This window comes from Citrus sinensis, chromosome 7 (assembly GCF_022201045.2).
Source record: "Citrus sinensis cultivar Valencia sweet orange chromosome 7, DVS_A1.0, whole genome shotgun sequence".
Lineage (NCBI taxonomy): Eukaryota > Viridiplantae > Streptophyta > Magnoliopsida > Sapindales > Rutaceae > Citrus > Citrus sinensis.
Window position 1 is genome coordinate 8,774,083 of NC_068562.1, and position 71,086 is coordinate 8,845,168.

General features: G+C 34.7%; 9 protein-coding genes, 1 non-coding gene and 1 pseudogene across 14 annotated transcripts in view; 7 read left to right on the top strand and 4 right to left on the bottom strand.

Moving 5' to 3' along the window:
• The window catches only part of LOC102607770 (casein kinase 1-like protein HD16), a 6,439-nt gene extending 5,382 nt beyond the window's left edge, over positions 1 to 1,057 (bottom strand). Inside the window, exon 1 of the mRNA XM_006465620.4 lies at positions 343 to 1,057. Coding sequence (XP_006465683.2) covers positions 343 to 738 — 396 coding nt within the window. The 5' untranslated portion in view covers positions 739 to 1,057. The remainder of the gene's footprint in view (positions 1 to 342) is intronic.
• Positions 1,058 to 1,467: 410 nt separating this feature from the next.
• On the top strand, positions 1,468 to 1,540 carry TRNAK-CUU (transfer RNA lysine (anticodon CUU)). The gene has a single exon. It is a non-coding gene; the product is annotated as a tRNA-Lys (tRNA).
• An 8,973-nt stretch (positions 1,541 to 10,513) lies between these two features.
• On the bottom strand, positions 10,514 to 11,140 carry LOC102607482 (hypothetical protein). The gene has a single exon (XM_006465619.4). It carries the CDS (start codon positions 11,138 to 11,140, stop codon positions 10,514 to 10,516), a length of 627 nt encoding a protein of 208 aa, XP_006465682.1.
• A 2,553-nt stretch (positions 11,141 to 13,693) lies between these two features.
• Positions 13,694 to 15,049, top strand: LOC102607190 (uncharacterized). The gene has a single exon (XM_006465618.4). The coding sequence runs from the start codon at positions 13,922 to 13,924 to the stop codon at positions 14,519 to 14,521; it is 600 nt and encodes a 199-aa protein (XP_006465681.1). The 5' UTR covers positions 13,694 to 13,921; the 3' UTR covers positions 14,522 to 15,049.
• A 94-nt stretch (positions 15,050 to 15,143) lies between these two features.
• LOC102606682 (homeobox-leucine zipper protein ATHB-15) lies at positions 15,144 to 23,372 on the bottom strand. Of its 4 annotated transcripts, XM_006465617.4 has the most exons (20): positions 23,141 to 23,372; positions 22,520 to 22,937; positions 21,761 to 22,059; positions 21,263 to 21,422; positions 20,908 to 21,008; positions 20,698 to 20,788; positions 20,260 to 20,355; positions 20,066 to 20,179; positions 19,890 to 19,973; positions 19,564 to 19,719; positions 19,379 to 19,453; positions 19,137 to 19,243; positions 18,857 to 19,049; positions 18,061 to 18,246; positions 17,825 to 17,905; positions 17,279 to 17,413; positions 16,858 to 17,183; positions 16,570 to 16,675; positions 15,831 to 15,980; positions 15,144 to 15,483 (listed from the first exon to the last, which is right to left on the bottom strand). In XM_006465617.4, exons 3-20 carry the CDS (start codon positions 21,967 to 21,969, stop codon positions 15,337 to 15,339), a joined length of 2,517 nt encoding a protein of 838 aa, XP_006465680.1. In that variant the 5' UTR covers positions 21,970 to 22,059; positions 22,520 to 22,937; positions 23,141 to 23,372; the 3' UTR covers positions 15,144 to 15,336. The 4 variants fall into 4 exon arrangements, with proteins under 4 accessions (XP_006465680.1, XP_052300369.1, XP_015386901.1 ...); XM_052444409.1 differs by having other exon boundaries at positions 21,761 to 22,900; XM_015531415.3 differs by having other exon boundaries at positions 21,761 to 22,937.
• A 7,585-nt stretch (positions 23,373 to 30,957) lies between these two features.
• On the bottom strand, positions 30,958 to 33,169 carry LOC127903760 (cation/H(+) antiporter 4-like; annotated as a pseudogene).
• Positions 33,170 to 36,570: 3,401 nt separating this feature from the next.
• Positions 36,571 to 38,680, top strand: LOC112498896 (cation/H(+) antiporter 4-like). Its single transcript, XM_052444470.1, has 2 exons — positions 36,571 to 37,464; positions 37,574 to 38,680. The coding sequence occupies exons 1-2, from the start codon at positions 36,571 to 36,573 to the stop codon at positions 38,678 to 38,680; spliced, it is 2,001 nt and encodes a 666-aa protein (XP_052300430.1).
• A 7,416-nt stretch (positions 38,681 to 46,096) lies between these two features.
• LOC112498895 (cation/H(+) antiporter 4-like) lies at positions 46,097 to 48,628 on the top strand. Its single transcript, XM_025100751.2, has 3 exons — positions 46,097 to 46,294; positions 46,430 to 47,413; positions 47,525 to 48,628. Exons 1-3 carry the CDS (start codon positions 46,097 to 46,099, stop codon positions 48,626 to 48,628), a joined length of 2,286 nt encoding a protein of 761 aa, XP_024956519.2.
• Positions 48,629 to 49,050: 422 nt separating this feature from the next.
• LOC102631283 (protein transport protein SEC13 homolog B-like) lies at positions 49,051 to 50,965 on the top strand. The gene is made up of 2 exons (XM_006465615.3): positions 49,051 to 49,210; positions 49,837 to 50,965. Exon 2 carries the CDS (start codon positions 49,864 to 49,866, stop codon positions 50,767 to 50,769), a length of 906 nt encoding a protein of 301 aa, XP_006465678.2. The 5' UTR covers positions 49,051 to 49,210; positions 49,837 to 49,863; the 3' UTR covers positions 50,770 to 50,965.
• A 6,070-nt stretch (positions 50,966 to 57,035) lies between these two features.
• Positions 57,036 to 58,526, top strand: LOC102630982 (GATA transcription factor 12-like). The gene is made up of 2 exons (XM_006465614.4): positions 57,036 to 57,576; positions 57,711 to 58,526. Exons 1-2 carry the CDS (start codon positions 57,241 to 57,243, stop codon positions 58,377 to 58,379), a joined length of 1,005 nt encoding a protein of 334 aa, XP_006465677.2. The 5' UTR covers positions 57,036 to 57,240; the 3' UTR covers positions 58,380 to 58,526.
• Positions 58,527 to 70,485: 11,959 nt separating this feature from the next.
• The window catches only part of LOC102630687 (hypothetical protein), a 1,037-nt gene continuing 436 nt past the window's right edge, over positions 70,486 to 71,086 (top strand). The window contains exons 1-2 of one of the 2 annotated variants that reach the window (XM_015531455.3): positions 70,486 to 70,730; positions 71,018 to 71,083. In XM_015531455.3, the coding sequence (XP_015386941.2) occupies positions 70,653 to 70,730; positions 71,018 to 71,083 (144 nt within the window). In that variant the 5' untranslated portion in view covers positions 70,486 to 70,652. The remainder of the gene's footprint in view (positions 70,731 to 71,017; positions 71,084 to 71,086) is intronic. The other variant, XM_006465613.3, reaches the window with a different exon arrangement.

Consider the following 71,086-nt stretch of genomic DNA (forward strand, 5'->3'; position numbering starts at 1 on the left):
CAGCCAATATATCAGGATAATTAGACAAACCTAGCCCCAGTAAACCATCTTTGGATGGAATAAAACCAAAACTTAAGGATATATTCTTAACTACCATGCTACTGCATGGATTTGAAAGAGTAGCTACCAACTTTTACTAGGCCGCTAAAATATTCAACCACTCACTCACTCATTCATGACCGATACTGATTCCTTCCCACAGCCACAGAGGATCATAAAAGGTCACGGCATGTCAATTCCAAACAACCCCACAAACAAATCCAGTCGCAAACAATTCAAACAATCAAATTAATGTCTGTGCAACACAAATGTGTAAAATTTAGAAGGGGATAAAAATCAAACCTTTTCAGGAAGCGGAGCGGTACTTCCCTCGTCTTCGCCGCCGGCATTAGCCTTATCATTGCTTGGACCGCCGCTACCAAACTCGTCCATATTCTTCTCCCCAACCTCCTCCGCAGCCTTATTCTCCTCCGATTCTTTCGCCTCAACCACTACTCTCTCATCAACTTTCAACTTATTACTATTATTACTATCAGGCACCGGCACCGGCACTGGTGCTGGCACAGCCGCTGCTGCTGCCGCCGCCGCCGCTCGTCTCCGCCTCGTACGTGTCGCAATCGCCCCTCCCGCCGCTTCGTCCGCCGCCGCCGCGACGATCGGAGTAGTCGGATTTTGTTTCTCTTCCGCCTTCGCTGCTGCTGCCCGGCCTCTGCGCACTCCGCTACGCATCACCGGCATCGTTCATCATTCAATGTACATAATCACTATTTGCCGTAAAAAAATTTGCAAAACAAAAACCTTAATTCTCAAGCAATCAATCGGGACTGTAACACACGATAGAAAAAGGTAACAAATTTTTTAAATTTCCAACGACAGATTGAAATCCTTCACACTGCAAAACTCAAAAGGGTATTAATCGTGAATCTTGATTTAGAATTCAAGAATCAGTGATCACAGTCGGAGGAATTAGGGTTAGTGATTTAGGGATCTGTTTAGAAGAGAATCTGGAGAGAGAAACAGAGAGAGACAGGAGTACTTACTTTCCAAAAGAGAAAAGAAGAAACCAAGGAGGTATTGTAATTAATTGCGAATTTTTTATGAATTTAAATTATTGCGTGGAGGGATGTGTGTCGTCGATGTGGAGAAAACGCACGGTGTTGAAATATTTGGTATTTTGTTTAAACTGCATGAAATAGGAAAGTAGTGAAATGACGAAAAGGGGGTTGGAGTTCTTGCTCTGACAAGTCTAGCCACGGATGAGTGTAAAAAGGTGCAAGCGTTGCAATGTAGTGAGTGGTTTCATGGTACATGCGAGTTTGTGCCTTTGCGGTGCGGTTGAGTTTATCTGAACCCTTGGATCGGACTCAGTGGGTTGAGTTTACTTTGACCACTCAATGTAAAAACAATAGAGAAATTTAAAGAAATAATAACTATAAGATATTTCTTAGTGTAGGACTTTCAACTGGTGCCCGTCTAGCTCAGTCGGTAGAGCGCAAGGCTCTTAACCTTGTGGTCGTTTGTTCGAGCCCCACGGTGGGCGGTTTTATATTTTACTTCAGCAGCTTTTTCGTCGTTTTACGTAATGGCCTTTTTGTTTTGGGCCGATTCCTTAATCCACAGAAAAGCTTTAAACACCCTTTTAAAATTCTTATGAAACCCGTTCTTCCTAACTATGCATAGCTCTTTTTTAATGAAAATTACAGAAAATGATAAAAGGTTACAATAGAGTTTAATTAAATATTAAACATAACTTTTTTATAATAAAATTCTTGTCATTGCCTCAAAACTATTTATACCAATTAACGATAGGAGGGTTCATGATTTGAAAGTGTAAGAATATTTTAATTTAGTTAAATTCATAGTTGATCTTTAAGTAATTTATTCTAATAATAGAAATATAATTATAATTTTGGGTTTTATGAGAATTTCAAAGGGGTGTGAAAAGCACTGATCATATCTCTCTGACTCTTATCTGCAGACAAGCATTAGCCTTTAAACCCAAAATTTGTGATCCATTTTGTTTAATGTTTGTTTCCCCAGTTTTTGACTTTCATGAAACCATTTTAATTCTATTTTGGGCCCAATTTGGAAAACAAAGATTAGTAAACCCAGCATATGATCATTCAGTTCTTGTTTACTCCGGAATGTTGAATCAGTTCAATTCTATTCTATGTTCATTGCTGCCAGTTAGCGTTCTATGTTCCTAGTTTAACGTTCATTGTTGCTCTTCACCTTTAGTGGGCTTGGTTTTACTTTTGCCCTTATATTGGTTCTTCATTGAGAGGATTGGTAATGAATGGTTTAGCGGCATATCATCCATAAGCGAATTTTTGTAAAGTTTTTATCCATGACACTTAGAATATTTTCTAAGTAATTGACCTTAGTCCATTCTCATAGGGAATGACCCTAAGGCATTTTCTTAACAAGATTTGTCTAGTGGCATGTTTGTAAAATTTTTCATGTAAGTACTTTCCTTAAAATGTTTGCTCGTAGGCATTTTATGTAATAGTATTTGCCGTTAGACTCATTTTGTAGAAAATATGTTTGTTCGTAAGCTCATTCTATATAATCATTTCATGGAATGTATGTTTGTCCAGTAGTGTATTCATAGAACACATGTTTGCCACTAGGCCCCTTCTGTAAAATGTTTCTTGTCCCATAAGCTTATTCTGTAAAACATATGTTTGCCTATAGGCTCTTTATGTAAAGTATGTTCTATTTACCTAGGTTATTATTGTAGAGAGTATATTTAGATAATCTTATAGCATCAAACACTTAGGTGTTTTGTCAATTCTTACCTTTAGACAATTTACTTAGAATGGTTTATGAGTATTTAGGTCATTCTCGTTGAGATAGACCAAAGCAATTTTTGTGTAGTTATGTCCTTAAGCGTTCGGTTGATTTTTGCCCTTAAACAAATACTTTTTAAGTACCTCGATTATTCTTGTGAAAAATAAACTTACATCATTTCATATAAGAAGCTTTTGTTGGGCCTTTTCTTGTGGGCTTTGGACCTTTTACAATTTGGTAAAACACCCTTAACTAAATTCTTCTAGTCAATTAAAATTGTTAGGATATTAGAACGGTTTAAAACTTCAAGCTTATTAACAACAACCAAGTTTGTTAAAAAAAATCACATTTTATTTATCTATTTATGGGATTTGTTTTAAAATTAATTACTAATCAAGTATACATATAGGATTCATAAGTGTCACCTCTAACACCAGTAGCCTTCTTAGGCGACCATCAGAAAAGGATTCGGCAATGTTAGAGTTGCTCTATGATAGAATACTCTTTTGTAATTACACAATTAAAGTGATAATGTATTTTTTTACTATTTATCACTTCAATTATGTGGTTATGAAGAATTGCTCCACCTTAAATCAACTCTAACATAACATTGCCTTAGAAAAAAAATCATTGAACATACGCAAGCAAAAACATTTAGGAACCCGTCTAATCATATTTAGCTTTTACAGAGCAACCAATAACTTATTCTAAGCGCCTCAAAAAAGCATGAAGCTTTTAAAAGTGCTCTTGACATGAAATTCAAAAACGGGGAAAAAAGGCAAAGCTACTTTTTTTGTTAATCTAAACTTTCTCCCAATAATTTGGCAAAATCACATAAACATTTGTACACTTGACTTCCTTGGCAACCAAGTGAAGCATATCTATCCATAACGTAAAGGCAAAAAATTAATTAATTAATTAATTGTTATTTTTTATTGACCCAATTTAGAATTTTAAAGTACATAAAATTAAAATGTCTTTCTTTTGTAGATTACAATATTCTAATATGGTATGTGTGTATGGAGCCCGGTCGATTTCTTGATGGTACTTGTCTTTGATAAATTCAATATATATTGCATGAAATTCCAAATTTTGAAGCCACATGTCACGAACTCAATGGTGCAAACTATGCATTCTTGTCTGCCATGCATGCAACGATTATCAATAGTTCTATAATAAATTACAAGAGCTAGAATAGGCACAAAATAGTGGCTAGTATGTTCTTGGCTTATTATTATTCTTAGGGCACACAAGTGATGAAGAAATCAATTATGGAACACAAGTGATGAAGAAATCAATTATGGAGCACTAAGCTAAATAAACTAGCTCTTTGTTGTGGCAGACTTTCACCTACTCTTCACTTTGGGGTCGTTTTCAGGAGCTGCTTTATGAAAGATCTACAATCTAACAAAGTTGTTTTTATATTCTACTTCCAACCTAATTGCTAACACAAAAGTGACATAACCCTTATGAATAATCCAATTTGCTTTTGCACAACATGCAATAAAATCCATTCATATGATTACATTCCCAAAATTATATATTAATCAGTTCCAAGTAAGAAGATAAACATGAGAAGAAACCTCTTAATTATTTTTATTTATTATTATTAAGAATTAAATGAAATTTTGTGGCATCTGAACTTGAAAAACTAAAAATAATAAGGCAACATTTTTCAAATAAGCATTGATCTAGAAATTAAAAACAAAAAACAAAATATAAATGCAATAGAAGAAAACAACTCTAGTTCTGATTGTCATGAAACTGATGTTGTTTCTAACATGTCATCTTGATCAAATTATGGTTTATAAATGTAATATCAATCTTTATGTTAAATCCTAATGACAAGCTTCAAATTTTAATTAGCAGCATTATTTTAGGCTTAAATTTCAATTATTGTCATGAAATTAAAATTGCATCAATCGAGTTACTATAAGTCGTTAAACAAGAAGTGATCTTATGTACGTGCATTGGCGCACCAGTTTTAACATACCGAGCTAGCAATATGGGTTAATATGCATGTGGGGTGATTACAAGCAAATTTGCACGTGCAAGACGGCGTGCAATTTGATTTGGAAGCAAGTAAAGAATTGCTTTGCTTTTGAACATTATTATAACTTTAGTTATATGAATTGCTATCACTTTTGTTAGTGGGGAAATTGGAGAAAGCTTTGCATGAAAGAAATTGAACTTTAAGAAATCATGCGTCCTTTTAATTAGCCATCTTTCCCAACTGCTTCTATATATATTGTATTAAATAGCCATTCCTTTTCAAGCTCATAGTTTCCTTGTAATCTAGCTGGTAGTATTTGGCACCTTGTTTTTTCCTCGCTTAAAGTTTTTAATAAGGGTGTATTTGGAAGTGAGGTGTTATACCTTTTAAGCTGCAGTTGCTATAGAGTAAAAGCTATAACAGTAGAGTATAAGCTGGAAAAAAAAAATCTACTAAGCTGTCAAAACGCAGCTACAAGTGTTACCAAACACCTTAGTAGCTGGACTTTGACAGCACAGCTACCTCACCACACTCTCAAACAGACTCTAACTATATAAATTGGCATTACTGTTTCTTTATTTTTTATTTTTTAGTGTCTGTTTTGAGAGAAACTAAAGTAAATTAATGATATGATAGGTAAAACGAAAATATCTAACCAAGTTGTTCATTTATCATACATATTAAATTGTACCATATAAAAATAATTAGGAGATCAGTTGAACAAGGATTTGTTCTCTTGCAGGTTCCATAGTTGAGGTGGTATAACTTACTATATTGAAATAAGAGATATGAGATTTGAACCCAACTCCCATAGGTAGAGAGTAGATTGATTGCCAAATTAAAAAATCCTTTAAAATTTTTAATTGGATTCATACTAGTTGCAAAATAATCATCATCATCATCGCGTAATGTTTTACTTGTCAAAGTCGGGCTCAACTTATCCAAGTTGCATGGAAGGGATTTTATGATCGAGTCATAGCCTAATTTAGTTTTGAAAAAAAAAATTATTATTAATTAAATGATTTTTTTTTCTCGCTTAATTATGTATCTCTACATATGGATTATATATGGAACTGTCTAAAAATTTGAGTGTTTTGAGTACGAGTATTAGATCACAAATACGAAATTTGGTATCCATCACTTTGTACCCACCATATGTGCCAATTTGTTTCCAGAATTTAACTATAAAAAATGGCTTTTATCATGACCAATTCTTTCAAGTATTAATTTTTTTCGGTTCGACTAAGATAATTTTGGGATATTGTATCACACAACAGTCTAGACATAACGATCAGAATGTCAATAAAAATTAATAAAATTTAATCATTTAATGTGTTCAACAGAAGATATGGCATCCCATACATGCTGTAGTCATAGCCTAATTTCATATAGCATTATTGAAGCCAGTCGAGAATAAATAATGAATACTTACGATCAATTTTGCTTTTAAGCTGACATTTCTACATATTTCACGTGATTGGGACATCGTATTGAAATATTACAAAATATATTAATAATAGGTCGGTAACAATTAATTTTAAAACTAATTAGGTCCCCACAAGAAGAAGAAGAAAAAAAACCATGCAAACTTGTTGATCTTCTCACATGTAAATCAAAAACAACAAATCACTGCAAGAGAGACAGCATAAAAAAAACAGCTTACATGCATGGAAATCAACTTTGTGCGAAGAATTTGGCTTCCTTAGAGTTTTTATTTGGGGCGATTTTGACTAGGCATCTACTTCTAAAAAGAAAATGTCAACATAATTCAACCAAAAATTTCAAGCGAAAAAACATGTTTTAAAGTTATCTAAATATAAATCAATGATTGATGAGGTCCAATAATTGAACCATGTAAATAATTTTTATTTTATTTTTTATGATTGTATAAATCTTAGACATGGGTTCTTTGAGATATACAGCTTGTAATTGCGTACACTAAATAAAAATATCAGCATCAAATGAATCTTCTAGAATTCTAAAATCTTGTTTAATTTGTCTCTTTAAACAAATAAAAAAAATTATTACCCCGATATTATGAAATCTTGTAGAAACTGCGGTTTTACAAATTTAATTTGAAATGTTTATTGTTTGGACGGAGTTATTTTCACTCTAAAAATTAGTTTGAATACTCTCTTATTTTGTGCACTCATCATTAAAATTTCAAAAAATGAAATTTACTTTCAGTATCCTTTAAAATATCAAAAAAAAAATCCTCACTTAAATATTTTGAATTAATTATCGTTATTAACACATAAAAATATTCAGCATAACCAAGGACAAGAAATGCTGACCTTTCAAAAATAATGATAAATAACAAAAAAAGTTTGTATATATCCTTTCTTTTTGTTTGGTTGTTTTCTCTATCTCGGTATGAAAATTAAAATCTATGTGGGGGCAGTTGTTATATGCTTATTTCCCCAAAAACGAAAGAGACCTTCTGTAGTGATAACAATACGATGATTTTTCGTTAATAACAGGAAAAAAAAAATCGACCCAATTTTTGTGCTGCACTTGTAAATTAACTTATATATACTCAAGAAAATCCAAGGTTATAACTAAATTGGAATTTCCAAATGTGTAATTTGTTAGAATATATATGCCTTCTATTTTCTAATGTCAAGAATAAAGTATTAGATCGTCTGCGTATATTCAATGGTTATTTTATATGGGTGTTAAGAGAAACTACATTAAGAATATAACTTAATAATATAAAATTTTATAAAAAAAAAAAAGTGCATAAAGTATTTATTAGAGAGGAAATAGCCCCAACCTTGTTATTATTGAAGTATTTACACGTGAAGCATGTTAAAAGGCAAGTTTAAATAGTGACATCTGTGCCGCATAAGCCTCAGTTTTACATACTTCACCTAACACATTACCTAAAGTTTTTGGCTTTACAAAGTGTACAGCCACCTTTAACCATATAATAAGGAAAAACAATAATAATAAAACATAGAGTTAAAATTAAAAGAATATTTTATATCAAAGATCTTGCCCGCAAGAAATAACAATCCAGCTTATTGTAATATTATTACAGAATTATTGTTGTCAAATCTATTTGGGTTGCTTTCAATGTTTCCCGTTTGATTTTTAGCAAAAGATTTTTCAATAATAAGGCCGTAAGGGAAAAAGACATCAAGACCATCAAGATTTGCTCTTATAGACAGCTAGACTTCCAACGTTTTAAAAATGAACTTCTAGATTCTTACTATTCTGAAAATTGACATATTAGCCCCATTTAATTCATTTAATGATTCATGGAAGCATATAAGAGCATTAATGTATCGTGTTGCCCACCCAAAGTATTGTACTGTACATGCCCTTAGTTCTATTAAAATAGACGAAATTGACTTGTAGAAGAGAGTTTGGATTTGGATTTCTCTTTTTAAAAGAGTGAGGTTTAACCTTTGAGATATATGTGATTTTTTTAAATTAAAAAAAAAAGAAGATAAAAAAACATTTCGTAAACGTTTTGTCACACAAGCATCTCAGGGAATGCATTAGAACTATGTTATTTTGCTAGACTTTCTTTTTCGTCTATATTAAAAGTAAACTAAATGAATTGAATGCGTATCATTTTTCATTATTTCATAAGGCTTTCTAAATGTTAAAAACACTTGTAATTTCATAGCGAAAGCAATGGCTTTTGTGAAAAGTGAGACCAATTTGACAAGCTTATATAGCAAATTAAAGCTAAAAGTTATGTAAAACTCATAAAATCTAAAGCAGTAGCCGAGTAGGGAGTAGCTCACCAAAAAAAGTTTATTTTTTTTTGGGGGTTTGGGGGGGGGGGGGGGTTTATTCTACAATTTCCTAAAAAGAAATCGGTCAAAACTCCGCAGCTGCAGCCAATTCTTTTGCAAGCTCGACGATTAATTTGATCTGCCATACCTAATCCATATCAATCAAAGTACTGCGTAATTAGTTTTTAGACAATGGTAAAATGATACAAAGCTTGGAGTTAAAAGAAAAAATAAATAAATAAATGATTGATTTCTGTTCTGTGCTTGTAGCTAGTCTTTCTTTGTTGGAACTTCCGACAATTTAGGAGATTAACAAATTTTGATGGACTAAACATCATTGTCAACTAATTTATTTGTGAAAATCATAATTATCAAGTCTTAATCTCTATTTTAATGAAATGCCCTTCAATATCGACCGATATGAAGGTACGTCGTCACAAGTACGTTGGAAATTCCAATCTCCATCTATATATTTTGACTCTGATAGAGGAAATTATTCAACTATTTTGTAGTCAAGTAATAATAGATTTACGCATGTCAATATCCCACACGAAGTTTAAACTTTAAAGTTACAAATCATGCATGGACGATTGCTTACATAAAAAAGCTAGGCATCAATTATTTGTTCTGATTTGTAAATATATATTATTTGACTACCTAGTATCATATATATAATTTCTTGATACTAACCCACGATTTATGAATATCGATTTACATTCAATGCCGAGTTAAAAGTAATGAAATGATCGACTTTGCCTTGTTATTAATTACGTATGATGGAAAGTTATGAAAAAGGTGAATACAATTTAACTCAACAATTTGATTCAAATTCTATGAATATATGATTAAAGCTAATAATGAGTTTTAAAAATAGCATGTGAAGTGAAAAATATTCTAAGTTTTTTTTTCTTCATAAGAATTACAAAAGAAACTGCAATTTCCTCAATTTTTTTTTTTACTTCTCCACTCAAAATCAAATTAAAACCAGAGACCACCATCATTGACTTAATTAATGGTAGATATGTATGTACTCATGTCACAAGAGCTTTAATTTTTTTTGGGCAGAGAAGACTACTCTTTACAACCTTTTAATCACTTTTGCTACCAATTATCATTTCAATTTGGGCGTGACTATGAATTCAATCTTCAAAAGCAACCAATTGATATCTATCAAAACATTAGAGTGAGTTTCTTATTCTGCTTTAGAAATAAAATACTGAAAAGGAGAAAAAGCAAAAAGTGGTGATTATAGTATATTGAGGAGGGTCCAGTGCCTATGGCTTTAACTGAGTGGAATCACATCAGGACATGCGATATGAAACTATGATAAATTAGTGGGATGAAAGTGCTTTTGAGGCTGTTAAAAGCCAATTCCACACTCGGGAAAAAAAAAAAATAAAGTTAGGGTTTTAACTACCCTTCAATTTTTTCCTGTCTAGGAAAAAGTAAACGGAAAGCAAACACAGTTTTGTACCACCAAATTGGTCCTTGTTATGAAAGTTTATTGTTATCGAAAATTCTTAAAACAGAATCAGGAAAAAAGAAAAAAAAATCAGTACTCCATTAGTATCCTAAGGGAAGATACGATACCCTAATAGGTTGAGATTTAAATTTGTTAACGTAGATACTCTTTAATTGGACATATGTTATACAAATTAAACTTGTTTGAAATCTTTAGAACGTGGTTCATGTAATAAATATTTGCTCCATATTCATATTTCATATGCTAATTTTGATCCGAAATTTTGTATCCGGAAATTTACTTCATCGAAATGATGGGAGATTCCGGTAGCTTTAATTTATAAATTGTAATGTAACTAGTAAAATAAAATTCTCATTTCATGCCACCATTCAAGATCCCAATCCCAATGGCAGTGAAACTTTCATGCAAATTTTTATTCTCAAAATATCAACGACAAAAGTAAAGCTCGAAAATGCCCATGACAAAATGAAAATAGGAGCCTAGGTAATTAATTAATTAACATCACTCATCAGCCATTGATCTCTTCTGGTTCTTCAACTCTTTATAGAACTTCTGAATAAACTCCTCGGCTGCTTTGTCCACATACCCACTGTCATCATCAGTATCCTTTAACGGAAACGGCGAGTCCGTTATCCTCAACGGCCTCACAAAGGGGCTCCTTCCGAACCCGGGCAGCGCCGGGGAAGCCTCCACCAACTTGTCATTGTTCAGCATCTCCAAGACCACCTTAACGGCGTTGACGGTCGCGGCGTCGTTGTCGTCGAGGGTCGCCGGCGCGTGAGCACACCCGAATAAGAAGTTGTTCTTTGATCTCTTGTTGCTGTTGGCATTATGGAAGTAGGGGAAAGTGTAGTTTGGTGTGTTGCTGCAGCTGAACTCGTACTCTCGCTGCGCTGCCATGTGGAACGACGACTCGTGGCCGCGGTGGTGGTGGTAGTGGTGGTGGTGGTGGTGGTGAATGAGATTGTTCAGGGCTTTGCCCCCGGCAATCTTGCCGCGTTTGAGCATCATGTTGAGATCAACCAAGAGCTTTCTCTTGCACAGGCCCTTTCTTAGCATGAAAAATACTACACGTACAACACTCCATATTCTTTTCCCTATCACTTGTACGTTTTGGCTTCGCTCCATTTTTTTTTTCCTTTTTAATTTGTATTTTGTTTTAGTTCATAGAGAGAGAGAGAGAGAGAGAGAGAGAGAGAGAAGAGTATTGAGGTCAACACATGATGAGAAGAAACGAAGGGGGGTGGTGGGTATTTAAAGGAAGAGAAATGTGGGGTGCTTCGTTTTAGATTAGCATGGATATTTTGGATGGTTTTAGTGTTTATTTTAATGACTACAATCATGCATTATTGGTGGAGTGGTGATCGGGTGTGTAAGAGCTCATGCAGACTTGAGAAGGGTGGTCACGGCCGTTTGATCCTACGATGGTTTCCTTTCATGTGGGGTTATGTTGAAAAGTAGATATGCATCTTATAATTTATTTAAGAGAGAAAAAATAAAATAGTAGAGCACAGCTAGCTTTCCCATATTGTTATTGCCTTTCTCCTGGGGGGGGAAAGATTCAGAAAACGTGCTCGTTTAGCATAAAAAATATTCAAAATCCATCAAACTAACTGAGGAGGACCTTTGAATCCTTTAATTAGTGCCTACGAAAGGCTATCAAAGCAATGCTTGTAATAAATTAAAAGGGCCGTAGGCTGCTGGATGTCATATGATCCATTTGCAAGCTCACTTTCTATATTTGTTCCCCAAGTACAAAATCGTTTTTCTCAATTATTTATTCGCTCTATTATGGTAAGGGGAAAAAAAAATATCTTTTCATGCTTCATCGTTAAGTAATAGTTCTTATTGAACTTATTATAAAAAGTGCATTGACTGCATTCAAAGTACAACAGTCACCATCATATATTCATATAAACGTGTTAATGTATTGAAATTTTAATCTAATTTTACTTTTAAGTCTTTTATTGATAAGTAATTTTTGTCGTATTAGTAGAATGTAACAAATATAAACGCGTGATTATCGACCTATCGTTATTAAATAACAATTCAGTGAGCGACAATGTTATATGATGTTGTTTGACTCCTAATTTTTAATATTATTCAATGAATGAACATATTATTCATCGACAAAATTTTTTTATCATATTAGTAGAATGTAACAAATGTGAACGCGTGATTATCGTTATTAAATAATATTGTAGATAACGATAATGTTAGATGATGTTGTTCGACTTCTAATTTTTAACATCATTCAATGAGATCAGGTTATGGTGCAACTGTGGTACCATACCACAGTTGCATCCAGTCGTTGGATGCACTTAAATTGGTAGGATCCACCGATATCCAACGGCTGAATACAACTGTGGCACGGTATCACAGTTGCACTACAAGTTTCCCCCATTCAATGAATCAACATACTGTGATTCGTGTGTAGTTGCTTTCTACTCAGTAAGTGAAGATGCTCCCTTAAATCATTTCGAAAGGACGGGGAAGCCGACGTTATTCTTAGATTTATTTAATATTAATTGTTCCACAATACATGGGCTCCCTTGCGGGCCACTTGGAGTTTTTGGACAGCTCAATATATTATCAGCCCATCTCGTAACTTGTCTACAGTAAAGCCTAACCTGGACTAAAGGCCCAAACGTTACCTCTCTGGGCTCAGGCCGTGAAGATCACAGGCCCGTCAGAAATGCAAGTTAGCCCACCCATCATCAGTAACCAACGATCATGCCTGCGAAAAACGAAGATATTTTCTCGTCCATGCACTGTCAGTCACAAGGGCATATTGACACTCAAGAAATGACGAGCGTGATAGCAAAAGCAGCAGGACCCACCACAAGCCATCACTGTTAATACAGTTGGTAATTAGTAGCCCCTCTTAAATGGCTGCCCAATGAAAGCCACCCATGCAAAGTCTCACTTCCGACTCGCTTTCAAGATAAATCCATTAAAATTTGGAGCCTTCTAAATTACGTCAATGTAATTTGCGCCACACATAACAATAGTAACATATTGATGGGACTCATTATTGCTCCGTGCGTGGCGTAAATTACGTTAAACGTAATTTAATATCCATCTTAAAATTTTTTTAATCTCCTACTCAGGTTATTCTGGCTACTAACACTTAACATTAGAACATATATATGTAAGCAAATAAGCAACCGTTGGTAACATAATTCACCATCTATGTACTGCCCCAGGTCGAACTCCTACTAATATATAACTTCTAACATAGTGCTATGTTTTATATTACAAGTATGGCATTACATAAACAGAACCTTTCCTGATTTGATATTGCTGACAGTTGAACTGTAGCAAATCTCTAAAATTTCATAACCTATATCCAATAAATGCATGCCAAATCTCCATAAGCATCCAGCTTGTTTCAACTACCAGTTCAAAAATCATGTGGGGTTGATTTAGCAGCTCGTGAATCCATAGAGTTGTGGATGTGGGCAGTTTATTATTAATTGATCTTTGTGATTGCCCGCATCATTTTCACTCGTGTTGTTGCATTCAGCGAATACAAAAAGGCTTGGCTTCTGGCTCCTGGTGCAGACACGGCTCAGGTTTTTATGGCTACTGCAGGCCCACACGTGAATCCCTTGACTTGATGATGCTGCATTTGTGCGCCTCTACAGGGACAAATAACTGTTGAAATTGTAACTGAAAATGATAATAATTAGCCTTTCATACGAAATCTTTCTTGAAAAATCGAGCATGTTCACGCTTTTTTCACATGTGAACCTACAACATCCGCATAAATTCACTGCTTAGATTCTGAAATATGTCACGGAAACTATTATAAATAAGACTCCGTGCACTTGCTATTCAATCACCACAAGAGATCATACAATCTTTGAACTCACTCTGTCTTCCATATCACTTGCATTATTTTCCTTTATGACCAAGATGGCACCACATGGAGAGGCTATTGCAAGCACTTTTGTAACAAGGAGCAGCAACAACTTCTCCAACTCCAAGCCACCGAGGCTCTCAAATGATAACTTGCAACGCACGGTATCTGATATCTCATTTGAGCTTATGAGCAAAGAGGCCGTGGATAATATAAAAACACTTCCACCAATCTCTGAGGTCGAAGATGCCAAGTGCGAGTGCTGCGGCATGTCTGAGGAGTGCACACCGGAGTACATAGAGCGAGTTCGTGACAAGTTCTTTGGGAAGTGGATATGCGGGTTGTGTGCCGAGGCAGTGAAGGAAGAGATGGAGAAAGATGGAGGAAAAAGCAGAGATCAAGCTCTGAGTGCACACATAAATGCATGTGCTAGGTTTAATAAGTTTGGAAGAGCTTATCCTGTTTTGTTCCAAGCTGAGGCCATGAGAGAGCTCTTGAAGAAGAATAGCGCAAGGGGTCTTAGGGCTAAATCTATTAGCCCTAGGGACAATAAAGGAGGACGGCAAAATAAAGGTGGGATTGCGAGGAGTTCAAGTTGCATACCAGCTATTACAAGGGAGATGACTGATCTTGCTATCAAAAACTGAAGCTGTGCCTGGAAGTGCTTTTTTACTTTCAAAGGCGCTTTCAGCTAACCGAAAACACTTCTCCCCACAAGCATATAATACCTTATTAACCTTTCATGGTCTAATAACTACCTTTAAAGGGTTTTTGGGCACCTTTTTTTTACCCAAGGACAATTTTTATTTCCTTGGTTGATTAAATTCTCCACCTTATGCACCACCCTCTAGGGTTTTTTAGGTGGATCCATGACCTAGGTTGCCATTCAACACAACCCTTTTTCCGACTTCTACTTGAAGTGGCTTATTTGGAAGTAACAATAGTAGCCTCATTTGAGCTTAATTATAGAATATTAATGTGTATTATTGAGTCTGTGTAAAAAGGCTTAGTTGTTGGATGTTGTTGAAAGCCTGTATTTTCATCATCCTTCATTATCTGTTTTCAATTGTGACTTCAAGGTCCTTGTTTGCAATCACAATCCGAAATTAACCAAGTTTCATGTAATAAATTTGCTGTTCTCATCGTTTTAATGAAATATATGTTATCTTTCTGTATTAATGAATCAACAAGAAAAATTACCTAATTTTGGTTCGAAATTTATTGGAATAATTTGCAATAACGCTTTTATTAGAGGAAAAAAAAACGAGGTAAATGGAAGTTTCACACATCTATTGACTGATTATAGGCTAGTAGCATAACTTCCAAGCAATACAAACGCAAAGCAGTTTAGAGAGAAGTAACATAGGCCTAACAACCTTATCTGTCCTAAGTATCCAAGGTTTCCATGGCCAAAAGATAATACAATCCAACAAAATACAGACCTTCGCTGGTCCAAAGTATTTTACACAAATGACCAGTTGATGAACATAAAGCAGATGCAATGAGCAGTCTCTTCTTCATTAAGTACCTTCCAAGCCACAGCCCTCTCGTAAGAAACCGGTCTGCCCATGCTTGACAAACAGATGCCACCTTGAAGACAAGCAAAGCCCTGCCACAAGAGAATTTCTTCATCAAAATCATAACAAGTTGTACGAATCAATCAATTTTATAGAGATTGGCACAGTATCTGATCTGTTAAACATTTTAAGATAATTAGCTTTGAACTATTTCACCCTCTGAAGAAAATAGAGTTAATTAAAGGGAAAAAAAAAGGTTATCTTATTGTATCTATAACTGCATTGAAAGGAAAATAAACACCTTTTATTATTTGTAAATCGCATCAACAGCAGATTCTCAACTTTCCAATAGCATATAAATTATAAGTAAAATCTTTTTTCATGGTACCACCGCATTATGTGTCATTTCTTTCGTCGTAATTAGAAGGAAATTCCAAACCTGTTGCATTATCTGGGGGAACTCCGCGAAGAGAGCCTTCCGCCCATGATCATCAAATATCTTCTCCAAGGTTATGTCTTGCAGTGCAACCAAGGTCGTCTCAAGCATATCAAGTCCCGCTTGGTTTGCAAAAGTGAAAACAGGCAATGCCTGCATCAATTGTTCGAATTTAGATAGAATTGACAAAGCAATCTAGGTAAGTAAAAGTAGAACCCAGTAATATAGTAAGAAAAAGGGGGGCATAAACAACCGCACAGGTATAGAATTTCTCATAACCCCAATTCAAAAGAATTAAAAAGCAATAGGAAAACAGGCTAAAATACTTGCTCAACTTCACAAATACCATACATGAAGCATTTAACATGTCAATTTGGTATGGAAGTAAAGAAGAATTATCTGAATGCTTCAATGCACCCATCCAAAGATGAAGAATTATATATAAGAATAACAATAATAAGATTCCAGGATACTTTAATGTCTTATTGACAGATAACTCTGTTGGTAGAGAAAATGATATGCCAAGAATTGAATCTTAAATTCATTATGCCAAATTCAACCAAAATTTAGCTTCTACTTATTTTAAGTATTGGTGTGGTTTGACAGTGATGGAGATAAAGAAGCTAATAAACGTCAACTCCAGAAAAGTATGGACAAATATCTGGGAATTCATCATTCATGTCTGACACCAAGCAAAAGAAAACAAAAGGGATGGGGGCAGCAGAACATTTGTCATGCGGACCTTTAGTGAGCAGCACATGACAGCATCTGTGTGATGCCAAAGGTTTTTGAGAATGGATTCACTTCCTTCACTGCTGGATTTAAGCAGATCCACACCCAAGTAACACCTGCAAAAGTCGGTAACAAAACACCAAACTCTGTGACGAAGGATCAAACATAGCAAGCAGTTCTCCTTCATCAATGTGAGATCCAAATTACATTTCCTAGCATGTGCAGACCTTTTTTTTTGTGTGTAGTGTTTGGGGGGGGGGGGGGGGTTGTCTAAGAAACAGAGAAAAAAATTGCTTACCTGTAACTGTGACAGATCCAACGAGCAAGTGTTAGTGCTTCTGGAGTACCTAATGGTGTACGGAGACCAGCTTGTGAACTTATATTAGAAGGAGATAGGGCTAATGCCACCCTCTGAACAGATGATATAATGCTGCGAACATATTGCCGAGCCATGGTTGCCACATGCTCTTGCATGTGACTTTCAAATGCAAATTCAAACGCTATGGTCATCACTGATCTCATACAGGTGGAATTAGTAGAGTAATTATTTGTAGCTCTATTTCCAGCAGGACCAATCTCAAGAGCAGACGCAAGGTCCAAGGTGCGATTTGGACTGGAGGTTTCCTGAAACATATTGCAAAGCATCAATTAGGAAAGTTCAATAAATATGAATTAAACTGAATTGTTATAATTCATGCACCATGACAGTTATGGACAACCTTTCCAGAATCGAGAGGAATAATGCGAAAACCAGATGGCAGAAGAGGTGCATCATCAGCAAAAGAAGCATCTATGGGAGCAAATATAAGTTCAGCACAGGTACCAACAGCATTCTCATCCATCCCACTGCAGAGCTATAAAAACAATAGAGAAAGGAAAATTTACCAAGAGAGCCAATAATAAGATAATTATGCGACAATATCAATGTAGTAGCATTACAGAAACCCAGTAGCAATGCATTTCTTACATAAAATAACTCATAGAACAGATGTTAACGCTAGCCTCCTTCTAGACGTCATTAACATGACTCCTCTCAGTTTAGACATGTATAATTCATTTACAAATTTAGCTAATGAAATCAGCCCAAGCATTCTATATTGGATCATAGATCAAACATTTAGCATAACCAAAACTGAAACCTATCCCCAAGATTGATGATATCAAACCATTGATGTAGCTAAAAAACAGAAATATCTATTGATGCATGAATATTAACCCAAAGAAGAAGATAGAGAGAGAGAGCAATATAAATCAGTGACGCTCACTTGCAAGAGAAACATGTCTCTAGGCATTATTGCATCTTCAGGAGAGTGGCCAACACCTTCCAACTTAATAACTTCCATGAACTATTAAGAGTAGGAAATGGAAATCATGTTAGAAAGATATGAACATGTGAAACTTTGGGAAAAAAGAATTAAAACTACTGTTATTCATTCACAAAAAGCATATGGAATGAATAATGTGACGTAATAATGACAGACGTAAATGTCAAATTGCTTACCTCTTCATGTTCAATAGTGTGAGCCAGTGGGAGAATAACTTGGCTCCCAAAAGTTCCAACTCGAGACCCTGGTAAGCTACAGGGACCAACTTTAATAGCCGCAGCTGAGTAAACATCAATGTTGTTGTCTGCCCACTCTGATCTGTGCTCTCGCAAAAATCGAAGAAGAATAGCAGGAGGCACATTCTGAAAAAGAAAAAGCACGCAACAGAATGGATATTAAAAAGAAACTTTTGACAAACCACCAATAAGAAGCTGAAGCCAATCTAGAAAAAAGTTTTGCAGCTATGTTCCCAGCAAAAGGCTTATGCTCATCCTTCTCACTATTTTCAACTCCAGGTAAATAAATTTTTTGTGCAATTATGATCACTTCAAATTTATAAATATATAAGATATGGCATGTAAACTTAGCAGAACTGAACAAATCAAAAAGCATATTTGTTACATTATTACATAGTTTAAGTTGCAATCAGAATGTAGATAGTGAAAAGAATAAAATAAACAATGATCTATGCGGTTGAGGACAGAGACATACAAACATGTACAATATCAAAATGTATCTACAGATGATCTCTATGATGAAAAGTTGTTAGTGTAATAAATACCCACGCATCCACAAAGTTCGTAGGTCATGCTGGTTATTTGGTATACATGAAACCCTTGAGCCTTTATCAACAAATAGGTGGAATAATTCAAAGAATTTGCTGTGATGTGCCTTTCATTTAGACAGTACTATTAGCCTTCCCAACAAAAGACCACCAAAGGAAACAAGAAGAAAAATTTTCAGCAAACCAACCTGTAAAAGCATAGATGCCTTAGCACATAAGACAGCATTGCTGACAGCTGGAAATCCATTAGCAAAGGAAAGGTTTAAACCCATTAACTTGTCAGGAGATGAGTTCACAAGGACAGTAACATCATCCATGCCATCATTCCCCATCACCGTCCAACCCTCATCAGTAAATCCATTGACAGCTTCATTAAAACCCCTGTCATCAATCATCTATCAGATCTGAATTCCAGGTAGACATCAACTAATTGATTCAAGATTTTGTCAAACAGCTAAATATACTTGCCTGCTCAACCGCTGGCTAAGTGCTCGTAGAGCAGCAGGTCGTCTTCCCCAGCCATTGACACTAGACTGAGTAACCTCCTGAGCCATCTGCCTAAGCTGGCGCAGAGCCTGAATAGAAATAGTGAAAACACCATTGAAAACCAATAATTGCATCATTTTTAAGTAAATATGTTGTATCTCCTTCAAGATCTAAATGCTTATAGAAACAGTGAAACCATGTTAAAAGTGAATTTATAATCTCACCGCCATTGTCGTCTTTTGAGCGAGAACCGTGGATGATTCATAGAGGGGACGCAACACTTCCGGAACACTCCACGGCTATACAATTAAGTAAATATACATAATTAATTTCTCATTTCCAGTAGAAAAGAGTGTCCAAATTTAACCAACAATACCAAATAATTTTTTCCAAATAAAATAAAAGTTACCTCTAAATCCATATGATCAACAATGTGTATGATTGAACCACCACCTTCACAAGGTCGGATAAGGTACCCACTTGGCAGCATTTCTGCTCTCACAAAATGCTGCACCGGTGGCATGGTTGGGCCATTTTGTATATTCTTAAGTGATCTCTCACAGACCTAGGAGCATTGAACCACGTTATATAAATGACTTGAGAGATGCATGTTATTAAATGCAGTTGAGACGATAGGAAAGGAGAATAGCTTTACAGGAATTAGAGTGTGCATCTCGACATGCCTATTCAGCCAAAATAAGAAAATGTATGGTCACACACTATGGAATTACATACCACAAGGCTGCCATCTTCTAAAACAGAAGTATAGCGCAACAACCAGAAGTCGCGAGCTGGCGCCAATGTTGTCAGTGCATAGAGCTAAATTTTTAACAAAATGAGGACATCAGCAAACAATTGCACAATACAATGCACGAAATAAACATGATAAATACATAATAGTTCTTTCTTACCTGCATGTACAGCAGCTCAATGGTTCCACCATTAGCTGTCGGCAGCACATTCAGCACTTCCACAGCTCGACAATCGCGGAACCACGACGGCCGATCTTTAAGGATTTCTGCAACCTGAAATGAACATAGTCTTTTATGAGTCTCAAAATTTGAATTAAGAGAATATCAGACAAATAGGAACCAAGTGCACTTACCCTAGTAGGCTCTAAACCCACCAGGCCGCAGGCTCGTGCTGCCACTCCAGAGCAACCATGAGAAATAGCAACGATTCCAACGGAATCCGGACCAGGCTGTTCATGGAAAAAAAAAAAAAAGGGGGAATGGAAGAAATAGATTAACTTCTAGTTTTCTTTACAACGGCAGTCCCCACCAAAAGAATTCCCCAACATTCTTTAATCCCAAACCCAAAATGATAATTACAATACAAAGAAATAAACAGATGTAAGTAGTATAACAAATAGAGGTGTAAAATTCAGTGATATAACTTGCATCAAATTTTTTAGTCTATATTTATTGGAATTATAAGTTTAGTTTTCTCCTTGGTCATTGTTTCCCTTTCCTTTATTAGATAATTAGGAAGCAGTTAATGAACCTTTTTCTTAAAAGGAAAATAAAGAAAAGTCAAAAGATACCTTCATTCCAGGCATTTGGACCCACTCAACAGCAGTTCCAGTGGCCTTTGAAAGAAACTCTGTTAAAGTCTCTTCTGCAATGGACAAAAGCCTGAAACCATACAAAAAGCCTGAATTGATGAATTCATAACCCACAAACCAGCACATACAACAAAAAGGGTCACATTACACAATGACAGAAAATGACCCAACAACAATATCCCCACTAACCCTGCAGGACTAGCATCCCTTGGAGGATGCTGAGGTGTCAAATGGTGTTGACCACTGGTCACCACCGATTCACAGCTTGTATCTTTGGTTGCAAGCGTTGTCTGCAAGAAAGCAACCCTCAGCTTTCAGTTTCAACATGACTCAATAGTTTAATCTACTTATTGACCTCAAACAAAGAAAAATTAAAAAAGTGGGAATGGGTTGAGTAGGTTCCTGGGAAATTGCATGAAAAGAATTGCAACCCACATTAATCCAAATTCCAAGTAATGATTTCTTTCCCTACATTTCCACGGGAAACCAAATTGACTACTATTGAAAGTGAGAAATATTGCACAGAAAAAAGTAAAATTCTTACACTCTGGGTATGTTGGCGAAAGTATCCATTCTCATACACCAGCTGTGACACCTGCTTCTGCAACCTATCATTCTCCTCCATCAAAAGCTTGTTCATTGCTGTCAGCTTTCTATTCACAGCTTGAAGACGGGAAGCTTCTTTCCTCTGCTTCTCTCTGCATCTGAAGTAACAAAAGCAGAAACATAAATATATTGCAACAACAAATTGGCAAAAGATTAAAATCTTGTCAATAAAAGTTATCCATTATACAAGAAAATAGTAGGTTTCCACTTCTTAGTAAAAATAATATCTAGCATAGAATTCAACATTTCATTTTGCAGTCGTTTCTCCACATTATTCACCAACAAAAACACAGGAGAAATTGCCTTACAGTTAAACTTCAACATTCAATTTGCCTTCTTTTCAAATGAAGATAATTATTTTAAAAAGAAAGAATCAATAATTAAGCTAAAGAATCATCAGAGTAACTACACAATATCAACTTTGAATGAAGCATACCTTCTGTTCTGGAACCAAACTTTGATTTGCTTTGGCTCAATGTTAGAGAGAATTGGGCACTCCCTAATTAGCTGTTGGCGGCGAATTGAACTGGGTTTGGGGCATTCATGATAGAGCCTCTCAAGAGCCTCAACCTGCTCAGGTGTGTATCTTACATACTTGCCGTTATCCAAGCTCCCAGTCTTACCATCCTTGCAGGACATTGCCATCTTCAATTTCACCACCAAACTTCACAAGGTCACACAGACAACAAGCAGCCGCTCTTCTGTCGTCACGATTTCAATTATTCTCTTTGAAATCTAAAGCATTAAAAACCCAAATGTGAACCTCAAACAAACATTATCTACCAAATACTAAACCCAACCACAAGTTTACAAGCTTTGGAAGCTCTTATTCAAGTGCTTTATCTTCTTTGAAACACAATCTGAAACACTAAGTACTCTTCAAAATACCAAAAAGCCAAGCACAAACTATACTAAACTAAACTGCAGCACTTATACTTCATCCAGACACTGCAAAGCTCAAAAGCACCGAACAAACACAAATGGGATTTAACCAAAATGCATATATACCATAAATTAAGTGTAAGATTTTCAAACTCATGTATTGTTTAATGCTAACTGAGTGATTTAAGGATAGAGATAACCGACAAGAGACAAGAATATCCTGATTTTGTACGCAGTTATTCTTGTTTTGTTACTATGAGACAGCCCCAAACACAATAAAGCATAAATCTTTCGAGATCAGAGCTCTCAATACCCAACGATCTGTTTCAGAAAAACATTTCCAGCGTTTTCCAAAGCACGAAAAAACAAGCAGCCCCGACGAAACGTTTCGCGCCAAAGAGTTGTCTTGTTTCAATCACCGATTCCACTCAGCCGGTTCTCCGACTCCAGAAGGAAAACCCCCCAAAAACATCGAAACGCTTGGAACCAGACGTTTCCAGTGATTCGATGGTTCCTCCACTTCCTCCTTCCTCCGCTCACCACGAACGAGTAACCGTTTCCACTAAACTAACCACCCATTTTCTGACTTAAACAAAAAAAAGAAAAAAACTCCTTCGCAAGATCTCCCAGCTACAGGGAAGAAACGGACCGAAACGTTTCAACGCCCTTCATATTCACGAAATTCCCCAGCCTCCTGTATAAAGCACAACATCCGGGTTTCCTTCGTTTATCTGGAAGCCAAAAGATAAAAAGAAAATGGAAACGGAAAAAAGATGGTGCTTTTCAAATTCTGAGACAGTGACGAGTGAAAAACAAAAACCAAAAAAAAGGAAAAACAACAAAAGTAGTGGTGGTTGTAGTTGTAAGACGGAGAGGGAGAGGGAGAGGGAAATTAAAAAATAAAATAAATAAAGCAAAGGGGAAATAAAAATACTTTTGTAGTTGATGTTGTTGTTGAAGCAGATTTGTTGTTGCGCCGTGTGTTTGGTTTTGCGTTCATCTACTTGAGGTTAATGATTTTGTTGTTTTTTACTTTTGTTTTTGTTTGTATTTATTTTTGAATTTGTTTTGAGTTTGTTGTCGTTTCATTGGTTCTTCACTTTTTGGCTCTCTCTCTCTCTTTCCTCCTCCGCTCTGCTGGTCTTCCACTCTTCACTGTGGAGGGAAAATGGCAGTGCTGAGTTTTCTTTTTCTTGATTTTTTTTCAAAAAATTGGTGAGGTGTCTGATGACGAAAATGCCCTTTGGTGGTGAATTTGAAAAACTTCATCAAGTTTCCTGAATTACCCCTCCAATGATCTCCATTTTTTCCATTCTATATTTAGTTTTAATATATATATATATATATAGAAATGTTGAGCTTTTAAAGTAATAGAAAATCTAGAAAAATACATAAATTATATAGTTTAAACGCTTTAATTTTTAAATCTTTAAAATTTTATAGTTTTAAATTTTTCCACACTTTAAGATCTCAGACAAAAAAACTATATTCGTATTTAAAAATTTTAAATAAAATGAGTACTCCCAATAGAAGTACCTCAACTTAATCCACGTCAACAATGTCAACTCTCAAACTCCATATATTGAATTCAACAATATCATACTTACTTAATTAGGATATTTTAAGATTTCAATAATATCATATGTGACAAAGTATTTTTTCCATACTTTAAGATTTCATAGTAAAAAACTATATCCGCACTTTAAAATTTCAAATAAAACGAGTACTCACAATAACAGTACCTAAACTTAATCCATGTCAACATTGTCGACTCTCAAATTTCATATATTGAATTCAATGATATCATACTTACTTAATTAGGATACTTTAATTATACCTCAATTAATGTGATATAATTTAAGTGATAAATGATTATTAAATCTTATCATTTTTAATTACTATTAAGAATATGATTACGTACATAACACGATTAATTTCCTGCTTTTAGAAATTACAACGGTCAATTTATGATTATGTAATTTGGAGTTTCATGGGTGTGGCAAATTCATCAATAAAATTTACATCTAGCCAGACCAACAAGGCTACAAATGAAAAAAGAAGGAACGTGTGAATGGCAGAGGAGAGTAATTAGGGGGGAAGCAGGAGGGGCATCGACGGAGAAGGGAAAAGAGGAGAGAATCAGAGGCTTATAAAATACTAAAGGCATGAGAGAGAGTTCTGCGTGGGACACAGAGGACACCATGATGAGGTTTTTGCATGCGCCTTCATTTTAAAGCTGAAAACGTTCATTTTTATTCTTGTTTTTTTATTTATTTATCTGAAACAAAAATAACAAAACAAAGGAATAGTATCTCTGTATATTTTAATGGCGAATGAGGGTGCAACTGCACCCTCATCGTCATCATGTTCGCGTCAGAGGCAAAAGACGCTGCAAAGAGAACAATCCGCATATATAATTGCTGTGCATTCATGACCCTATACGCCAGGTTTCAGGTTTTAACAACCGCTGTTAATAGGGTTCCGTGACTTTCTTATGTAACATACTATTCAATTACAACAAATTACAATTAAAAGTCTCTGAACTGTGGAGGCTGAAATATATTATAACTCGTGGAAATTGAACTTAAATCTCAAATAAGCTTCGTATTTTAATGAATGCAAAAAAAATTGCCTAAATGATGAGCAATATGGTGGACTTTTGTAACGCTTTAGATAATTACTCTTTTTGATTGATAATATTACAAATAAGGTGATGTTTAAATAACGTGAATTTCGTGTGAACGGTTTTAAAAAAAAAAACGAGATGTTCGTGAAAAAAAGGTTTCGAACGGTCTTAATTGAACCATCCAATCAAATTATGCAATTTGTCTTAAGTATTTTTATTCCCTCATATTTACGGGCAAACCTATCTGATGGCCAGTAAAGACTTAAGTTCTCGGTGAAAAAGTTTTTTCTTTATAACCCGAGTAGAATTATATTCGAGTTTAAATAAAAATATAAATTAAGCGTAATGATTTATTATTTTTTTGTTTTTGAGATTGCATAAGAAAGTTTGTTAAGCTTGCTAAAAAATATCCTTAGGCCAATATGGGATTGTGGTGGCTAATAAAATAAATTGTTCTTATTGTGTAATTCAATTATGTTGTTAATTAGAAAAGCAGCTTTATGTTTGGTAAACTATATTGTTGCGGTTGCTTGTAGTGGACATGCATTTGGTAAATTTTATTATGAAAGTATTGTTTTATTATATAATGACCATAATAGACATACATTTAAATTACCTTTTATTTTTTGGAGTATATTTAATAATACTTAGAAATGTTTTTTTCCCTTTATTAAACACATAAAATTACATAAAGTGAAAAAACTCGATTAAATAAAATCTAATGAACTTTATAATATGTTACATAAAATATAATAAAAATTAATACTAATACACAATCCAAATAAAATAAAAAATTAATATGCATTACATTCAAATAAAACTTAATGGAATAAACACCATGATTATAGAAAAAAATATAAATAGATTCAACGTTAAGAGCAATGATTATGAAATTAATTTTAAAAGTCATGGTTAACTTTCACGTGAAATTGTTCACAGTTTAAAAAAAATTTATATAATCATATGTAAGTTTATCATTTGGGCGGATTCTGTCACAACAAGTGTAACGTATATTCTTCAAGTTTTGAATTAATGAAAGTTATAATTCCATCTGTTAAAAATAAGATTATGAAAAACAATCATTTGCTTATTTTTAAAAGTTGTTATCAAAATAGAAAAAATTATGAAATAAGTAAAATTTATAAAATTTACCAAATACTTTTTGTCAAAAGTTATTCAAATAAATAATTTATTAAATTTTAACCACAACCACAAATGAGGCATTAATAATTTTAAAATTATTTTAAAAAATTAAATAATCAATACTCTTTATTTTATTTTTCATTTTACTTTTTAAGAATATTTTTCTCGCTCCTTATTAAACTTTTTAAGTAAATAATAATAATAATGCTATTTCACTAGCACCCTACAGTCTAGACACCACTAAACTAAATAGTTAATTTTTAATCATATCTAAATTGTGGAATATGGTATACTCGACATATTGTAGTCGGACCCAAAATACGTACACAAATGATAAATGTTGAATTTTGTTCAATAGACTGAGTAAGATAACACGGTACGCTCATTCCATATTATCCCTTCTATATTCGCACGAAAACATCACGTGTAAATAATGCATACGTTTTGAGTTTAGGAATAAAATCACTGTAACACACACACACACACACACATATATATATAACTACTTCAAGCCAAATATATAAATGCATCATTTTACTTTCACATCAATTGGAAGATATAACATTTTTGTGTATAAAAATGTATACTTATATCAATTAAAGGGTGCATTTGGAATTGAGGTTGGACAGTCATAACTTTTAAGTTACAGCATTAAAGTACTTGGTAAACACTAATTACTGTAATTTAAAAGATATTTTAATATAATTTTTCACTTATATAATAGAAAATTTATTATATCTTTAATAATTTTATCAAAATTATTATTTAAATTTTATATTTACTACATATTATTAATTTTTGTTTCATAATCACAAATTTTTTTTCATAACAACTGTAATTTTTAAGTTACAACACTTCAATTCTAAATACACAAAAAATAATCAAATCTAGTGGTTAAAGATTATTCAAAAGAGTTAATTAGGTGTAGAATGAAGTTAATTACTATGTGTGCACATACTCTTTTCATGGATATATATCATCGAGTATTCTTGGTGACAATAATTACTTCGCTGACTAATTATTATAATGGATTATCTTTGTATTTATCTGGGCTTAATATGGTAATGCCATGTATAAATTAAAACGAATGGACGTTGCGTTTAATGTCCAAATTAAACCAAAAAAAAAAATTGGAGATAGAGTTCGAGAATCCTAAAAAAGTTAATGTATTTGGAAGAAAATCCTAACTAAATCCAATACATGAAATGATGACATGACAAGACAGCAATTGACATGACATGACATGACATGTGTCATACTATGCAAGACGATGGATGGTGGTTGTGATGTAATATGGGTGGGGACATTTTGGGTGTTAGCAGGCCTTATCATAGTGGGGATGTGTGAGTGTCTCTCTCTATCTGGTGCACATATCCATGTCATGCACTATATCTGAGGGAATCATGTGATCAGACTATTTGCAGCCACCAGATTTTCGAGGGCTTGGATATTGATAAGTAGATACGTACGTTATACAATGCATCATCCCTTCTGAGTAGAAGTATACACGTGCCTAGTTTTTGAAGGTTGGAAAAAAAAAAAAAAATCACCATTGTCACTATATTCAAGTAAATTGATATGTTACATGCATGATCATGCTGCTTGCCTCCACATGGCCCTTGCATCACAACATGATTGCATCTTCACAGCTTATATACATCTTTCAAAATTGGCCCACAACTCTCCTCAAGATTTGGGATCTTTGTAATAATATCAGCCGTCCATAACGCTGAAAATCCTTAGATCAGCCACTCCCACACCTCAGGAGTACAGAGTACTTCGCAGTTCGCATCATCATCACAACAGATATATCATACGTATGATGTATGTACTCTCAAGAATTTCCCAAAACAGCATCTCTTTTTTTAAAAAAAAAAAATTTAATTTGGGGCATTGCATGTACATACTTGCATCCATAGACACTCAAATACCGTCACGTGACATACGAGCTGACTAATATCATCGATTAGTGGGCCTGGCCGGGTTGGACGGACAAGACAGGCATGGCCCACGATAATGGGGGGAATTCGCGGGGTCCACTGGTATGATATCACAGGGAGATGGAGGAATAGCGATGAGCTGGTAGCTGACGTGGCGTACGCTATGATTTGGTTAATTAATTGGACGATTTACTCGGCGGCGGCACCGGGTCTGTGGACGAACGTGCACACCTATAGCGTGTTTTGAAAGGGAGCGTGCCCTGGCATGCATCATCTTATCATTTTCTTTTTGTTTATTTATTTATTTTTTACTTTCGCCACAAGTCTAATGTTTAAAAAAATAAATAAATGACAGTACCCAATGTTTGTCCCCCAAAAGTGAAAGGGGATGATGACTCATATCTCAAAAAAAGAAAAAAAAAAGTTTAAATCAAAGAAATTTGATTTTTTTTTTTTTTGGTTTGAAATGAAACTTGTAAAAGATTTTAAAACCAAATGAATCAAATATTTAATTAAATCCAGTTGAAATGGAAAACTTTTACTTCATTTCAAAAAATAAAAACATTTTTTTTTTTAACTTCTCATTTCTCATAGAAGAGATGGATGGGGATGATTAATTCATATTATTCATATAGGGCCTTAATATGTTGGAAATTACTTGTGAAAGAAAATGGTTCGGGTTGTGGCTCAGGCTCTAATCAAGAATACGAATCTTATCAAATTATTAGTTGCAAAATTCACTTTTTTCTTGATGAACTATATGTCAATTACAATCCTCATCATAGAAACACCAGATCATATAGGATATATTATTATTTTTATTAAGACACAATCACTAATGATTAAAAAAAAAAAAAAAAGAACAATGTTAACGCAGATGTATCCACATACAGTACAGAGAGGACAACCGTTTTATGCAAATAATGAAAAGAGGCCAATCCTTAGAACTATCCAAAATTAAAACCAGATGCCTTAATTTCAAACAAGTCTCACTATTCATGAAACCTAAAGATTTCATTTGACCAACCAAACGAGCGACTGTATTTTAGTTTGACCAGCTAGCTTCTTATTATCATTTATATTTCTAATGATTTTTTTTTTCTCCTTCCACCTGCCTCTCCCGACCCCCAATTTTAACTTAACTGTTTCTTTGGATTTGAAACTGTTGATTTAAAGAAAATATTGGAGATATCATTATCTAAGTAGTAATGTCACCGGTGCTTAATTAGGCTAAATGATAATAAGAAAGTAATAGTATTAGAGCTACAAACTATTTATGGGAAATTTACGAAAATAACTATAAATATTTTGTTATTTTCACAACTAACCCTCTCAACTTTTTTCTATCAACATTAGCCAAACACAAGTCTTTCTCCCCAAATTATCCTTTTTTACAGACCAAAAGCAACAATCTTTCTCCCATATCGTCAAACCAAACGCAGCTTAATCATCAACAAACGGCGACGGCAAAAGACAACGGTAAAAGTGAAATCCGATCATAATCTATCCGAATCCAACACTAATCGGTATCACTTAGTGGTATGAGTTATTTTCTGAGCTTGCTGAACTATATTTTAGTTTGACCAGCTAGCTTCTTATTATCATTTATATCTCTAATGATTTTTTTTTCTCCTTCCACCTGCCTCTCCCGACCCCCAATTTTAACTTAACTGTTTCTTTGGATTTGAAACTGTTGACTTAAAGAAAATATTGGAGATATCATTATCTAAGTAGTAATGTCACCGGTGCTTAATTAGGCTAAATGATAATAAGAAAGTAATAGTCTTAGAGCTACAAACTATTTATTGATGAAATTCAAACATTTATTTAATGTTAGTCAAATATTTTTAGAATTGTGAGGTTAGAAGAGCTTGTATTTCATTCGTACACTTCTACAGTCTCATAATATTCGATACTCAATAGTTGGACGTCAAAACTTTTGACTCTATATATATATATTACGTAGATTATTTCCTTTTTTTTTTTCCTCCTTGACTTTTGATTTCAAAGAGGTAACAAGTTACTATAAGCAATTACAAGGAATAAGTAACGATTGAAAAAAATAAATTGAGGAGGCAGTCTACATTAATATATATATAATATAAGAAAATATTCTTCTGAAAATCAGTTATAATTTATTACAAAATAACTTCCTAACTAATAGCCTTTGTCATGCTTTAGCTCTTAATTGGTAGTTATTATTTACCATAAAATGACTGCATGGGGCAAAAGGTTTTTGCGATTTATTTAAGTAAAATCTTAAATAGTAAATAAAGGGTATGTGTGACTAACTTTAAGATTAAAGAAACTTAATAACGGCTTAAATAAAATTTTGAAGGAGTTGGACTATTGGCACCCCTCCAAAATTCTCTTGAAACCCCTTTTTCAATAATGCTAAGCTTAATGTCAAAAATACCCTTATTTCTAAATAAACACATTTAATTTGTGAATCTTTTAATTTTCTATTATTTTCTCGCTCCTCACAAACAAACTTTTATGGGTGATAAACTTCTTGATAAAAAAATAATTAAATAAATAAAATATTTGTAAAATTATGATGTAAAAAGTTTTATTATGAGCCTTAAAAAAAAGACAAATAATTTTGTAAGAATGTGTTTTGTTTATTATCAATAGATTGTCTTAGTAATTAAGGAAAAAATTACAGAGAATTTGAGAAAAAAATTACATGTGTGACTTTGATAGTAGAGAAAATACAAGAGCTTTATTTTTTTTTTAAGAGAGAAAATACAAGTTTGAAGTTAGATAAAATAGATGTAAAATATATTAGAGTATTTGTTCTTAAATATAATTGTAACAGAAGAAGAGTTTTAAAAGGATTTTGGAGGGATCCCAATAGTCCAACTCTTTTAGAAGTCTCAATCTCTCTCTTTCCCATATCAAATATTCCGGTTTCTTCACCACCGCAAATAATTATGATACATCCTATGTATCTGGCGAAAAAAGGATATAATTCTATTAAAGAATAAATCACAAGGCTTACTTATATACAAATTAATCTCACTAAAACCAAAGCCTAAGAAATTATTTTAACGAAGTAGCTTTTCTAATTTGTTGTTGCTGAACAACCAAGGCCGAGCATCTGCCGCTAAATTCTACGGATGCAAGCAAGTCACCAAGAATACCAAGCTCAGGAAATTCACTCCATTCTTTCAATCCTGAAGTTTGTTGTGACTCCAAATTATATCTTCTCCCAACAAGAATCAAATCAAATTCATTCACCATTGATCTAATAATCACTGTTGTTTCAGGCCCATCATCATTCACTTCCTTCTCAATGTAATTCATACACCCGTTAGTTTTAATATCCCTTGACATCACGGAATCAAGCACTTTGTCCCAACCTTCAGACTCCTCACAGTTAGCAGCTGTTAAATGTACCACAGTGAGGCGAACGCTAGATTATTGTGCCATCCTCTTGCCAAGAGTTAAGGCTTCTCGGTCGTCGACGCCGCCCTGGAAGATCATAGCAACACTGTACGTCCGCTGCGTTGATGTATCTTGAATTTGATCCATCATATTGCCAGGGTCAATCAGGATTCCTAACGAGCAAGGAGCTTTTTCAAGAACAGTGGAATTTAAAACCCTGACGCTTTCATCGTCTGATTCTAAGGACGCCATCAATGTACCATGTACGATCAAATGGCAGGATAATCAAGGAAGCAAGCTCGTCCAATGCTAGTGTGCATATATCATCTTGCATTAGACTTGGAGGAGATACTGCGGTGAAAGTATTAACAGTTACAGCTCCCCATTTATTTGCTTCATATTTTATTGAAAGAAATGATGACGTTTTCTGAATAAGAGCAAGTAACAAAAGGGTTTCTTTTCTTTTGGTGGGCAATGAAGATTGGGGTTACTTGGCCTCTAAGCTTGACCATATGAGGCACATTAACCACCATGGGGTGGTCTTTTGTAGTACATGAGATGTCTAAAAAATTGATAACTGCTCTTACATTGTCTGGAACATGGATACATGCAACGATTTGTAGCTCTGAATTGAGCTTGGCATCCATGATGTTTCGTCTATAATAGCCTGCATATTTTCTCGACGGGTCATGGAGGGCTTTCACTAGTACGGGAACAATGCTTGCTGTATAAATTATTAGGAAAAACACGTTAGAGTACAACTCTGGCTCTAAGATCTGCATTTTAGTTTAAAAATTGAAAAAAAAAAGGAATATTATATGAAAGAAGTGAAACTTTTAGTAAAAAAAATATAGTAGATGCGTCGATAGTATTTAATAATATATATGCATTTATAACAATATAAATTAAGATATCAGATATTAAATTTAAGATTAAGATATCAGCAAATAAAAATCAGATCAGCATTGAATCCAATCCCATTAAAAGCATAAAATAAAATAATAAACGGTTAAAAATTATACCCTTTCATCTGAGAGATTGCTGAAGCTGGCGAGCTCTAGAACTCATTATGCAAGCAAGTGCTATTGCATCTTTTGTAGGCATCTCTTTATACAAAGGTAGCAACGCGCACACAACAAATTTAACCACCCCAAACTAAAGCCGCGATCAACGCACTACCGTTTGTTAATGTGTTCTTGGTACCAAAGAAGTTAAATGTGCTCGCTCTCATCCACGCAGTCACAAACAATGGCAAAAGCAACTGATCAACCATGCCTTCAAATTTCTCGACCAAAGCAGACCCCAATGGTGGCCCATGCGGCACAGCCAAGCCCAGAACATAAGGTGCCGAGACCATGAATTGAGGGAACCATTTGGTTATACAAACACTAAAGAGGAACAACATGGTGAGGATTGTGACAACGATTGGATGCACAGGCTTGCCCCCTGGTGTGCACTGTACTAACAATTTCATTGTTGGTCTAATGACCATAAAAATAAAGACAAGAAACACGCTAACATAAAATAGGCGTTTAACAAAAACTCTGATGCCAACTTGAACGGCTTCTCGATCGCTGCTGAAAGCAACAATCAGAACTATGCCCAAAAGATCACTAACGATGGCTGAGGAAAGACCTGTACGTCCAAGTTCAGAATTTGTTATCCTTAAATCATTGAGAAGGCAGCTGATGGTGGGAAATGAACTTGATGTATAACAGGGAGAAATGTATAATGTCTTCCAGCAATCGAGCTGCTTGATGTTGAAAACCGGAGGGATTAGTAGGGCGGCAACTAGAGGAGCCGATACAGCAAGAAGGCCAACATATAAGGCTTTTTTGCTAACCCTTGTTATCATGGTTGGATCCATTTTCACTCCCATTAAGAAGAGAAAGAAAGCAAACCCAAATGACCCTATTGTTCCAACAACTAGTACGTTTCCTCAGTCATCATCTTATCCATAATTTGTTTCGAGAGTATTGCTGGTGAAAGAAGCAGGCCAGCCTAGTTAATCAAGATAAAAAAAATACAATATACGCATTAATATACAAATTTGTACTCTTTCAAATGATATGGGGTACGTTGCATAAATTTTCCCTCACTTTGTTTCTCAACCACACACGTTAAGAAAAGATCCCTAATTAGGCTTCAAAATTGACTTGTCAAATTATATTATTGGAAGGTGATTCCATCTTTCTTACGTCTTTAAAAGTTTGTTCGAGGAGTTAAATATGTTTTTATGATAAGGATTCTCTTTTTATCAGACAGCATGCTAGCAAAAAAAAAAAAAAAAATCTTGGTGAACATAAATATTTTACACACACGCACACACACACATTTAAAATCCTTATAAATAGCGAAACAATTATAAATTGAAAGGAGCACTTACGAGAAGCTGTGAGGTGAACAATGGAAATCCAAAGCGCTTCAGAATGGAACGCAAGGACTGAGTGATGATGAAGATCAAGGCTATGGTCAACTCAAATCTTGGCAGTGAAAATTCGAGCCAATTATAATTAAAACTTGAAAATTGCTTCCACAAGCCTTGAGATTGTACTTTGGGTGGTAATTTAAGGCAAACGCGCGTAACATTCCCTGATAACCTATTCATATTTGCTTATTTTAATTAATTAATTTGTTTCTTCAAGAAAGAGAGACTCGATAAAAAGAGGAAAATAATTTCAAGAAAGTATAATGAAATTGAAAAAAAAATAACGAGTATCTAAGATACTTATCATATATGTTGGAGATGCTTAATTGTTCGTATCCAGTGAAGGTTAGCAAGTAGATGATTAACGGTGGTTGCGGATTGGTTTTATTTTTCAGTTTCTTTTGATTATTGCCATTTTATTTATTTAATTTATTTGTTTATAACGATAAGATTTTTCCATTTTTGGGCATTGCATCCGTTACTTATTAACTTAAGCTTAGAGATGAAATTGATTTTATTGTTTCTAATTGACTAATTCTTCAGTTGATGAAACAATCTTGTTGATGACCTGTCACATTTTTGGATCACCATCTATACAAAGATAGTTTAGTGTTCATGAACCAGAAATTCGGGATTGTGAGAAAATTTAAACTGAAGGTTGTTGTTGCTGATTATGGTTTGTTGCACAGTGGGAAATGCTACTTTAATTTAGTCCCTTGGATTAAGTTAGTTATCCAATTAGTTCTTATAATTATAATAATCATTCAAAATGTTTTTATTGCATATTTGTTCCGATATAATCTGATTAACCATTCTTTACTTTTCACTTGTTATATGTCAATTTGATTTGTTCAAAGTTTTAGTTACATCAGATAGAAATCCTACCATACCCTTTTGAAAAGTTAAATCCGACAATTATACAAGCAACATTAACATGAATATTTTGGATAATTTTAAAAATACAAGAACTAATTGAGTAATTAATCTAAACCTTAAGGATCGAAGAAGAATTTACCTGATACCTGGCTTAATTTGGCAGCTTCGAGCTAATGAGGTACAATATTATTGTTTTATACAATTAAAATAGGCAAATGCCTGATATTTGTCATAAGCAAGGCTTGATCGATTACACCCTTTTGAGGGCATTTGGTTGGTTGTATCAGACTGCAGCCTGTATAAAATTTCATGGACAAGTCTGTTTGATAATGCAATACATTAATGTGGCAGTGTCTCGCCACTCGTCGCTGTTCAAAGAGACAATAGATGAAAATTAATTCAAATGAACAAGTTTAGCTATTTTTGGGTAAAATATACTTATGAGTACTAATGAGTGCTCACAGCTCCCCCATCAAAAAATTATATGTTTCGATTTGTTTTGTGTTCATCGTGTAAACACTATCGGATCCTTTTCTCCCCGCGATACAAACTAGTGTAAGTGTTACAGTAATTCTCTTCTGGATCAGCCAACAGTTCTAAAATTGCGTCCCAAACAACTTCTTCCATTGAAGCGCCAGAAGAAACAATAATTACTAGAAAAACCAGTAACTGCTATAATATATGTTACGTCCCTAAAGTCTCTTATCCTTAACAAATTAAACAAACCATAACCACCTCCCGTTAGTTTTATGTTACCTTCTCTCAATGGATACTGACAGCTAAGAGAAGCACAAAGATTGTTGAGGATGCTGCCACAAAAAGTGAAGAGTCGTTGATCCTTCCTTTTTCAAGTTATATTCCAATGGTAGCCTGATTCCCTCTTCGTCTATATGAGTGAGATTCCAACCTCACACTTCTATACCTACATCTCTTGCTTTCACACCATAAATTTTATCAATTAAAATCTATCTAATTAACAGCCAAGTTACTTACACGTTGGTGCATACCCAACAATTCATTGATATTCAGCCTTTGCTTCCATTAGCGATCTTTATTCACTCATTAATATCTTCATCTGGGTTATTTCCTTTCAATCTTTGCATTTGTTCTAATCACTCATTTGGCAATGTTTCTTGGAAGAGGCCAGAATATAAGACCTATAAATGGGTCAGTTTCAATAACTGCGTGCATTAATCTTCCACCGGAGGTAAATTCTGCCGGCTTGCTAACGCAATTTGAAGGTGGTGTTAAGGATTACAAATGGCTGGACTATACAACTCCAAGAATCATGTTTCTGATAGCTACCATGCTCACCATTTCCCAGGCTTTTCATTCTGTGCTCAAACGCTTTGGAATTCCAATTTTCATCTCACAGATTTTTGTAAGCATTTTCTCTCTTGCTTTTTTTTTTTTTGCTGCTTAATTAGAAAATTATTATGTCATAAGATTAATCAAGATGGGAGATTTTACATGAAGATAAGAGTATTGTTTGATAGCCAAGGATGACTTGCATGCGGCTTGCAATATTACTAAGTGTTACGAATTAAAGCAGCTGCTAGAAGCCTTTTCGTTTGGTTGGCAGGCAGTCTCCTTGGCAAAGCGGACAGCCTCTTGTCTCTCATGCTAGGCCTTGAGCATATTAATTGTCTGTACTCTTGGGAGTTTACATGTAACAAGCCTGGTTTACAGATACATTCATGCCCCCAATTACTTGCCGCCCACCGTTAAGGTCCACTAAATTACAATTTTTTTTAACATTTTCACTCTTGTTATTTTTTTTAAATTTTTAATTGTGTTAGTTACTAACCTGTGTCCTAAGCGCACATTGGATAAAGAACGAACCTGAACCATTTTTGTCATAATTTGTGTCACAGGCTGGCCTACTACTATCGCGACCAGTTTTACAGGTTATAAAAGTGGCTGATAAAATAATTACACCAGAGCATGTACAATTGATAGGTTCAATGGGGAACGTTGGCATTGCATTCTTCATATTTCAAAGTGGGGTGAAAATGGACATAAGCATGGTCGCCAAAGTTGGAAGAAAAGCTTGGTATATTGGCATTCTATCTGTGATAGCACCACTGGTTGCTCTGATACCAGGATCTATGGTCCCGAGCGGTGGAGGGCCGACTGGGCTCTTTATTACACCGCTGTATTACATGACAGCTTATCCGGTCATCTTTTGCCTTCTTACTCATTTGAAGATCCTGAATTCAGAGCTTGGTAGACTAGCACAATCATCAGCGATCGTGGCCGATTTTTTGAGCTATGCTACTATCCTCTTTCTCACATTGTCACAAGTAGCATACTCTTCTCCGCCGAAGGCAATTCAACTATGTGTATATATTCTTACCTTCATTGTTATCGTTATGGTTGTTGTGAGACCAGCAATGTTATTGATAGCGAGAATGACACCAGAAGGAAAGGAAGTAAGCCGAACAGGCTTGTACGTCGTCGTGCTGATTTTGTTTTTGTTTCTGAGCTTCGCTCGTTTGTTTTATAGTGAATTTACTGTGTTGGGGCTTTATATTCTTGGTTTAGCAGTCCCTCATGGACCACCATTGGGATCTGCGCTAGTGAACAAATTTGATACCATGATTTCTGGCTTCTTCCTGCCAATATTTGTCACAACATCTGCTATGAGGCTACATGATTTGAGTCTCCATACTTTCACTTCGTTGATATGGCATAATATAGCACTAGCAGGTTTGGCAGCATTGTTCAAATTTGGGGCGTGTGCGTTGTTGCTGCTGTATTGGAAAATGCATAGAAATGATGCAATGGCTCTTGCTCTCATAATGAATATTAAGGGCATTGTCGAGATGGCATTCTACACCTTTGCAAGTGATGGAAGAGTACTAAACTCAACCTTCTTCTACCATATGTGACATTACACTTTGTTTTTCTTATCCGTTTTTTTCATAATAATTAAATTCGTGACACTTGTCCATCTTTCTGATGCAGTATGTGTCTCCAAATATGTTCCGGTTCATGCTCGGTGTTGTGATTGTGACGGGAAGCGTTGTGCCAATTTTAGTGAGAAAATTGTATGATCCTTCGAGGAAATATGCAGGCTATCAGATAAAAAAGCTAGTGGATTGCAAACCTGAATCAGAGTTGCAAATAGTTTCTTGTATTCACGTGCCAAGTAATATAATCTCTGCCATCAATCTTTTGAGCATTTCTAGTCCTACAAACGAAAGCCCTATGGTTGTTAATGTTCTTCATCTCATCAAACTCAATGGCCAAGCAACCTCAATCTTTGTCTCCCATCAGAGTAAAAACAAAAATATCTATACTTATTGCTACTCAGAGAATGTCATTCTTTCATTCAAGAAATTTGGGGGACTCCACTGGGGAGCTGCATCCATAAACGCCTTCACAGCTATTTCTCCACCGGATTTAATGCACGACGATATATGCACACTCGCCCTAGACAAGCTAGCATCTCTTGTTATACTCCCATTTCATCGGACATGGTACATTGATGGCTCCCTTGAATCCGAAGACCAAACTGTAAGGAACCTAAACCTGTGCGTCCTAGAAAAAGCACCTTGTTCAGTAGGGATCCTCATTGACCATGGCAATCTAAAGCGCCCTGTTACGCATACGGACTCGTCATCAGCAGATTCATTATCCAATGTTGCAATGTTATTCATAGGGGGCAATGACGATAGGGAGGCCTTAACTTTCGCGAAAAGGATGGTACGAGACAACAAGGTTAGGCTGACAGTAGTGCATTTTATTGCAGAAAGTGATGATGGGGATGTGGATTGGGAAACAATACTTGATTCTGAGGTTTTGAGGGGTGTTAAGAATAGTGAGTACATAAGGTATGTGAAGCACGTTGTCAAAGATGGAGCTGAAACGGTGAAAATTGTTCATTCAATTGTGAGTGAATTTGAACTCATCATTGTGGGAAGGAGATACAACTTCGAAAGTCCACAAACGTCTTGTCTCAAACAATGGAGTGAGTTTCCTGAGCTGGGAATTCTGGGAGACCTGCTTGCTTCGAAAGATCTAGGTGGGAAATGTTCTGTTTTGGTTATGCAGCAACAACGTAAGAATTAGTTTAGCTTAATTTTCAATTTGATGATGTTCTTGGTCACAGTGATTCAGCTCATTCTTTATTTCTTTTGGTGGACAGAGCGCTAGACCATGAAAGATTTTAGTAGATTTTAGTCGTGTTGATTACATGTACAATAATTCCCCCCCCCCCCCTCCCCTCCCTTTTTTATAACTTAAGTTTGATTTTCAAACATTTACAATTGCAGTTGAATAGAAAAAATGAATTTTGTAACTTTTATCTTATTAGGAAAAGATCATAATGAGAAGTCAATATTATATATCAAAAATATCTTTATTAAATATTTATACTTATTTCCTAAACTAGGTGAGAAATGTTTTGTCTAGGTTATATATGCAGCAACAACGTAAGAATTAGTTTAGCCTAATTTTCAATTCGATGATTTTCTTGGTCACAGTAATTCAACACATTCTCTTTGTGGAATTAGCGCTGCTGCGCTAGACCATGAAAGATTTTAGTTGTGCTGATTACATGTACAATAATTTGCCTTTTTTTTTTTTTTACCTAAGTTTGATTTTCAATCATTTGCATTTGCATATGAATAGAAAAAGTAAATTTTTGTAACTTTCATCTTATTAGGAAAAGGTCTGAATAAGAAGTTAATATTTTATACTAAAAATATCTTTATTAAGAGTGATGATACAACTACAAACTCTAGACAAACTTATCTTGTACAAACTAATGTGGCATTAATTAATTGGTGGAATGAAAATATAAAATAATATAAATAAATCATATGGCCCAAGAGATATTTAATTCAACCAATAAATTAACGTCACGTCAGTTTGTATAAAATAAATTTGTACAATAGTTTGTGGTTATATAATTACTCCTCTATTAAATATACTTATTTTCTAAACTATAAAGCATAACTTCTTTTGTTTTGATTTAAAAAGAAATAAATATCAAATAATTAAGTCTAAGATTTTTTTATTTATAAAAAGAAAAGTCACTTATATTCAGATTCACAAAACAAATGTCATTAAAAAATTAATATTTAAATTTTAAACCCAAAAATAAAAAATAAAAACAAATGGTACCTACTTGTTAGGATATGATCGTTTGTAGCACATCCAAGTCTTTTGGCATGACCTCTTTTCAATTATTAGATATATTTCTCTCTTTATTTTATACCCTTCAATTTGTCTATCTCAACCTCAATTCCTTTCTTTCTTCTTAGCATCTCATTCTTTAAACTCTAAATTTTGTTGACCCAAAAAAAGAAAAAGAAAAAGAAAAACGGTATTAGAAACTTGAATTCATTATTATTCTTCTCGAAAACAAAGAATTTCATTAAAAATGTGATCATATCAACTTCAATTTTCATTATTAAGTTCCGATTTAATAATTCATGATCATGTACTATTTTTTTTTTTTTTTTTGTATAGAGTAGAAATTTTAATAGATAGAGTTCATGGATCTTTGAATATTTCTTGGAGTTGTCGTTGAGTTTCAATTCTAACCAAAAAAAAAAAAAAAATTCTTAAATAACACCTTAACTAAAAGAATTTTAGCCTAGACAACTTCAGAGTGAAGCTTTTGATTGTTATGTCTAAGGATTTAACCACCAGTTAAGATTTATCATCAAACATCAATCACTTGGGTGGTGAATCTACTTAGTCCTTTAGCTAAGAAAAACAACCTGGGTAGCTTAAAAAAATGTTTGGCTTCACCCCTCTTTATAGTTAATAACTAACAGCGAAAATTAGCAATGACAACTTATTAAATTAATAAAAAATTACAGGCACTGGACCTTTAAAATTATTAATAATAAGGGGTAAAATTCAGTACTTAGGGTGCATTTGGGATTGAAGTGCTGTAGCTTTTAAGCTACAGCTGCTGTGAAAAAAAAGCTGTAATTATGAAACAAAAGTTAATAATATATAGTAAATATAAATTTTAAATAATAATTTTGATAAAATTATTAAAGATATAATAAATTTTATATTATATAAGTGAAAAATCATATCAACATAACTTAAAAGCTACAGCAGCTAGTGTTTACCAAACACTTTAGTGCTGTAGCTTTTAAGCTATAGCTGCCCAACCTCAATCCCAAACGCACCCTTAGAGCCCTAGAGGGTAAGGGTTTTCATTTCCAGCCAGACCTTATAAAATAACTAATTAATAAAAAGCAACAAATTATATATGAAAGAAATGTGAAACCTTATACAGAATAATACAATTTATGGTGAGTCTACAAAATGGGAATCATAATAAACTGAAATTAAAATGAGTTGGAGTCGAAATGAGGAATAGGAATCAGAATAAATTGTTTACTTTAGTTGTAAGAATCGGAATTGGAATGAGCTATATTGCCATTGACATGTTTACTTTCTCTTAAAATTAGATTGATTTAGATGATTACAAATTACTAAAAATTCTTTAATTAACTACACAATTATTATTTTATATTTCAATTATTTTGATTATTATTATTCAAAAATTGTTATTATGAAGAATTATTATTACTAACATTAGTATATTTTACAAACAACAACAATAACAACAACATCAACAATGGCAATAGCAAATTATTGGATCGCGGCACATCATCATCATCACAGACATCATAATCGATAATGGTTGCCACTGCTAGATTGTGATTGTTGCTACTACTCGAAAACAACCTAAACAAAGAAAATACCAATGAGTTGTTGCTTCATGGCCAACAACAACGAAAAACTTGATTTGGTGGTGATTGTTTGGCTGCTATGATTTTGCGGCGACAGTTTGGCTGCGATTTGCTTTTTCTTTTTTTCTTTTTTGATAGGAAGGCATTTTCAAAATTTTGAAATGTTAATGAAGACAAAATCGTCACTCCTGGAATGAAAGACTAATTCCTGCCCCTTTAGGAATCAGTCTTTCATTCCCTATTCCTAATTTGAGATGGGCCTATGATTTTGATTTTGATTTTGATTTTTGCTTTTTATTTTGTTAAATAAACAATGTCAATGATTTTGATTTCAGATTCTAATTCTCCAATATAGGAAGTAAATATACCATTAATTGTGAATCTTGAGTTCTCAATTGGACTGGTCCAATCTTTTTTCTAGTTGATCTATCCAATTGATTTTTTGATACTGAGTAGTGCTATTTGATATTCTTAAGCTATCTCATTAGCTCCTATTTTTAATTATTTCTATTAATTTTTATAAAGAAAAAAAGTCACCCGCACCCATAAGATTTGCTTAAATAGTCACACACACCTTACTGATTTCATAAATGGTCACACATACCCCTTTTTTCTTTTACACTACTATACTCTTTTTTTATAACAACCCAAATAAATATAAATATAGAAAGGATTATACCCCATTTTTTATGTGTTCATTCAAAAGTAAACAAATATATTTTTTTTTTCAGTGCATCACATAGAGTTTATAAAGTGTATCGTTACTGCATGCTGTCATAGTATCGTTAGAATATTGTTCACATCAGAGGATTAAATTGTCATTTGAATGAACACATAAAAATAATGTCATATTCCGCCGACAAAAATGACCACCAACTGGTGCTGTTGTTGTTGCTGCTATCCCTAATACCAAAATAAACCAAAAAAAATTGAGATAAAAACACAAAACATACCTAAATCAACTAACAATGAATCTACAACAAACCCAATTAAAGATTCAAATAAGCAGCCATGGTTTTTTTTTTTTAAAAAAAAATCTACAAGTAAAAACTTACAAAAAGACACCCAACAAGTCAACCACAAACCATATATAGTTATTTTTATACATGTTATAATCTTAGGCATGTTCGGTCTAAACTTGCAACCGCACTCAGCTCCGAATTCCATTTCAGACAACTATAATGCACCTTAGCAGGGCAACACCGAGGACGAGAGTCTCAATGGTAGTGGTGGTGCTCTCAAAGTAGCTCCAATCAGAGTACATGCCACATCCATCGCAGCCGCTGCTACACTTGTTGTCGGAGCCACAACCACAATTTCCATCATAGCAAGACATTTTTCTTTTTTCTTTGACGATTAAAGAGGAGGAGATTTGCAAATGAATAGATTGAATCCAGATTATTGGGATTGACTTTTACTTGACAAATATTTATTTTTTGTAACTTCTATTATCTAATTTTGAATCTTAATTTTTTGGCTTTTTTTTGGGCAAAATTTTATTTTACATTTGAGGAAAAAAAGTCATTTTGCTAATATTCCATTAAATATATTAACTGAGATAAGACAGAAGTGGATGAGTACAATAAAATGCTAACTTCATGTGGTACATTGAAAAAAATAAAAAAAGAAATGTTTGTATATTTTTTAAAAAGCCTGACAAAACAAGTAGCTGGTAAATAATCACCTATATAGTAATGAGATAAAAATAATAATAAACCTCATTTGATATAAGTTTAATTAATAAACTAACATATATGATAATTATTTTTAACATTAAGCTATTACCAGTCAATCTGACAATTTCTATTGATACTAAAATTTATTAATCTAAAAATTAACTTTAAGAATTATACTAATATAGACAATTAAAAAAAATTGTAAATAAAATAATATAAAAATTGTAAATTACTGTGAATGTTAAGTATAATTATTTTAATATTATTAACTTGTCAAATAGATTTTGTTAATAATGTAAAAATAATTTTTTTAATATTCAAAACAATTTATAAATTTTATCTTATTTTACAATATTATATTTATTATAGAAATTTATTTAAAGCCAATTATTATGTGATTGAAGGATATAATGATACCAATATATATATATGTGTGTGTGTGTGTGTGACTATTTATGAAACTATGAAAGTATATACGAGCATTTAAACAATCTTGCAGTCTTGCAGATGTGGGTGGCTTTTCCACTTTTCATTATTACCCAATACTTCACTTTTTTTTTCTTTTAACTATCCTTATGCAAGTTCCTTGAGTGTCATACTGTCATTTTCAAATACAAACTTTCAATACTTATATTTTAAACTCATTTTGAGAATTGAAAATTTATATTATTCTATCTTATTTTGAAAATCTTTCAAATTATTCTCAAAATGAGATTAGCCACGAGAAAACATTTTCTTTTGACCACTTATGTGATATTTGACCATGTGTTGAAAAATTTGACACAATCCAATTACTTGACGTGAACATCATACGAATAAATGGTTATGGATTTTTAAATTTGACACAATTATTAAATGACTTGGGTACCGGTCGACGCGACTTTTTTCGTTTCGGGTTAGGGTTAAAGTTCTTAACTCATTTACCTGAATAATGACACGATTATATTTTTTAAAATTAATTTATAGGTTTTTGTCATTAAAACTCAAATATTAGATATGATTTTCTTTTTTTATTTTCTTTTTTTTTTTGGAAGAGTCGATATATACACGATGTTTTATTTATAAAATTTTATATAGATTTAGAATTTTAATAATATAAGCGTGTAAAATATTAGTATACATGTATGCTTTATGATGTTGATATAAAGTATTATTTACGTATATATAACTAAAAACTTTAATAATGTAAATGTGTAATTTTTTTTTGAGGGGTGTGTGTCTATAACATTTGTTAAATATATAGATATTAAATGAGTTATTGAATAACCCGTTTATTTTTCATGTCAGGTTTGGATTTCAATATTTTGGCACAATAATTAAATGAGTCGACTTGAGTCAATCTAAATTTAACATGACACAATACAAAAATGACCCCACGACCCGTTTTACCATCTCTATTAAAAACCATAGATTTATATTTGAGCCGTCTAATTGTACAACTACCTCAATTTTATGTTAAAAATTTGGGTTTGAAAAGGATATAAAAGCACTTGAATATGAGCTGGTAAAAAAAAGGATGAATGAGTAATTTTAGAAATGAATTAGATTATTGACACGTGGGGTAGAAAATATAAATTTATTCAGGAATCAATTGTCACTCAGTAGCCACTACTCATTGATGATGCGGCTAAGCCACTATTGAAGGCTCATTATGTCGTCATATTTCCCTATTTTTCCTCTCCTCCTTCAGACTTTAATTAGCATTTAATTTTTAATCAAATGAATCAGTTGTCATTCTCTCTCTCTCTTTTCCACTTCGTTAACCTGTCAACTCAGAACTGAACACCTCTTATGTAGATTACAAGCCCTGTCGTTTCCTAGTTTCAATTAGCAAAATCAAGGGAAAACAGAAGAAAAAAAAAAATGAAACGTGGGCCTATCTACGTTATAAAAATTACTTTGAGTACTCAACATTAAATAAAATATTATAATTCTTACATGCTCTCTGATTTAAATTTAATATTAAGGACAATCTTATTCAAGTGAATAAAAATATATCACTCTTAATGCCCATTACCCCATTCATACCATAAACCCTAATTTTATTTTCTTAATCCAACATTATAAGTCTTGAAAATTTATTTGACAATAAATTTTTTTTATATGGTGAGAGATTCATCAAATCACCGCAATAAAATCGAAGTTAACTCTATTGCATTTTCTTGATAGTTAATTATTAAATGAATTTCTTTCTTTATATTTGTAAAATTTTAAAAGCCAATATGTTCATGAAGGTAGATTACTGTGAAAAAAGCTATTTAAGATTAGAATTTATTTGTACTCTCATTGGTTTGATAAAGTGGTTTTAAGTAATTTTATTTGGTTAACCATTTGAATTTGATTTTTTAGGAAGATAGGAACAACAAAATTAATTTGGGTTTCGTTAGCCCTCTACCTCTTAAAAAAAGAAAAGACAGTGAAAAAGATGAAAAAATAATCTTCATCAATTCACTCAAATAAACAAGTTCATTGAATTCTTGAAAAAAAATCTTTATTTATTCATCTACCAAGTTTAGTAATTACTTGAACTAAGTTATTGGATATTGAAATGAATTTTAAGAATGTCAAAACAAGAAAAAAAAAAATACATTAACATTCTTTTGAATCAGTCAACAGAGTTTCATCCGGAACAACTACTTCTGTTGAATTACCAGAAAAAAAAAAAAACAATAATTGTTATAATCGATATATGTCACGCCCCTAAAATCACATATCCTTAACAAATTAAACAAACCACAACTTCCTTAGTTACCTTCTCTCAATGTATATTAACAGCTAATTTTATATGGATGCAGGTTGTTGTGGATGCTGCCACAATGAGTCAATGAGTCAGTAATCAGCTGATTGAGGCTGGCTATATGAATATTCTTAACAAGCAAATGAAAAAAATATCAGCAGCCTTGCGCACCCAACAATTCATTGATATTTAGCCTTTGCTGCCATTAGCAATCTTTATTCACTCATTAATTTAATATCTTCATCTGGATTATTTTCTTTCGATCTTTATATTTGTTCTAATTATTTATTTGGCAATGTTTTTCGGAAGAGGCCAGAATTTGCGGCCTCAAAATGGGTCGGTTTCTATAACTATGTGCATTAACCTTCCACCGGAGGTGAATTCTGGTGGCTTGGTAATGCAATTTGAAGATGGTGTTAAGGAGTACAAATGGCTGGATTATACAACTCCAAGAATCATGTTGCTGTTAGCTACCATGTTTACCATTTCCCAAGTTTTTCATTCTGTGCTCAAACGTTTTGGAATTCCAATTTTCATCTCACAGATTTTTGTAAGCATTCTCACTTTTGATGATTTTTTTTTGGTTTTTCTTTTTAATTATGTATTGGTTAATAACCTGTGTCCTAAGTGCACATTGGACATCGAACGAACCTTAATCATATATGTCATAATTTTGTGTGCACAGGCTGGGATTTTACTATCTCGACCAGCATTACAGGTTATAAAAATGGAAAATAAAATAATTACACCAGAACATGTACAATTGATTGGTTCAATGGGGAACATTGGCATTGCACTCTTTATATTTCAAAGTGGGGTGAAAATGGACTTAAGCATGGTCTCCAAAGTTGGAAGAAAGGCTTTGTATATTGGCATTCTATCTGTGATATCACCATTGGTTGCTCTGATCCCAACATTTATGGTCCCGACCGGTACAGGGCCGAGTGGGTTCTTTATTACACCGCTGTATTACGTGACATCTTTTCCCGTCATCTTTTGCCTTCTTACTCATTTGAAGATCTTAAATTCAGAACTTGGTAGACTAGCACAATCATCAGCTATCGTCGCCGATTTCTTGAGCTATGCTACTGTCCTCCTTCTCACAGTGTCGCAAGTGGCATCCTCATCTCCGGCGCAGGCACTTCGAACACTAGGTTATGTTGTTTTCTTCATTTTTATCGTTATGGTTGTTGTGAGACCAGCAATGTTGCTGATAGTGAGAATGACACCAGAAGGAAAAGAAGTAAGCCAAACAGGCTTATATGTTGTCATACTAATTTTGCTTTTGTTTCTGAGCTTTGCTCGTAAGTTTTATAGTGAATTAACAGTGGCGGGGCTTTATATTGTCGGTTTAGCAGTCCCTCGCGGACCACCGTTGGGATCAGCTCTGGTGAACAAGTTTGATTGCTTGGTTTCTGGTTTCTTTTTACCAATTTTTGTCACAACATCTGCTATGAGGATACATGATTTGAGGCCCCAGAGTTTCAACATCTTCATAGTGCAAAATATACTTACAGTAGCTTGGATAGTATTGGTCAAATTTGGGACGTGTTCGTTGCTGCTGCTGTATTGGAAGATGCATAAAAATGATGCAATGGCTCTTGCTCTCATAATGAATGCTAAAGGCATTGTTGAGATGGCATTCTACACCTTTGCAAGTGATGGAAGGGTACTTGATTCAACATTCTTCTACTATGTGTGACATTATAATTTCTCTTACTCATCGAAATTTTTTTCACAAGAATTAAATTTGTGACACTAGCGCATTTTTCTCATGCAGTATGTACCTCCAAATATGTTCCGTTTTATGCTCGGTATTATCATTGTGATGGGCAGCATCGTGCCTATTTTCGTGCGAAAGTTGTACGATCCCTCTCGAAAATATGCAGGCTATCAGATAAAAAAGCTAGTGGATTGCAAACCTGAATCAGAGCTACAAATAGTTTGTTGTATTTACATACCGAGTAATATCAGTTCTGCGATCAATCTTTTGAGCATTTCTTGTCCTAGAAACGAGTGCCCGACTGTTGTCAATGCACTTCACCTCATCAAACTTAGTGACCAAGCAACCTCAATCTTCGTCTCCCATCAGAAGAAGAAGAAAAATTTCTCTGCTTACAGCTACTCAGAAAATGTCATTGTGTCTTTCAAGAAATTTGGAGGACTCCGTTGGGGAGCGGTATCCATAAACACCTTCACAGCAATTTCTCCACTAGATTTAATGCACGATGACATATGCACACTCGCCCTAGACAAGCTTGCATCTCTCGTTATACTCTCATTCCATCGGACATGGTACATTGACGGCTCTCTCGAATCCGATGACCAATCTGTGAGGAATCTAAACCTGCGCATCCTGGAAAAAGCACCTTGTTCGGTAGGGATCCTCATTGACCATGGCAATCTAAAGCGTTCCGTTACACATATGGACTCGTCAGCAGATTCATTCTCCAAAGTTGCATTACTATTCCTGGGGGGTAACGATGATAGAGAGGCCTTGACCCTCGCAAAAAGGATGGGTCGAGACAACAAGGTTAGGCTGACGGTGGTGCATTTTATAGCAGCAAGTGATGATGGGGATGTAGATTGGGAAACAATCCTTGACTCCGAGGTTTTGAGGGATATTAAGAAAACCGAGTGCATGAGATATGAGAAGCATGTTGTAGAAAATGGAGCTGACACAGTTGAAATTGTCCATTCGATGGTGAATCAGTATGATCTCATCATTGTGGGAAGGAGACACAATCTGGAATGTCCGCAAACATCTTGTCTCGATCAATGGAGTGAATTCCCTGAGCTTGGAGTTTTGGGAGACTTGCTTGCTTCAAAAGATTTTGGGAACAAATGTTCTGTCCTGGTTGTGCAGCAACAACGATTAGTCTAGCTACCGAATCCAATCGTGTTCGTGGTCGCTTTCATCAAGTTGAGTAAAAATGATTTTTGTTCCAATGTGTGCTTGTTGGGACAGATTTGCGGATTACATGTAGAACAACTCGTAGGTTTGTATATTATCATTTCTTTATCTTGTAATGGTTCACATCAAGAGATTTGTAATGCGATATAGATTATGATTTATTTTTTATTTTATTAAGTAAGACGTTTCCCATCTATCCACGTGTCCCTAATTTTAATGTATTTGTCATATTTTATTAAATTAACTCTCGGTGTCATTCAAATTTTTATGCCGGTCAGGGGGGGGGGGGGGGGCCACGTGGGTTAGAACTTCAATTGTCAATTGGGCCGGTTCAGTCTTCCTTCGGGCTCATCCAGTCCATTGATACCACAATGAGGCCCATTCCAGTTTTATTATGTTTCAATGTTTATCCTCCTCTTTAAACCGCAATTAGAATATAATTTTAGTTCGACGAAACAGTCATCGGTTGCCTCCTTGTTAACACAGCTCGAGACATCTTCTGGAGATTGCGAACGCTGTCGTTTCGTCCCTTCCGATCTTCATCCTCACAAGGTCTGATCTTTATTCTCAATCTATTCATAAAATGTTATCTTTTAGGGTTCGTAAAATTTGATTCCGTATTGCTTGATCGATCCATCCGTTGATTTTTTATTTCGTGTAATTGAAATCGCTACTCGATTTTATTTGGCTTGATTGGTTCTTATGTAATTGGGTTGAAAGCAGAATTGTTCTAATTATACGATTTAATTGATTTTCTCTCCCCTTTTTTAATTCAATATTATATTTGTGTGTGTGCGTGTTTTTTTTTAAATTTTGTTGTTGCTGAGAAAACGAACCGAAAATTAATTTGTAGAATTTTAAAATAAATAATGTTGGTGCCTAAAGAGTTACACGAATATCTATTGGAAACATTTTGTTGTTTTTTTTGGGGGGGAGGGGTGTGTGCGGGTTGTTATTTTTTGCTTTTAACTTGTTGCATTTTCTTAGCAACCAAACAGAACGCTATAGATATGGAGGAGGAAAACGGTGTTTTCTGAATTTTAAGTTATGTATTATTTGGTTCCGGAAATTTTATCTGTGTTGCTTTGCAATTACCTAGTGGCCATGTTTGTGAAGAAGGAAAATGAAAAAACTGGTTTTTGTACTCTGATGTTTGAGGTATTTTTGCTCTTTTTTAGGGACCCTTGGTGTAAGCACTAGAGAAAATGCCACCTCAAAAGATTGAAACTGGTCATGAGGACACAGTACATGATGTGGCGATGGATTACTATGGCAAGCGCCTCGCCACGGCATCTTCGGATTACTCAATTAAGATCATTGGTGTGGGCAATAACACCTCTCAGCATCTCGCAAAGCTTAGTGGTCATAAAGGTGCTGTTTGGGAGGTGGCTTGGGCTCACCCAAAATTTGGGTCTATACTTGCATCCTGTTCTTTTGACGGGACTGTCATAATATGGAAGGAGGGTAACAGTAATGAGTGGATCAAAGATCATGTTTTTGAGGACCACAAATCGTCAGTCAATTCGATTGATTGGGCGCCTCATGAGCTCGGTCTATGTTTGGCTTGTGGTTCGTCAGATGGGAACATATCAGTTTTTACGGCTAGAGCTGATGGCGGCTGGGATACATCTAGGATTGACCAAGCTCATCCGGTTGGTGTGACTTCAGTTTCATGGGCCCCATCAACAGCTCCCGGTGCACTTGTGGGTTCTGGTTTTCTTGACCCAGTTCAGAAGCTTTGTTCAGGTGGTTGTGATAATACCGTGAAGGTGTGGAAGCTGTACAATGGAATTTGGAAGATGGACTGCTTTCCAGCTCTTCAAATGCATACTGATTGGGTTAGAGATGTTGCTTGGGCTCCCAACTTGGGGCTTCCAAAATCTACTATTGCAAGTGCATCGGAGGATGGGAAAGTTATTATATGGACTGTGGCCAGGGAAGGAGATCAATGGGAAGGTAAGGTGTTGCATGACTTCAAGACCCCTGTTTATAGAGTCAGCTGGTCACTGACTGGAAACATATTGGCTGTGGCTGATGGAAACAACAATGTAACACTGTGGGAAGAAGCAGTGGATGGGGAGTGGCGACAGGTGACTGCAGTTGGGCCGTAAGACTCTTTTAAGTTTTTCAAATTTTTATCGTGAAATACAAGATTGCATTTTAGAACCTCTTTATAATTTCTTTTGAGGACCCTAAACCGCAATCCCCACTCTTTTTATGTTACTGCATAGCTGAGCATCATTGATGGATATATCTGAACCCTAAATTTCTTAACTTTAGCTTCAACGAAGAATCTCCTTTTTCATATTACTATTTGCTAATACCAATAGGCGGTTCTATTTTTGTAAACTAGTATGCTTGGAATCTTCCGGTACATTTTTCCAGCATGGATTTCAACTGGAGTGAAAAGCTTTTCTTTGGTGTACGTTGCTTGGTTTTTGAGGTGTCCAACTGGTTAAATCACATATTGTGTTCTTTTTCCAGAACCCTTTTACTTCAAATTTGCAGGGTAATCATCAGAATCATGTCCTTTGGTTCTTAAATGCAGGTCCTACAAATAAAGATGTGAATTATGGTTTTTTTTTTTTTTTTTTTTTGGCCTTAAAATTTGGTCTGCCATGTAGTTTGAGGGAAGTTATTGGTCAAATCTTGATACAACAACAAGGTGTCCCTTATTTATGTTGGACGGTGTGGCTTAGACGTTGACATATTTTCTGTTAATACTCTTCTTTCTCATCTGTATTCAACTGAATTCATGTCTGTCCGGAAAGGGAATTTTACACTAATAACCATTAAAGTTTTGATTTTTTTCATCTTAACCCCTCAAAAATATTTCTATCAACATTAGCCATAAAACAACTTTTGAGACCAAAATACCCCTCCTTCATCTCTCCCCCAAAAAACTTGTTCTGTGGCCAAAAAGCTTGATTTTTTTTTTTAAAAAAAAATCTAATCTTTTGCGGCTTGTTGCATGATTTTAAGATGGAAAATTTGTTAAGTTGTATTCTATCAGCATTATTATTATTAATGCTTTCACCTGCAAATCCATTGATATTCATTCCCCCTTCCATAATCTTCGTGCCCAAATTGCTTCTAACTTTTCTCGACTTCGACGCGGGTGAGAGATTGCTTTTCCTTTCACCTTTTTGTTTTCTTCCGTTTAGCTTCATTATTTAAAAAAAAAAAAAACCGAAACAGAACAGAAACAAAAGCTTCAGCCCGCGGCCACCGTCCAAGGCTGCCGGCTCTCGTTTTCCGTCACCGATCCGGACGCAACCACCACTAAACGGATCATAAATCGCCGGCCATCAAACCCCAAGCATCGGACACCGTTGATTAGCCACAGATCGCCGGAAAAACAACCAAAACAGCCGCGCCAACCGTGCCGTCATTCACCGGTTTCCGTCGCGATTTAGCCAGCACCACCGTAATCAATCCACTCCTCTCCACGAGCTCAACCTCTTTCGTTATTCCCCACCTCCGATCGACCAACCCATCGCCGGAATCTAAGCATCACCAAACAGTTACAACTTATCTCAAATTTCCGGCCAAAACGCCACCGTTTCCGACGAATCACAAACATCATCATGAACAACTTCAAGTTTTGGTGCGACAGGCACCCGTCGCACCAAGCCTTGGTGCGACGGGTGCCTGTCACACCAAAACTTGGTGCGACAGGTGCCCTGTCATCAGATTCATCCCCTGACTCAGATCAATAAATTTGAAAATAACTAATGCCACGATGCCGATTAGTTTTGGTCTGTAAAGAAGGGTAATTTGGGAAGAAAGGCTTGTGTTTGGCTAATGTTGATAGAAAAAAGTTCAAAGGATTAGTTGCAAAAATAACAAAATATTTATGGTTATTTTCGTAAATTTTCCGTCCGGAAACATGCAACAAATTCAATGGATTTCTAAGGATTTGATGCACAACTTAAACATGGAGCCCTTGTCGTGTGCTCACGTTCCATCACTTTTTCTCGATTGGTTGAGTTGATTGGTTTTTGAATTCATATGAAATTACATCTCTATTGGATTTCCAAAACATTGTTCTGTCCTTAGGTTTTCCTAATCAATCTCCAAATGATTTTTTTTTTTTTTGAATTCATCTCCAAATGAAATTTGATTTCAATAGTTAAATCCCAAATATAAAAATATCTATAGATAAATCACTTGACTAAAAATTTGTTTTCCCTATAGGGAATTTGGCTGATTGATTCTCACGTTTTTTTTTTATTTTTTTGGGGGGGTAAAAAGTTTCTTAACTAATGATCCAGATTAATGTAAAGGCTCAGTATTAGTTTGATTTAGTTCTGACATATCCCTACCCTTACAGGTTCGATTGAAAATCGATGATTGAGATTAATGTGAAATTGAAACTCAAAACTTGATCAACTGATTGAAATAGAGAAACGTTAATAATAAGTAAAATTCTAATAAATATGATCACTTCAATTGTTTTTGGTTTGAGGCTAGTGCTAGTGAGTACTAATTTTAAAAAAATTACTAAATAAATTTATTTATATCCTACGTCTACGTATCTTTAAGAACTTTTTAGATTTAAGTGATACCACAATCTGAATAATTTTCGTTTAAAAAGGCATGTATGGACATTCAATCAGGATCTACCTTAAGAATAATTTACTTTTAGGTATTTAAAAGAAAACCAAATTTTATTGGTGTGAGTTAAATACTCAAATAAGATATATCTTGAAAATAATTTATCATCAAATTATTAGATTCTCTAATGTTGATAAGTATTGATTTTTCTTTTCTTTTTTTGTGGGGGAAGATAGGCATTGATTAATTATGCAAGTGAAGTATTTAGTAAACTTTGAATCTCAATAATTGCGGTTAAACATCAGCCAACTGCGCAGTCCAAGCCTAATATCAAGGTGAAAGGCACGTGCGGAGAGAGTGTGCGATGCACGTGACTCCCCAACACGTGCTACCATGTTCATCAGTTCGGACATGGCAAGCACAACGCACGTGTGAGGAAGCATGAAAGGAAAGTGGGTATGAACACTCAATTGATTCCGGCCACGTGGAATTTGACCCACCCCATTGGTTGAGCTTTTAAAACTGAAAGACCTCACATGATTGCTGACAATTTCATCACCTTTGTCACGTGCTTCGTGGACCCACGAAAGCATATTAAGTAAATTTAATTTAAAAATTAAAAAGAAAGCATTAACTAAGCTTTCCTTTATTAATCTAATGTTTTAGTTCGTGCTCAGCTATTAGGAGGGAGAGGATACACAACAATTAGATCACTTAGAAAAATGTTTTAAAAAAATCTGCAATTAGATTTTGTTAATTTACAGCGATTGTATTATTGCAATTTCACTTTAAAAAGTACATTTGTTTTTCAAAATTATATTACAATTAGTAAATTAAACTTACATAATTATAACATAATTTAAGTTCAAAAATCTCCTTATGGTAATTTATAACATAAATAAAGAGATCGGAAACCTCCTCTCATGATGAAAGGAAAGGTGTACACTATTGTGGTGTTTTATGATATGAGCTATTAAACTATTTTGTATATGTTGGCTAGTTTAGTATATATAGTAAAATCTCTGTAAAATAATAATGTCGGGATTAAATAAAGTTATTAATTTAAAGATGTATTAATTAATAGAAAATTTATAATTTATTAATTTATAGGGATATATATATATATATATATATATATATATATATATATATATATATATAATGAACATACATTTTAATCAACTAAAAATTTATTGTATTTACCAACATAATCAATTATAAATAAATTAATCCACTAAATATAAATTAAATTAACAAAAAAATAAAAATTCTTGCAAGTTCATAATTCAATCCTGATACTTCTAGAAGCAATAAGTAAAATTAGAGATGAAATCTAACTATATTTAAATTTCGAAAAAAAAGTAACAATCCAGTTTTGTTTTGTTTAATAAAATATCATAGCAACAATTATTATAGTTTTCAATAAATTATTAATTTATGATATGAATGGGACCACAAAATTGTATAAAAATTTTTAAAAATGTATTATTTCATCAATTTATTAAAATTTATTAATGTATACTTTTGGCTTAAATTGGGACTGCGGATACCTATTATATTAATTTATTAAATATTGAGCCATAGATATTTTACTGTACATGCCTATATCTACTAGTACACAACTTTGTGCTGCAGCTAATCTTATTTTTATTTGGAATAAAAAATTTATAAAAAAAATACAAATGCCAATAGTCTTTTTAAATAATAAGTTGCAAATTTGTAAATATTAGTTAAAGAAAAAAAGCTAATTGGTGGCAGTAAATGAATAAAATAACTGTAAAAACTAACCTTATCCAATTACCCAGGTTTGTTAACACTAACATTGGGATTAGTGTAGAGCATAACTGAGCCCATCCTTGACTTTGGGGTTTGTGAAAAATGATTAATCAGACACAAGAGCAATAGCACATGGTTTGTGCTCTTCTAAAGATTTTTTATTAGGAATTAACTGCAGTGGGTTTAAAAGATAAAAGTGAAAAACAGAAAAAAAAAAAAAATTTCAAAAGAGCCACGTGGACAAGATCATGACCCGTTACTTGGGTTAAAGTTGAGCTGTTCCCATCGTGCTTCAACGTGGCAAGCGAATATAACAAGGTGTAAATGATATATGAGAATTGGGTGACAAGGTACAATTAATTAAAGATATAAATGCTAAAAAAATTCAGAGGCAGAAATAAATTAAGATTAAATTAAAGAGGAGGGAAAAAAAAAGTCACAATTCCCAAGGGAAAAATTATTAATAGCATAGGAATCCGGCTGTAAACTTGGACACTAATGAAACGAATCACAGCGACAAAACCTGCTACATATAGATCGATTTTCAATTTCTTATTGGGGTTGAATTTTGTTCATTTTTATTATTTTTAGAATTGATTGTATTAATTTATGCATTGATTGTCCAATAATGTCATGTTATTTGATGAATTTTTGTTTTTAATTGCACACCACCCTCTTTTTTTATCTAGATTTTTGAGTTGTGATTTAATTTTAAGTGATTGAAAAATACCCTACTACGTTTACGAGTTAATGTTTTCATTATGCAGAATTATGAATTAAAATTTATAGCATCTCAGTAATAATATAACAATTATAACTAAAAAATAATGCATAACATTGTTAATATTGGATATAAGACAAAGTTTATGACAAGAAATTAATGCTTAACATTATTATTATACGTTAGTTGTATTTGTTAATCAAACATAGATGTTGTTGTGTTTCATTTGAATAAAAGCTGCTTAAAATTTCAATGTTTGGTAAATAATGGAGTAATGTGACAAATTGCTCACAAACACTCTACTACAATTCATTACCAACTAGCACGCTAACCAAGATACAATACATAATGTTCTGGCTGTAATCAACTTAATTAAACCATTTCCACATATACTAAACTTTTCAAGTTGTGTCTTGCAAATTTTAAAAATGCACACAACTTGCCCAAGTCAGCTGTTAATTACCAATATAAGTTGTATTTTTTAATCTTTCTTAATGAATTCTTCATTTGGGGGGAAAAAAGAGAGAGAAAAATCTTGTAATTTTCCATTTCAGTCATCTTATAATATTACATTGAATATGCTTCACCACAATTTCAATGAGATAAAATAAATTTATCTACATCACTACCCTTAAATTACACATATTAATTGAAAATTTTAGATAATTTTACATGAATTGCATAAGAAATATGTTAAAATTTTGTCTAGGTAATTAACTTTGTGTTAACACGATTAGAATATTTGATTTGAATTTAAGAAATTTAAATTTATAACTATTAAGATATTTACTTGTTACACTAATTATTAAACTACCAATTCAATCTATTCTCATCAATATAATAAAAAGTCGTATCCTAATAAAAAACTTGACATTATGAAGATTCTCAATTTATTTTATTTACCTTCTTTACAACGGGTCTTAATTGCTTCATTATCCTCTCGGCGAATGATTCACTACTTTACCTTTGTTTAAAGCAAAAACAATAACAACTTTACCTTTATGGGTCAGAGGTTACCACCATTGCCAGCTCATCTCTTCACAAGCGCCAATCAAGTTACAGTAAACCTACAAATGTTTAAAAATTAAAAAAATGATTTGAATTTTTAATTTATCATACAGTATTAGTTCTGCTTAATTAATTAATTAATTAATTCAAATGCATTAGCATACCAAAAAAAGCAAATACAGCAGAACTTGCAAGTCACTTCCCATTAGAAAATTCCATTGATAAAAGACGCTCAAAGTTCCACTTATTTACCGCTTTGCCCTTCCTCTACTCCTCAAAACCCCCTCCCTCCCCCCTTCACTCGCTCAGTAAAGACCCGAGAAATTTTCTCAAAAAATTTATCTTATATTTTCTCTCATTTTCCTTCTATCCAAACAGAACAAATTTCATCACTCAGCTCAAATTTCTCCAAAACTTCGCCATTTTCACTCTACAAACTTTTCAAACTTCGCACATTCTCTCTCAGAATCGCTCAATTTCTCGGCAGTTTTCTCTCCTCACAAACAGCGATACTTTCTTAATGGAGACACCGGAATTCTACATCGGAGGTTACTTCAACGCCGCGTCGACGAACAATTTCTCGTCGGAGAAGCGAGTCGTCGTCGCGGCCGACCAAAAACCAGGCGAGAACTTCAACTTCACCGTTGAAGACCTACTCGACTTCTCCAACGACGACGCCATCATGAACGACGGCGGATTTTTCGAAAATGTCGCCGCTAACTCCACTGATTCTTCCACCGTCACGTCCAATTCCGCCGTCTCCGGCGGCGAAAACAACTTCCCTGCCAATTTCTCCGGTTGCCGTAGCAGCAACAGCTTCGCTGACTCCCAATTCTGCGGCGAACTATGCGTTCCGGTGATTTTCCTTTTCCTTTTCCTTTTCGTTTGAAATAAGTTTCGAAAATTTGAATATTACGTGAAATTTATGAATTACTATTTTTATTGAATTTTTTTTTTAATTCTAATTATCTTTTTGAAATTTTGTTACAGTACGATGACTTGGCAGAGTTAGAATGGCTTTCAAATTTTGTTGAAGACTCATTCTCAATGGACCAAACATTACAAAAGAGTGACCTTGAGTTTTTATCCGGGTCCAAATCACTCACACCCGAATCCTCTTCATCATCAACCCGACTCGAACCGGTCAGCCCAAAAGCCAGCAACCCGGTTTTCCTCCCCGAGACTCCGCTGCCCGGTAAAGCCCGGTCCAAGCGCCCACGTGCTGCGCCTTGTGATTGGTCCACACGTCTCCTCCACGTGTCCCCGAAGGGACCGTCCGTGGAGCGTGAGAGTCCGAACCCCCTGATGCATACGGAGTCGGGTGATTCAGTTCGAAAATGTTTGCACTGTGCGTCAGAGAAGACCCCACAATGGCGGACTGGGCCGATGGGTCCGAAAACTTTGTGCAATGCGTGTGGAGTCCGCTACAAGTCCGGTCGGTTGGTACCCGAATACCGACCCGCTGCTAGTCCCACATTTGTGTCAGCAAAGCATTCAAATTCACATAGGAAGGTAATGGAACTTAGGAGGCAGAAAGAAATGCAAAGGGCACCGCAGCAACAATTTCTTGGTCAACGTTCGATTTTCGGTGTATCCAACGGTGCTGATGATTACTTGATTCATCATCCTAGCGGACCTGATTTTAGGCATATGATTTAGGTTGAAATTGAAGTGTTTAACAATCAATTGCAGTTCGCTATATTTTTTTTTTTCCTTCGAGAATTCGATTTTGTAGCTTTTTGCTCCGCAAAAATTGTATAATTTTGATTTTAAAAAAATATATATTCGGGGGTAGAAGGGAGAAAATGAACATTAGAAATGATTTTTACATTCGTAAAAAGAGAAATGAGAGAGAAAATTTAAATGAGTTAAAAAGAGAAAAATTTACAACGAGATAAAGCGTGTTGTGGAATGAAGCGAATGGTGCAACACTTTGATGAGACCAAAGGGCCAACACAAGTATGGGGTTGCTTGCCCATACCTAAAATACAACAATTGCACATGACAAGCTGGTTGGTTCGTTCATTCACTCAAATCATGCCTTTTGATTAGCCAATATGTTTTGGTTCCTTTCTTTTGAATTCAAATGTGAATCAATTATTCAATCTGGCTGCAAATAAAAGAAAAGTCCTTCCTTCCAATAAGCACTTTCACAATAATGATTATTCCCATAAGAGATTAAAGTGCTTTTGTTTAAGCAAACCGAGAACGAAAATTGCTGCCAGGAGTGGCGTGGATTTCAGTGAGGAATTGTCAACTGGAATTTCAACCAACCGGGTAATTAAACATCGTCCTATGCACGTACTCATAGTGTCCATTCTATATATGTGTACAGATCTCTTAAAATCCAAATGGCGAAATCAATGGGGGGGAGAAACCAATAAAGAAAATTAAAAAAGGAAAAAAAAAAAGAAGAAAAGGTGAGAGTACCCAGAAAAAGCTTTAATTCAAAGAGACCTTGGCAGAAGCACAGGTAGCAGCCGCTGCTTAGCTTGCAAAATGGCGAACAAAGTCATGTGCAAGCAGGCGATCTTAATTAATTAATTAATTAAGAAGATTTAGGTGTTCTCATTGGGATGGCTTATGTGATTGTCCACCATACTTTCGACATTTAATCTTCCATTTTGGGTCCACTTTAATTGTGTATGATTATGAGTCAAAATCAGTATTATTCTTCCTAGATTGTGACACTGCGCGAGTGGGTCATAGTTAATTCTTTTCTCCCTGGCGTAATTAGGCGATTAGGAACAAGTTTGTTAATATTGTAGTTTTTAAAATAATTATTATTAATTGTATTGTAAAAATAAACTGCTACAAATATTTCGTGAAATTAATTTTTAAAAGTACTGTGAGTTTTAAAAATTGTTATATATGTTTGATGAATCTTATTATTAAATTGTTGTAAAAATTTAAATGAATGAAATAGACATAATACTGAATAAATTTTATTTATATACTTATAAACATGTATATATAATTTTTTTATTGTACATATATAATAATTGACAAATAAAATAAATATTTAGTATTTTGTTATTTCAATGTAATTGGTAGAAATGATTTATTTAAATTTAATGATTTTATTTCCTAACCGGACAAGGATAATATTGGATTTTTATAATATATGCAAGGATACATATTGAATTATATTAAGTATAAAGCTAGTTCTTAAAATTATATTTTGAAAAGCCGTTCCTTCTCTACTTTCTAAAATTTGTTGTAGGCTGAGGTAATTTTAGTAAAAGTAATTTTTAAAATTTTTTATCAAATATCAAAATTAATTTTTAAGTTTTTAAAATCACTTTTTAACCTCTCAAACATGATTCAAAATAGCCCTAGGATGGTTTTGTGTAACAAAAATGGGTGAGCTCACTTTTGGTGCATGCACATACGTAGGTTAAGCCATTTTTGGCAACCTCCTCTTAGTTCATTTCCTTGCTTCTAAGCCATCTTTTGTATTAAGCCGCATCGAATTAGGTGGGAGTTGTCGTTCAACTGTGTTACGACAGACAAATGAAAATCTTTATACATTGTACTGCATCGGAACATTAATTTATTCAGATGGTGAAAATAATTGTTCAATATAAAAGTGAAGGATAAGTTGAATATTATTGTTAAATCCGGAAATAATTTTTATTTTTATTTGATTTTTCTTAAATAGACCTTGATGAAATGAGGATGCATGAGAATAATGAATTACTTTGTGTTTAATTATAACAATTTTATTAATAAATTAGAGAATAATAATACACTTTTCAAGTATCATCCCAACATTGGTTATCAAGTCAATTGTCATTTATTCATCAAGTAAATTTACCAATTTTATGAAATTGGGCAATAACCTATAAATGAATGTCAACTTTGATTCTTGGGATAGAAATATAAAGAACTGCTCAAAATTATGAAATGACGGAAATGCCTCATTTTTATTTTTATTTTACTTAGATCCAAACAAAACAATGAAGTTAATAATTCATCAACGGTAAAAAGTCAAAAATGCCCTCACGTTACACGAATTAATATAGAGTTTAAATAGTGAGCACAGCAGCATTACTCATATTCAAAAAGAAAAAAAAAATAGTGAGCACTTTACCTTTTACGGGCCGATCCGGTGCGAGCGGGGATTAGTTTGGATTATAATACAGGCTTAAAGGTGCCTCCCATACTATGTTAAGTTAAAAAAAAAAGAAAAAAAAAACCTCCATCTATATACTTTTTTTATTTTTAGCTTAACATAGTATCATATTATATAATATCTGTATGTAGTATTAAATTAATCACAATATGTAGTATCCCTAGATGACTTTATTCCAAAATTTAAGTAAGTAATATAAATAGTCTGCCGCGATTGGCTTAACATGGAAATTGCAAAGCAAAAACCATTGGGAATAATTCATGCAAGTAGCCTAAACATTGCATGTAAAATGCAATTCCAATACAGGCAACACATGCGAGCTGCCAGCTACTTTTTCGATTCCAACAACTTAAAGGCCGCAGAATACCAAAAACGGTACAGAAAAAAAGTACACCGTATGTACATAAATTTATTGTGTATTTGAGGCAGTATCTCATTTTGTATTATTAAATACATATGCATGAACGTAAATCAAGATATACAGTAAATTAAAAGAATTTATAACGTGTGAGCAGTGAGTGAGCGTAGACATGCATGTGGAAATCAAAGATGAGCACATGCACGTAGTACGTGACGTGCATGACTACTGCCTCTGTGCTTCTCTGCAAATTGTTTGTTTAATGAATATATAATAAAGTAAAGGATATATAAATATTTTCCCCCCAAAAAGAAAAATAAAAAATCACAAATGGGGTTTATTCTTGCTGCCCAGCGTCTGGGGATCTTTCCATGTTATTTGTTATAAAGAAGATAGGGTTCTTGTCCCCCCGCACCACCCCACATTCACTATTCATTACGTGACTTTTTTGGTTTCTCGTCAACTTCTTTAATAATTTATTGCTGAAAATGACATTGGAGGACAAGATAATTACGATAAAAAAAACACTCTGAAGGTATAGTAGTCAAAACCTTAGCAAAGCTCAAAATCGAATTGATAATGCACAAGACTCTTAAGTTCTTAATCCACCATACATAAGCATATATACTCAAGAGTTGAACCTTTCCTTAAAGGAGAAGGCTTATAGATATGATTGACATACCCTGATATCAATTAGGCACAAATGCAAAGAAACCCACATGGACTGCAATTAATATATTTTGACTATTTCAACCTAAAGATACACACATGTGAAGTTATAAATGTTAATGGGCAAACATGGGACTGAATGATCCGATCCGAACGATTATCATAAAAGTACATACGAAATTTTATCTGTGTTGTCATCTAACTTTCCTTTCACCAAGTCAAGAAGATACTTGAACCGCATTAGGGTAATTTTTTTTTTTTTCCTTTTGGGAGTTGTAAGATTGCCATCTTTATATTTCTTTTTTTCTTAGCATTGCACAGTCTTTTTTTTTTTTTTTTTCAAATGGTTAAACTCTTAAAGTGATACATCATTACTCATTAGTGCTAGTCAAAGGAAAGAGGGCTTTACAAACGAGCCGATTTATTATCAAATAATTGAGAAAAACTTCCCCCATCACATGGACTCTTGCGTCCTGATAAAATACATGTAATTTGGCTATTTATTTTGTAGTATGCCATTTTAACATAAATCTAATTTAAAGGTAATTTTGAAATTATAGACGGGTATCTCTATTAGAAACATTATAAAACACTAATTTTTAAAAACGGACTTTACAAAGCATGATTAGGTAGAGCATCACTAAAAAAACTCTTCTAATTTAACTTTTCAAATACTTATTTACTTACATACATGGCAAATAGAAAAGTAAAAAAAAAAGAAAAAAAAAACCCATCTTCTAAAAGATTTTTCAAATAAAAATAAGTTTATATTATTTTAATTAAACCTTTTCCTCTATCAAAATAATAGCAATTGTATCACTTCTCTCTCTTTTTTTTTTTTGATTCAATAGGGGCCTGCTAAAAGAGCTACAAGGACACTATTCGGGGGTGAGCCACCCCATACATATCATGAAGAAGAAAAGGAATGACACAAGCCGGGGGACTATTCAAATTGTGAAGGCCAATTGGAAGGTCGGAAGCATAATTCGCAATTGAGTCTGCAGCAAAATTTGCCTCTCTGTAAACATGGTTCACAGAAATGTGCCAATTCCTGTGTATAAGCTCTTTGATGGACGAAACCAGCGGAGAGTATTCATTAGTCATTTCTTCAAGATTATTCAGCATTTGAACAACGCACTGACTATCGACTTCAACAAGAAGCCAGCGAATACCGTGGTTCCAAGCCATAACCAGACCTTGATAAACCCCCCATAGTTCTGCAACTGTGACCGAACAATACCCAATGTTCATTGCAAAGCCACTAACCCAATCCCCGTTAGAGTTTCGAAGAATTCCTCCAGCAAACGAACCCCTATTTCTTTTACATGCACCATCTGAGTTAAGTTTGCACAAAGGCCATACAGGGGGTTGCCACCCAATCCACTTTTCCACTTTTCTTGTCGGACTATTGAGGCCAGACTTGTTGGAGCTAGTGATCTCTTCTGCACGAATAAGAACATCTTGAGCCATACGAATTGAGTCCGTTGAAACCTTATTAAACTGGTATTGATTCCGCCAAAACCATAGTCTCCATATTGCGACTCCAAACATACAAGACCATTCCAAACCATTCTCCATGCATTGGTTACTTCTCAAATTAAGAGTTAACCAGTCAAGAAGATTTGAAGAGAAAAAAACTTGACGCCACTCACTTGGGAGAAGTTGGTTCCATAACCTTTTTGCCATAAAACAGTCACGAAGTACATGAAGCGTGGTCTCTGATGCCACCCCACAATGGTCACAGGTCCAGTCAATATGGATGTGCCTTCGTCCAATTTCGGCTTTTGTCTTCAACCGATCATGAAGGGCAAGCCATATAAAGGTTTGCACACGAGGCGGCCCCTTCCATTTCCAAGCAATGTTCCACCGAGAGTGTTCTATACCAATTTCATTTTTGGTTATGGCCATATAGGCAGACTTGACAGAGAAGTCCCCCCGTTGAGAATTAGCCCAAAAAAATTTATCATCTCCCTTTCCTTCCATTGGTGGCTGAACAGCTGCAATTCTTAAAATAATACAATTCGGGAGGAGATGTTCAAAAGAATCCCAGCGCCAGTTGCCATTAGCATCGACAAAATCAACAATTAAATTCATTAAACTCTCGACAGGAATAGGAGCCAGCACATATGAACTCAAAGGCTTGTGCTTAGTAACCCAACAGTCCAACCAAAAACGGACCCTCCTACCATTTCCTATATTCCACCGTAGCCCTTTAAGAGTATTCGACCAAACCTTTCCAATTGATTTCCAAAGATGCGAACCACTGCGAGTTGGTAAACCAAGAGGGAAATCCGAGTCAGCTACGCCATATTTGGTATAGAGTACTCTACACCAAAGACTCGTTGGTTCAGAAACCAAACCCCAAGCTAATTTCATCATTAAGGCTTTGTTCATCATCCCAAGATTTTTAAGCCCTAAGCCACCACAAATTTTTGGCTGACAAACCTTATCCCAATCGATAAGACTCATCTTTCGATTCTCGTTCGACCCACTCCATATAAACCGCTTACAGATCTGATTAATCTTATTAATAACCCCAGCTGGAATCTCCGATGTTTGCATGGCGTACACTGGTATTGCTTGTAAAACAGACTGAGTAAGTGTGATTCTCCTCGCCAAAGACAATTGTGAAGCATTCCAACCCGAAAGCCGCTTTTCTACCTTGTCAACAATATCATGATAAGTATTCATTGTTACTCGTGAATGAAGCAAAGGCATTCCAAGGTACTTCCCAAGGTCTTTTATGATTGTAAACCCAAGAAAATTGCCAATACGGGAGGCCTCACCATTATGGATATTCTTCGAGAAAAAAAAGCTGAGTTTTAATTCTGTTAATCTTAGCTCCAGAGCTGATACAGAAATCCTCCAAAACCGAGTTAACTATCCTTGCCTGATCACTCGAAGCTTCAGCCAACAAAAGCAAATCATCTGCAAAAAATAAATGTGAGAGGGGGATTCCATTCCGTGACAGACGCATAGGCTTCCACACACCGTCAGCCACCGCTTTATAAATTCCATGGCTCAACCTTTCAATACACAATACAAAGATATAAGAGGAAATAAGATCCCCTTGTCGAATGCCCCTGGAAGGTACAAAGTCCTTCGTAAGCTCGCCATTGCAAAGAACATTCATCCGTGCAGTGGTAATGCATTCTATAGTAACCTGAATGAGCTCCAATGGTAAACCCGTCTCATTTAAAGTATCAAAGATAAAACTCCAGCTTAACCTATTATAAGCTTTTTCAAGATCCACTTTAATAGCCATATACCCTCTCCTACCAGATTTCCTCTTCATAGAGTGGATCACTTCCTGAGCTACGACAATGTTCTCTATTATGTGTCTCCCAGGAACAAAACTCGTTTGATGCGGTCCAATGACATGAGGAAGGATAGTTTGAAGCCTATTAGCAATCAGCTTGGTCACAGTCTTGTAAATCACAGTGCAGAGACTTATTGGCCGATACATCTTCAAATTACGAGGATTAGCAACTTTCGAGATGAGGACTAGAAGGGTCTTGTTAATCTCCCTTGGGATGTGCTTTTTCTCAAAAATATTTTTAATAAAACTACACACTGAAGGCCCAACGGTAGACCATTGAGATTGGTAAAAAACTGCATGAAGACCATCCACTCCAGGGGCTTTCAGTGGTTTCATACTGAAAATAGTCGATCTAACTTCATTGTCATCTATAGGAGCTTGCAGCATATAAAGCATATCAGCATCAATAGGAGGGAAGCAACCCATGAGGGCATAAGGATGGGAGCCACTCATATCCGAAGTGTACAGAGTAGAAAAAAATTCACCAGCGTGCTTCTTAATGTCGTCGCTATTGTATAACCATTGGCCTGAATCATCTTGAATAGCTATGATTTGATTTTTCTTTCGTCTGGTAATAGTTTTCCGATGGAAGAAAGCTGTATTACGATCACCCGAACGCAGCCATTCTTTTCGAGATTTTTGTAACCATAGTAATTCTTCATGATGCAGCACTTCCTCCAGCTCTCTGCGAAGTTTCCATTCCAAACGATAAAGGCTCTTTGAATCGTAAACCTCTAGAGCTCTCTGGATTCCTCCCAGGTGAGCTAGAAGCCTCATTTTCTTATGAAAAATATTCCCAAAACAATCCTTGTTCTATTGGATTACCTCACTAGTAAACGTCTGAGCAGCCGCTATATAAGGAACATTGGAATTCCAACGGGTAGCAACAAAATCAGCAAAGTCCTTGGTAGTAATCCAAGCTGCTAAAAAACGAAACGGCTTGGGACCATGCTTACACTTTTCCTCACTAACAAAACGTGCCAGCAGAGGTCTGTGATCAGACTCAACTTTTGGAAGGTGTAAGACCGAGCCTTCAGTAAAAGTTCTAAACCAATTATCATTACAAATCACCCTATCAAGTCTTTTATAAAGATTACCCCTAGCCCAAGTGTAACGTAGCCCTTTAAAATGGAGATCATGAAGCTTATTCGAGTGAAACCATTGCCGAAATAACTTACAAACTCCACTTCCATACTGGGAACCTCCTTTTCTCTCAGATGCATACATAATAGCATTAAAATCGCCACCTACAATCTAGGGGCCCTGAACCGACTTTGCAATGTGGTTGAGATGGACCCAAAGATGCCTCCTAAAAACTGGGTTCGGACTTGCATAAACAGCTGTGGCCCAAGAAACAAAATTATTATTCTCTACAATTTGCATGTGAACAAATTGTTTGTGATTCAACACCACTTTAATGACAAAAGCTTCATGCCAAAGAATCCAAATTCCCCCAGAAAAACCAGTAGCCTCAATGCGATGTGACCGAGAAAAGCCACTGTTCATAATAAAATCATCTGCCTTGCAGCCACTAATTCTTGGCTCTAAGATAACCACAATGCCCGGTTTGTAGTTATTTAGAATAGTTGCAAAAGCTCGGCGAAATTTCTTCGAGGCTGCACCTTGCACATTCCTAAACAAAATAGACTTAGACATAAAATATAAAAAAAGAGAGAAAAAGACAGCTTTACTCCGTCCTCTCCAAGACCTCATAGTCCAGGTTTATGTCATTTTCATCGTCTAGAGATACATCATCCCCTGTTGAGTCAGAGTTCTCATCGCCACTCTCATGCATGAAGTCACTATCATTGCTGTCATCTTCAGCATTTTCATTCACCTCAAAAGTTCCAGTATCAGGAGGCTCCCCTGATGGTTGAGGCGTTTCTGCCACCACGGTGTTGGAGGATAGCAATTCTGTTGGGTTGGAAGGCGTGGACATGGGGTTGATATTTGTGACAGTTGGGAAAGAAATAGCAGTGTGGAAAAGGGGATTGAGGCTAGTATGGGCGAAAACATGGGTGGGGAGATTAGGTTGATTTGCATGGTCTTTGTTCAAATCACGTGGAACTTGTAAATTTTGCATGGGGCTAGGGGCTGATTGGATGTCAGGGATGGCAATCTTTTGGTTACGTATGGTTCGGGTTGGTTGCATGGGAGAGGGGGACTTTTTAAATGAAAGCTGTTTTTTTAGTCTTAGTTTATGTCTGTTAAGGTTATTGGTGGGTCCATATGGGTCTAGATTAGGAACAAATCCCTCACAGTTTGCTTCATTGTCAATCTCTCCAGCCATATCACTATCAAGCACTTCAAAACGGGAACTATTACCAAAATTGTTCTGATGATCATGGTTTAGATCCCGTATTAACTCCTTACCCTTATTAACACGTTGCTTTCCTTTTCTAGAGACCACCATCCACGGGCCAAACTTCGGTTCATTCTGATCATCCCTTCCGGCATCCTTCCCCGGAGCAGCTGCGGTAGTGGTTTTTTCACCACCGAGACCCTTCTCTCCCATTGTTTCATTTCTCATAACTCTATCCGGACAGGCCTCATAATAGTGACCATATTTTCCACAACTAAAACAAATAAAAGGGAGATTCTCATACTCGACTTTCTGGACCTTACCATCCAAAAGAAATTGTGAGATCAGTGGCTTTGAAAGGGAGACTTCAACTGCAATTCTTGCAAACTTGCCTCTTGTCGCAGACTCCGTATTATAATCTACTCAAACGACATTGCCAATTACCTGTCCAATCATCCGAATGATGCGCTTATGATAGTAGTGAAGCGCCATCCCAGGTAACCGGATTCAGACTATGACAGAATCACACTCCTCTTTCGAACTATCAAACTGTGGAGACCACGGCTGGACGATTAAATAATGCCCCATTAACGTCCATGGTCCCTGTGTTAGAACGAACTCCATGTCTTCGTTGGATTTAAAACGGATTAAGAAATAGTTATTTTCCAAATCAATAACATTGAACCCTGTAGTTGAATTCCATAGCGCTCCCAAACGATTACAAAGGGCTCGGTAGCCAATAGACTTCCCAAGTAGTTTAACCACCACCGCATATTGCCATGGCCGAACCAGTTGTGCATGGATTTTCGGAGAGAAAGAAATAGATGGCATATTAATCCCATGCTCAACCATAATATCTTCGGGCTCAAAATCCAACGCACCATCTTCATTAATTGGATCCTCCACAACAGTTCTCTGAGACTCCATCAGTTTGTCCTTAAAAGAGAGAGTGACCGGATTATCCCCGTCAGCCCCTTGGGAGCGAAATCTAGCTTTCTTGGTTGACCGATCATCCTTCAAGGGCGGGGGCTCGGCTTTTTCGAAGTTGTAATTCATGGCTGCCTGAACTTATTATTTTTGTTTTGCTCGTGCGCCTGCAAATCAATAATCCCTTTTTCTCTTTAATTCGAAGTTACATTGCAACTCAACATTCAAACAAAACATGTTGAACATTATATAAGTTTTAATCTATAATGTGAAGCATATCGTTCCTCTCTCATCATTGTTAAGAAGAGGCACAAAATTGGTTGTTTAAAATATGAGTGGATATGATTTTATATACTAGAAATTAACACCAAATTTCTAGAAATGAAAATGGAGTTGTAGTCTTGTAGACTTTGGCACAATGTAAAGTTGTTGAGTTGGATGCTAAAACGACGGGAAATTATGTGTATGCAAATATTACACAGCTATTTAGTTAGTTATACGGAGCTCTAGCTGCCAGAAATAAGATTCTTTAAATGAGTAATATACTAATTAATGGAATAAGATAGAGGTTTACACAGCTATTTAATTACTATTACACTTCTCTCTCTTCAAGAATAATGGAAAAAGAGTAATATACTAATTAAACGCTCTAAAAGACTTTCCAAATAAGATTCTTTAAATGAGATATTGCTTATCTCTCTTTAATATTGAAGAGAGAGAAGAACAATGTCATTTGAAAAGTTTTTTACAACTCTTTTTAATTGATGTAACTCTTCAAATAAGTGGTCAAATCTTATTTGAAGAGTCTTTTGGTGATACTCTTAGTGTTCATACCAAATGATTAATTAAGATTGTAAAAAATTAAGCTAAGATTATAGTTTAATGAGAGGCTAGTGATCAAAGGAAACCATCTGTAATCCATGAGAGTCTTCTATAGCTACTTCTTGACCTATAATTAAAATTCCAGCTTGACCAACATGGAAAGGAAGGGAAGCATACAATCATTAATTTAAAGCTACTTTTGTGTACTAGGAATATCATAATTATTATATAAATCCAAATAAGATAGAGGTTGGAGAAGAAAATGACAATGTTGTTGCAAAACTGAGCTATAAAAATCGAGCAGCTAGCTACACCGCCCATCGGGCATGGACTCTTTGATTGCTTTGACGACTGAGTGGTTGATCAAATGTTGTAAACTCGTACGTATATAAAGAAATGAAAAACACATAAAAATATCCTCATAAAAGGCCTTATTTCTATTTCTATTTTTTTTGGACCACCTACATCAAGCACGTGGCTATAACAAAAGGCCAGTTGTATTATCTTCGTTCCTCGTCGATTTCCAGTTCGTAGCATTTGTCTACTTCTACGAAATCTTAATCACATTTGTGGTACTGTTGACTGCAAATGCAATGAAACAGTCAACTTTATTGCATTTTCAAAAGCTCTGTTATTACACATGTTGACTGTTAAAGTTAGCCGTCACGTTCAGGACTTGTCTTAATGTATCATATTTCTAAGTCAAGGATAATCGACTCCAAAATACACACAGACAGACTCAATCTTTCGACCTTAATCACTAGGCCCATGAGTAATTGACACGTACTCACACTGGTGAATGAATTAGCAAAATGTTGTCTTCTCTCATTGTGGATGTACTTAGAATGATGTTAGGGTGTTCAGATACTTCACTTATGGACCCATGACTGAGCGGGTAGTAAATTTCAAAGGATATAACAAACATGGGCCAGGGAAATGATGGGAAAAGTTTAGAGCTCCATTTTCCCTTGAAACAACATTTTCATGGAAAACAGCTGTAAAGGCAGCAGTACGTCGCGTCTACGGCTCATATCAATGCAACAATTTTCCGAGAAAAATCAATTCAATCACATAGATTTTCTACCCACCATAACATCAATGGGCCAATCAAAGAAAATTATTGACCAAAAAAAGTAAGTAACCCGTGAAGTAAGATTTTCAGCTTAAAATTTGGTACCATAAATTTTGGCACGGGATGGATGTGAATGGAAAGAGTAGCAGTTTCAAGTCAATGGGCCCGTGACCATAACGACTAATATCAGTCGTCTTCCTTCGGCTATTTATAGGCAAGAATTTGCATGACAGCGTGAGACTGTAAGTTGTAACACGGTAGTGGTTTTGGTGATGGGCTGCCGCCAATTGGATTTGAATAGTAGATTTGGGATAAGTGCGTCTTTGTTATGGCCAACATTAACACATGTTGCCCCATTGAAATGGAGCCCAAAACCTTGAGGGAAGTGCAACTCAACCATGCTATAGTAAGTTTTTTTTTTTCTTTTCCTTTCTAATTCTTTTCCTCAATTTCTTTGTATTTTGAATTTTCCTGTTGGGGAATTTTTTTTTTATAACAATTTTACTTTTGTATTTGAATAGTAGATTTGTTAAGATAACTGTTTTTACTTTGTAAGTATTACATTAAGAGGGAAATTAGTGACAAATAATGTACAAATTTACATTTATTAAAGTACGAATTCATTCAAGCCGGAAAGTAAAATATATATGCGAAGGGTAATTTTTATTTTTATTTTTGGGTTGGTTGGGAAAGCAGGAGGTGGCTGCAGATGCAGTTCAAAAGATGGAACCAGAGGAAGCATCAATTTCATTCATCAAGGTG

Excerpts from the sequence above, each read along its gene's own strand:
- LOC102630982 (XM_006465614.4), top strand. The coding sequence starts at position 57,241 with ATGGAGACACCGGAATTCTACATCGGAGGTTACTTCAACGCCGCGTCG. Across the intron at positions 57,577-57,710 it reads GCGGCGAACTATGCGTTCCG|TACGATGACTTGGCAGAGTT; the intron begins GTGATTTTCCTT and ends ATTTTGTTACAG.
- LOC102607190 (XM_006465618.4), top strand. The coding sequence starts at position 13,922 with ATGACCAAGATGGCACCACATGGAGAGGCTATTGCAAGCACTTTTGTA.
- LOC102606682 (XM_052444409.1), bottom strand. The coding sequence starts at position 21,969 with ATGGCAATGTCCTGCAAGGATGGTAAGACTGGGAGCTTGGATAACGGC. Across the intron at positions 21,423-21,760 it reads GTTTGGTTCCAGAACAGAAG|ATGCAGAGAGAAGCAGAGGA; the intron begins GTATGCTTCATT and ends TTGTTACTTCAG. Across the intron at positions 15,981-16,569 it reads TCATGTGCTGCTCACTAAAG|GCATTGCCTGTTTTCACTTT; the intron begins GTCCGCATGACA and ends CAATTGATGCAG.
- LOC102607482 (XM_006465619.4), bottom strand. The coding sequence starts at position 11,140 with ATGGAGCGAAGCCAAAACGTACAAGTGATAGGGAAAAGAATATGGAGT.
- LOC112498896 (XM_052444470.1), top strand. The coding sequence starts at position 36,571 with ATGGGGAACGTTGGCATTGCATTCTTCATATTTCAAAGTGGGGTGAAA. Across the intron at positions 37,465-37,573 it reads CCTTTGCAAGTGATGGAAGA|TATGTGTCTCCAAATATGTT; the intron begins GTACTAAACTCA and ends TTTCTGATGCAG.
- LOC102631283 (XM_006465615.3), top strand. The coding sequence starts at position 49,864 with ATGCCACCTCAAAAGATTGAAACTGGTCATGAGGACACAGTACATGAT.
- LOC112498895 (XM_025100751.2), top strand. The coding sequence starts at position 46,097 with ATGTGCATTAACCTTCCACCGGAGGTGAATTCTGGTGGCTTGGTAATG. Across the intron at positions 46,295-46,429 it reads TTTTCATCTCACAGATTTTT|GCTGGGATTTTACTATCTCG; the intron begins GTAAGCATTCTC and ends TTGTGTGCACAG. Across the intron at positions 47,414-47,524 it reads CCTTTGCAAGTGATGGAAGG|TATGTACCTCCAAATATGTT; the intron begins GTACTTGATTCA and ends TTTCTCATGCAG.